General features: G+C 39.7%; 2 protein-coding genes across 2 annotated transcripts in view; both read left to right on the top strand.

The window, feature by feature from the left end:
- Positions 1 to 1,805: 1,805 nt before the first annotated feature.
- Positions 1,806 to 19,673, top strand: slc2a1b (solute carrier family 2 member 1b). The gene is given in 12 exon segments (XM_038696474.1): positions 1,806 to 2,232; positions 11,802 to 11,897; positions 15,061 to 15,221; positions 15,605 to 15,845; positions 16,031 to 16,136; positions 16,139 to 16,192; positions 16,456 to 16,643; positions 16,854 to 16,958; positions 17,199 to 17,300; positions 17,437 to 17,557; positions 17,560 to 17,643; positions 18,225 to 19,673. Coding segments are annotated over 12 exon segments (1,461 nt in total). The 5' UTR covers positions 1,806 to 2,217; the 3' UTR covers positions 18,413 to 19,673.
- A 33,948-nt stretch (positions 19,674 to 53,621) lies between these two features.
- Positions 53,622 to 60,948, top strand: part of LOC119886636 (rap1 GTPase-activating protein 1-like) — an 89,858-nt gene continuing 82,531 nt past the window's right edge. The window contains exon 1 of the mRNA XM_038697505.1: positions 53,622 to 53,866. The gene's annotated coding sequence lies outside the window, so the exon portion shown is untranslated. The remainder of the gene's footprint in view (positions 53,867 to 60,948) is intronic.

Here is a 60,948-nt window from a genome sequence, read left to right as displayed (position 1 = left end):
GGGTTGAATGGAGGGCAAACATGTCATATCACCAACAAGGTGAAAGATCATTAGATCACACATGTGGATGGATTCAATTGCTCATTGTTATGAGGCTAAGAATTGAAGGCAACGGGGCAGATGGTGCAATCAAAACAACTGTAGAGCAACATGGCAGTGAGAATACAGAAACAGTACAAAATATAATTTTATCAATCCATTATATTCAAATGAAAGCATAACAGTCAAAACTGTTACTAAAAACAATTTTCCAAAGGCCCTCTCTGCCTAGACTTTAAAACTGTGGGTTATATACGGGACTGGATTCTTCTATCCATCTATTATATATAACCACTTATCCGTGCAGGGTCACAGGGGCTGGAGCCAATCCCAGCTGATATTCGGCGTGAGGCCAGGTACACCCTTGAAAGGTAGCCACGTCATGGGTACACATTATTTAAAAAGTACAGTTTTGAAATTTAGTTTACATTTATTTTGCTTTTCTTCTACTTCATACTAATATTAGTAGCTAGTTATTTTGCAGATTAAGATACAAAACCTATGGTCATAAAGCTTTATACACACACGCACACATTTATTTATATATATGTTCAGGTGTCTCAACAACAACCCAGTTAAAATAGGACTATCTAAAAGTAAAGGGAAGGAATGGACATGTGGGCCTGTGTCGTTTTAGCATAACAAAAAATGTAAGGTTAGGGGCCAAAGTTGAACAATTGAATAATTCAGAGAGATAAGCTTTAGTGCAAACAGCGGTCTGGGTGGAGGGCTGCTCGGCTGTGAAAAAGATGTCCAGATCGAAGAGCCTTCTTGTTTAGTACTGTTGAAGAAATCTGAAGCAAAAAGCCTTTAATATCGCATGGCTTTAAGGCATAGTAACAGTAACACAAACAAATGTGTATGTGTTTCAGCCATTAAGGCCTTCTTCAAATACAAAATAATTGTCAGCCAGTGTGTTTGTTGTTGGTGCGTACTCATATAATCAATATGAAGTAAGTAGTTAAAATTTTTTGAAAGGACCCAGATGTCTAGAAAAAAGAAATACGAGACAGTTACAGAAGAGGAGAGAAGTCTATTTCTCCTTTTCAAGCCAGTGTATTGCATAGCTTTCAACGTCCAAAACGATTCTCTTTGTAAGACCCCTTTTAATCCATCTCACCCATTACTGTGTTGCCCAAAGGCGAACATTATATATTTGCCCTGAAGAAGGCCTTAAAGCCTATAACCTGTAGGCATGTTTAACCGTTACAATGACTAAATAACCACAAGATATTAAAGGATTAAAGGAGTGCTTCAGATTTCTTTAACAATTCTAAAATAGTACAGACAAATTCATCCATAGGGAAACAGAAAAGTCTATAAGACTATCTGTATACATGCAAACTTGCATGGAGAAAGACCAAGTGAGGTCTAAACGTTGGTGTCTTCTTTTCAATATAGATTTAAAAAATCCCAACACAATATGGAGGAGTTAAAATTAGCTCCTTTCCCTAAAACCTCAGCATTAAAATACTGCTTAAATATGTAAACACAGTAATAATGACGACATTATAATATATAATGATATAGCACTGATACTTTAAGTACATTTAGCTGATAATCCTGTACTTAGACAAGGGTTTGAATACAGGACTTATTTTTTATATAGTTAGGCTACTTTTACTTAATTAAAGGCTCTGAATACTTCCCACTCAGCTTGCCTGCCGTGTGCTTGAAATTAAGCCTTTGTGCATTGTCATTGGCTATCTAGAAGGATGGGTTCCGCGTACACACCCACCAACATTGCGTCATCTCTAATATATTAACCCGGCTCACGTACCACTAAGACCTGTTTCCAAAAAGCTGGACAAGCTGCTCAACACCTACATCCTGGAAGACTTTACACATTCATGAAGTTGTGAATTAAAACTGCTGGAGCTCTAAAATAAAACGACACAAGAAGGAAGCAACCTCCAACCCAAGCTTTTAAAGAGAGAGAGAAAAAGTGAGAGAGAGAGAGAGAGAGAAAAATCCCAACAACTTCTGAGGCTTCTATCATTAATAAACACTCGACTGAAGTTTGAGGTCATTTCAACGGAGCAGATACCTATAAGATAACTGCCTTCTGAGCGAAACCACCGGGATAGCCTGAGCAAGTTCTTCCATCGTCGCCAACTTTGACAGAAGACGCAGACAAAGAAGAATCTAAGAAGTCCGACTATTTCCCTTACAGCAGCCATGGACTCAGAAAAGGTAGGCTACTTGTAAGTTTGGTGCGTTAAGTTGCCTGTGTTTGTTTCCCAGCTCCGTCCTGTCAGTGAATCCAAGCAGTTCAGTGAGTTCACAGTATTTCTACACACGATTCCACATGTGCCATGCTTAAGAGTCAGCAGCGATGATGCAGCTATTAGTATGTATTGCATCGTTAACATCCCGTAGTATAACTGTTTCCGGGTGCTTTCTTAGTCACTTTCTGACGCATGTAGGCTATGTTTAGTGTGCGGTTTATTATTTATTAATATCCACATAAAATTCAATAGTTTTGCCGGTAAAGTTGAGCTTTCTTATAGTTTATTTCTGCCTTTTACGTCATAGTGAAAAGGGGGTTATGGAGGGCTTTGTCGTGTCGCGCCTTATTTGCGTGTTAGGGTATGCACTCATACCCACCAAACTAACACGCACTGTAGTTAAGGTGGTCTGCTGCTGTAAAAATTGCTACGGGACTAATATATAGTTTGTCAGGAGCCATGCTACCAAGAGTCCTTTATAAGAGTGTACTGGTGAAACCAGTATTCAGATAATTTACCTAGCAACACAACAACACACTTCATTACATGTAAAAGTTTAGCATTAAAGGTTTTGCTGAAGGAAAGAAGTACAAAAGGTATCAGCAAAATCTACTTAAAGTATCAAAAGTAACTATTTATGCAGCTGTTATTGTTACTTTATTATGTATTACATGGCTGACTTTTTATTTATCCACCCATCTACTGTGTATATGTTTTGTATATATAACTTTTTTTGAGTAGAAAGGGAAGCACAACTTAACCTAGTTATACAACCTTATGTTGTACCCTAACAAATATCTCAGTGCCTAAAGTGACTGTCAGGTATATATAGTATCAAAAAAAGTACAATAATACCCTCTCAGCTGTTGTGGACTGCTTGTCGGACAAAATAAGACATCTGAATTTTTGAAAATGTGAGAACTTGTGACTACTTTCAGAATTTTCTATCAGATAAATTTCCTAATTGATAATAACAACAATTGTTAGTTTAAGCCCAAAGACACATCAGAGGAGCCTGTTGGACACATTTGTGATTTTTCTTTCTTTACACTGTGTCTTAGTTATACTGTGGTGTTCCTATTTCAGAAAGCATGCATGACTTATCTGGTGTCTGATGATGCTTTCTCCCTTCTGATGTGCCTTGTGGTTACTTCATACACGCAGCACAGTGAAGCACGTACGCCAAAAACGTCACTCTTATTCACTCTCAAAGTTTCTCATTTATATAAGACCAGTTAAACCCAGTGGAACAGCTCAAGGCAGCCCAGTCTGACATGGTGGTCAGAAAATGTTCCCCATGATGTTCCGTTCTCTCTTCAAGCTATTTTTCACCATTCACACTTTGATACTATGGACCTTCAGCTGGACAGGGTTTGTTGTGGACGTGATGGGAATGTTTCTCTCTGTTCCCAGTTTCCACTGTGACACCGACACAGCACATTTCCAGAGGGAGTGAGAGCCCACCGAGGGAATACGCAGTTGCCAAACCCTGCGGCTTTAAGCCTTGACTCTTTCCTTCCCAGGCTTTTTGCTTCACTCCCTCTTTTGTGTTTTGTTGCTTCAGGCAGTGTTGAGCTGTTTCTGCGTGTCTGTAGTTTAGCATGGGCTCATTAACATCTTGTGCTTAGGATTTTCATACCTGGCTTGTACTGGGTATTGCCAAGTTATATGCAGATAAATACAAGTATGCGGAATCGATCGACTGTATTTCACAGAAAAAAGCAGCAGGAAGTGGTAGAATTACAGTATGGTTTTCCAGCGAAGTAATGCAGATTTCGGAGAAGTGTCAGCGCTGTTGTTTAATTTACAGTGCCTGTCTAAAAACTTGCCTGGGCAACTGTTGTGTCTGTAAGGCGTTGTCCTGTTGATCTCACGTAGCCAGTAGGCTTGGTCCAGGTTTATGGACTGTGCACTTGGTTCAGGTAGATGTGCAAATGAACACAACTTATTTATTTATTTTTTCTACTTACTTTTCATAATTTTTAATCACTGTTGAATCTCATTATTTCAGTTCAGTTGTATTCTTTTTATTATGACTGCACAGCTTCTCAATCAGAATGTGCCACGTAAATGACATCTGTTGTCAGTTTGGCCATCTCACTCTCAACAACAGGAAGCTTATGTGGTTTTGAAAACTCAGTCCACTAATTTACCTCAACAAATAATATAAATGATAATTAAGATGAAGCATACAGTTGACCGTCTCTGTTTTGAGCAAAACAGCCCCTAAACATTTTATTCCTGACATACTTGACAGTTCAGGTATTTTGATTGGGAGCCCAGTGCCAGCAACCAACCTCACACTGTACAGACTTAATTGCTCAGGCTTAATACCTCTCCATCCACTTCCTTTCAGTCGTCTGCCAACTCCTTCGCCTTCGTTAAGACAGTCCAGTACTTTCATCTGCATGACTAGCTCCCTTCAGTATGTCTTACAGTGTAACTATCAGCCACGTTCTAATGAGGCTTAATGAGGCTTTGCTGAAAAAGTTGGGATTAAGAGATCTAGGAGGGTTTTAACTGTGATGACTAAGCAAGTAAGAGTGCATGTTTAATTCACTTTCCTGACAAACCGGATGGCTTTGTGCACACTGACCTATGTCTTTTCACTGTTCACATGGAGGAGAAAAAATACAGGGCCTAGTGTGTCTCTGGGCTGCTTTTGACCTCACGATTGAATTGAAATTAGCTCAGTTGAAGCAATTAGAGATGACAAGGGATTTCAACATACATGTTTGACCTCTAAACTTTTGGTCTCACCTCTGACTGTCAAAATCCATCTCTTCTCATAGGCCGTGCTGCTGAATTGGTTTGATCTGTCTGATGTGTTCTTAGGCTGCTGTTGCACAATATGATTTGAGCTGAATAGTGACAGTATGTAAAATAGTATTGATAGATTATTTAGGCATTTTAGATGCAGGATTAGATCTTGTTTACCTGTTTTTTAATTTTTTCACATTTTAAGCAGTTTGAAAACATTATACACATTTCCTCTATATACTACTACTATATGTGGTCCCCACCCTCCTTTAAATGCTCTAATATAAATAATCTTGTCTGTTTGTCATGAAGGATTTAAACTCAAAAGCCTCAAAAATATTTGCATTCACACAGGCATCAAAACCTTCTTGAATTGATATCATAGTCACAATAATCTTATTTTTTGTATTCCCAAACTAACAGCCTGATGGATAAAGCATTACAGTACTTCCTGGTTATGTTTACTAATAGTATGCTGCACGTACAGATAAATAAGCACCTTTTTAAAATGATGATCTTTCTAAGGCCACTAGGAAATGTTTCATGGGTTGAGTATGAAAAAGATTAACTGTTTGTCATTGTTGTACAAAGTTTAAATAATATAACCAGGCGTAACAGGAAGCTCAGGCCATTAACAGGTACACACTCAAGATGTAAATACACCGGTGCCAGTTTTCAAAGGCAAATATGCCCATCCCTGTTACATTAATACATTTTTCATCTGGGTTTCTGCCCACAGTTACTGCAGAGATCAGGCTTGTTCCTCCTTAGAAGAAGACCTTAGCTGCTTTAGCTGAACACTTACCTGAATAATCTTTACCAGAAATGTAATCCTGAGGTAGAAACACAATACCTTTGTTCTGCTTTACTAATGCTAATGAATGCTAATTTCAACTTCAATTACAAACACAAGAGAAACAATAACTTAACGAAGGCAACGGTTTATGAAAGTAGAGAACTTTTTATCAGTCGCATGACAAAAACCAGGAAAAACCCTATATATAAAAACAAATACTTCATATAGCATGCATCTGGGCTTTAAGTTAATGACTTTGCTAATACAGAAAATTACATGCAACAAAAACATCAAAACAAAGACTTAAAAGTGCACAGGTCATGATGAGAAGGCTTAAAAACTGAACAGAGCTGAGAGGAGTTGAGTCGAGGTCAAGGCATGCATCTGGGCTTCAACTTAATGACTGTGCTAATGCAGAAAATTACGTGCACCAAAAACATTAAAACAAAGACTTAAAACTGCACAGGTCATGATGAGAAGGCTTAAAAACTGAAAAAGCTGATAGGAGTTGAGGCGAGGACGGGGAACATATTCGATTCCTGAGAACTGTGTAAGCTGAGACTCTAGGGGTGACGTGTGCGGAGACGTGATGGTAGCAGGATAGGCCATCATCAAGCCACTGGCATACTGGAACTGAACTGAGGCGAATTGCAGCCTGCTTCAGTTGTTTTTTATTTTTACAACTATTAAACACTGTGTGACTTGATTCTGAGGAAACTCTCTGTGAGTCTGGGTATGATGAGTCACAAATGAAATAGTGTTACCGTAAAACCTCCTGTGTTTCTCATAGGAAGAGAGTCATAAACTGACGTAAAGTTAAGTCAAGAGGAGAGCTTGCTGGCAAATCAGTGGTCAGATATCTGGGATGAAAAGTAACTTTACTCAAAAAGTTCAATAACTAATAATAACCACTCTTTGTCATTTTGAAGTACTTGCACTTTACTCAAGTATTTCTATTTCTTGCAGCTTATATTTGTACTCTAATTCATTTCAGAGGGAAATATTGTACTTGTTACTCATCTGACAGCTACAGTTACTACTTTTCAGATTAAGATTTTACATGATAAGACATGATAAGTTTATAAAATACTCTTCAGGAGTTGGGGCTCCTTGACATGTTTCAGATGTCTGTGATTTGTTAGCAGTTCCAACAAAGAGACATTTCCCTTCTAAACTTCTCACAGGGTTTCATTTAGGCTGCGTTCAGACTGCAGGCCAAACTGACACAAATCCAATTTTTTTACTCAAATGTGAATCAGATCAGATTTTTTTTACAACAGTGTTAACAGCCCAAGTCACATGGAATCTGATCTTTAGGTGTTGGAGTTTAGTGAACTCTGGTTGTCCTCCTTCTCGTCCTCGTTCCTTATTGTCATTTGCTCACAAATTCCCTTTCTTCCACCTAAAAATCAAATTAAAAATAAAACCATACATGCTAATCTCAGTGGCCTCAGTGTGTACTTCTGTACGACGTACTTCTGTACGACGACTGCTGCGTGTGACGGCATATTATTTTTTATGCATGTGGGTCACTTTCAGGCCGTGGCTGTTTGAGGGCTGAAGAAGTCAAATTATCCAGCGCGTCACAATTAAAGCAAAGATTAAAGAAATGTTCAAATAGTAAATCCAAATTTGTGTAACAGAACTTTTTTTTTCTCCTTACCTCTCCCACTAATCACCTCATAACCCCTCAGAGAAGACAGCAGTACGTTATTCATTCCTGACTATACTGTTGACATTTAAATGTATGTAAGAGTATGTGCTTCTCTTTTGCGTCAAAGTGTTCTTTGCAGCTCTTTGAAATTACGGTCCTATTGACAGGTTTTGATGGTCAAACTGCCAACTATTTGTGAAAGAATATGTTAACCGCAACACCCTGATGTTTAAAAAGTTTATGCCAACCTTCTGTCAAATGAGCTTAGCCAGTTTCCTGGGTTGGCTCTCTGTGTGTTGAAGCATTAGTAGATGTATTTTTCTGAAAAAAAGAGGCACATTTGATAACAAAATGTGCACTTTTTAGATTAGCAAGAGAGAATTCAGGATGATGTTATATGTTTGTTGAATCTCATAGATCATCTTTATGTTTAAAGAGGTTTTGGATGTTAGATGAGGCTTTGCCCAAGCATGAATAGTGAAACTATGTTTTATTTTCACTCTCATAATTGCACACATCCTATTTTGTAGAAAAACGGCTCTTCTATTTAATTTCCTCATTGTACTTGATTGTCATCAATACAATAAAAGTGGTTTGTATACGTGACTGAGAAAATGAATAGCATGGTAAAGTGTGAGCTTGTGTGTACAGATATCCTTTCCCCATTCTGCTAATTTATCATGTGGTTTATTAATGCGCTCAGTCCTGTTGGCTTACTGTTTACCCAATAAGAGACAGGAGTCTGTGGTGCCAAGCAACCAAAGCTACTTTCAACTTGACTAGACAGACATTTACTTTCTGCCTACCCACATCATGCTTTACTTTTCACATGCAAAGAGGACACATTTGCATGAATGTCCATCAGCTCTAGTGGGCATGCAAATAAAGGCATGGGAGGAGAGAGGAGTTATTACCGTCATCAGTCCCTTGATCTCAACATATCAGGTGCTGATGCAAGTCTGACACTTGAATACGAAAAGACACTTTTTTTTAACATGACCCCTATAAAATTTCCAGATGTATTTGGTGAAATGCATCAGTAACACCGCTGTGTGTTGATTCAATCTTGGAAGAAGAAAGGTTGGTTTTCAGAGGCAGGGTGGGAAATTAGCACCAGGGTGGGAAATTAGCACCAATCAACAAGCAAATGCCGGTAGCTTTTTGAAGTTGAGTATGTCTATTTTTACCTGTTTTTTTTTTACATTGTCATTTGGAAGGTAAAACAGTTCAAAATGTGAATGAAAGTCAATGAGAGCTGTGCAGGCCACATTACATTTTACTGACTTGTTATTGACAGTATTATAAACCCAGCGATTTCTGAATCATGACGGAAAATGATCGTAAAGTTCTCTGAACCCTTGTTAACTACAAGGCATTAACTACATTCTATATTAACTTTATTTATTCAGAAATATCCCTGGAGTTGGGAACAGTTTTGTGAAATTTGTTATAGTTGTTTTGCCTTTTTGAGTTAGTATCAATATTTTAAAATAGTATCCTTCTACCAGTAAATTCTTACTCCTCTAATCAGATTTGCAGTAAGGTTATATGAAGATTAGCGTGGTATGCAGTGTGATGCCAGGCCCTTGTGCTGCCTTTAGCCTGGGCGATAACTAAAGGCACAAGGCTCATAAAATATTTTTTTTGGGTGCGACCTCATTGTTTCCACTGTAAGGAAGTCATGTATTATGTTGCTGCTTCTGGTTTCTGTGTACAAGGAACAGCATCAAACTCACATACTTACTTTGACGGGTGAGAGAGGAGCAGGGGAGGTTTGGCTGATAACTACGTATTTATTAGTCATTTCGTGTTAAACTGATTGATTTGAAATTTTACCGATCATAATAATAACAGTAAAACAACAGTGCACATTTATTAAAAGCAAAATGCTTGTCATCTCATTTAAAATGAATTGATTACTATATGTTTGACAAAAACTCATTGGCCTGATACAAACAGCACTGAAGCCAGGCTGAGGGAGGTCTCCTTGTATGTAGGTTAAAGGGAAAGATGTCACAGAGGAGTGTTTGAACACACACACACTGCCGTCCCCATTTTTGACAGCTGTTTGGAGCTGGATTCAAACATTAATGGAGTTTTGTGCAAATAATTCCAGCTATTCCTTAGAGTGATGACTTTTCCCATGGGACAGAGAAAAAGCAGCTGGTAGTTTGACATTTCCAATCAGCAGTGGAGCTGTGGCTTTAAGGAATCAGTTTAGGTTGGTCTCCTCACTGGCAAAGTGGCTCCTTTAAGAGCCCAGCCCACAATGCTGAAAAAGTATGTATGTTTATATTCTCTACACGCCTGTCCTGGACTTGATGACCCGCATAACAAAATCCCTATTGGCTCTTAAGTGTAGGCGGGTCTTTAAGTGTCTTTAGCCACGGCGAACACGCTGGAGTGACTGCCTCCGGAAGCATACGCAAGTTTTTCTCTTCCAGCTCTCCTCCCCCCACATCATGCAGGGGAGGAATTCTGGCTCTTCTAAAAAATGGTGTTGACTCGAGTTACTCAGCAATGCTGCCATTTAAAAGCCGCCTGCAGCACTATGGTGATATTACAGAGAAACATGCACAATCCTTTCAAATACTTTGTAAAGACGGTCCTTTTTATGAAACCCTGTGGGGTTGGTTCTTCTGTTTATCCCCTTCTTTGGAAGCCTAAATGAAAATTTCAGAGATTCAGCCACAAGCTTTGTTACATAGTTGTACTCTTAAGGAAATTTTTGGAGACATGAGTCACACACACCTTTTTAAACAGAATACTTAAATACATATCTATTATGTGAAATGGGTCACTTCGTAGTGATGAACTAACAGAAAATAATCACACAACTGCTACAGAGCATCTTTCAGCTCATTGTTTTGGTTTTACAGCCTGCAACTGTACTGTTTTGGTTCTCTCTCAGCGCTCATAGAGCTTACAACAAACAAGTGTTTTGCTCAAAGACACGACACAAGGATCAGTACTGGCTGTTGCAGGTCTTTTGTTAATTCAGTGATCTTATGTCCCAGCTGATCAGAGGACTTCAGGTACTCGTGGTGTCCTTGGTTTGTCCATTCTCACTCTGGTCTACAGGTTAAATGAGTAAAATAACTGAAAGTTTGCAGGTTTGATCCTTGCAAACAATTATTTGTGTCCTGGCCATGTTTTTGATTATTGTCTGCATTTCATAAAAGAAAAAGATGTTGAGGTGACATCTACCCTCGGGAAGGACAATACTTTTGTTGCCATAACATGAGGGACCTATGACACAGTGGCAAAAGATTCGTGTGAATCACAGGACTTAAGTAAAAACATTAGTCCTGGGGACACGATGACTGATGGTGAGATATCAAATATGGAAATAGTATGCAACACCTCAACTGTTTGTATTGCTCAAAGTTTAATCTGAAGTACGTGCACTTTTTGGCGGATTAATATAAAAACGTGATGTACGTGCGGAAACCTCCCACAGTGAAACACTCAGAGCTTGCTGGACATAGAGTTAGTTGAAGCAGAAATTATAGAAGATTTGGGTGAACAACAAAACGGTATGTTTTAGCTAGAGGCTGTTTTTTCGCCTGTCTGAGAGGAAGAAATAGACAGCGACATACCTCCTCTCTGGTTTATTAACTTTTTGGTATGAGGAAAATCTCTACTGATCTACTGGGCTCTGCTGAGATCAAACTACAAGTGTCTAGACTCTGTAATAACATGAATAGGGACACCGACAATAACATGTAGACCTGGATCTAACCTGGGCCTGTTATAAAAAAGCAGGTTTATAGCACTAGCCTCCTCAGACCTTGAGTTTGAAGATACATTTCTCTTTCACTTCCCTGTTCATCTTGAACTTATCCCTTTTAGATGTCATAAGGCATCTTTTATGGGCAGTCCAATTTCACCGTGTTGCATAATCTGGCTTGATACCAAGCATCTTCAAGATATTTCTATATTTCTTTATTTTTAACAGTGCATTCATTATACTTGATATGAAAACATAAATGGGATAAAATTAGGCTGGCCAACCTGAAAATTTTGTTACAGCTGCAAGTTAAATACAGTTTAATTTAGTTCAGTACAGAAAGATAGTGAATACTTTGTCTCAAAAAATGGCATTCATTTTATTTTCATTTTGTTAACTGATATGTCTGGCAGTTTCTAGTCAAATAAAACTTATTGTCCACCCAGGAAATTGATACAGCTGTTTATCAGACTGTTTGCATTCACTCCAGCTCTAGGACAAATGAATCCATTTTTTCACTGATAGAAAGCTGAATAACTGGTCAAACTGGTCTCTGTACTAACAATCCTTCTTTTACTCTCTGTTATCTTGCAGAAAATTACCCTTCCGTTGTTGATGACTGTAGGAGCAGCTGTCATCGGCTCCCTGCAGTTCGGCTACAACACCGGTGTCATCAATGCCCCTCAAAAGGTGAGGTATATGTGTGCAAACATCACCAACACCAACATGCCGTATTACTGGGTTTGCAGTATATTATTCACACAGTAGCTCATTCTTCATGCCTAGCCCCAGTGTTGGTCATTCACTCACTTGTTGGATTGGAGAACAGGACAGAAAGAAGAAAGTGGTGGGGGGTTGGGTTGAGGGATAAGATAATAATAGCTGCGTTCAGGCTTATCAGGTACAAGGACATCTGTCTTAACAGTGAGTGAGGACAACTGTATTTGAATGAGTCCTGTGTAAAAGACTGTGTCTAATGCCCAAAAATGGACTTCTGAATAAAAGGCTGAATAAAAATCAGACAAGGAAATTCAGAGGAAATTGAATGAAAGACATAGAAAGTCACATATCCCCATAACAATGCAAAGTAATAGAAAAGATGTTTTCATGCCCCCCTCTTGACTTAATCTACCATAGGTTTTTATTAACAGACAGGTACAACAAAGACACTCATTTCCTGGGGAATGTCTTTATTGCTTAGTGAGTAAATAACTTATGACTGTCCTGTCTGTCAAGTTTGTGTTGGTCTAAACACACCCTGTTGCTACACAGCTGTCTTTGCACCGGTCAGGTGTGTCAGCAGGCAGGCTAGAGCCTGCCTGGTCTTTTTATTTACCTTGACATGCATAGAGTCCTCGATGTGCTGGACATTGACTGTCACAAACAGTCACAGCTGTGGTGCTCTCTTGGTGAGGACAGTCTGATTTTAATCTGAACTGCTCATCCACTGTCACCGAACTGTCAGCTCTCACCGCACTTTGTTGTAAAGGACACTTTGTAAATGAGAGCAGCTATTGTCAGTTATCCATGAAAAAAAAAATATTTTTTGTGTTTAGTAAGAGTTAAAACATTGACATACACAGAAAATAGAAGAGAATGTCTAGATAAAGATATAAGCTCTTATTTCTCCTTGAGTCATAAAGAAAAAGGCGAAGTGCAAGAGGGAATTTAAGGCCTTGAGACTTTTATGCACACGTTGTGCAATCGTCATGGATTGTGCAAACACAAGACCCAATAAAGAAACTCAATAGTAGAGAGCCTTTGTGTTGTTTTGTAACTGTTATAGATATAAAAGAGTGAAACAAAAATATATATTTTAGTTATTGATTAATCTGCACATAATCTTTTTGACTAATCAATTTATCGTTTGGCCTACAAGTTTCCAAAGAGCATGGTGGCTTCTTCAAATGTCTCGTTTTGTCAAGCTAACTAATCTAAAGCCCAAAGATATTTAGGTTACAATGATACATAGAGTAGAGTAGAAGTAGTAGTAAAAATGACTTACATAATTCATTGATTATCAGAATAGTTACTGATTAATATTCTGTTGATCAACTAATTGTGCAACTCTTAGTCTGTTTATTTGACTGATTCAAATTTAATCCAGTGTTTTGCCTTTGCAACACTACAGTTGCAGTTAGTGCAGCATATATTTGCCCCCACATTAAAAAAACAGCACGTGTTCTGCTACATGGAGCTCGGCTTAGTAGCCACAGAGTACGTTGTGAGTGGCTGAGTGAGGAGCTGCAGATTGAGAGGCAGGAGGTGAATAAGTGGTCTGTTACACACACTGGACTAGTGTGAACCTGGCGTCTTGGGACTTTATCCCCTTCCTAATACGAAGCCTAGGTCTCACACACACACACACACACAGAGGTCTGAGCAATGTCATGTGCAAACAGTTCAAAAATGAGCGTGCAGAAAAGCAGTTATTCAACACAGGCTGTTAATACTTGATTAGCTAATTACCTCTTAAGAGGCTATAATGTTACAAATACAACTTTTATATAACAACAACACTTCACATTATCACCAGCACCTCTCCCCTCTGCAAAAAGGCTGCTACTGCCCGACGTAGGCCCTGCATTGTGTTAGAGTGTCTCTGATTAGATTTGCTATTTATGGGCATAGATGCAGCTCCTGTCCTCCTACTGCTGCATGTCTGCCTGTTCCACTACGCAAAAAAATTCCTTATTTGGAAATTTAATAGAGGGGTCATCTGTGTTTTGTTTACATTAGTTCAATTTTGGGAGCATCTTTGGTACCAAAGTTTAGGTCTTAATGTCAGTGTTTCCTTGATGCAGTTTGTTTGCAGCTCCTGACAAACACTAGGTTGCTCCTCCTGAAGCAATACATATTATAAATACTGCATATTGCTTCCTGTGTGCTAAATTATTTGAAGAAAATTACATTTACATTTACTTTTGTAAAAAAACAAACAAGAAAAGATTATTTCACTTGTTATAATCCTTTTATGTTCAACCTGTGTGTGCTGAATCCAGTGGTCACCTTGAGGACCCGTCTACAAGCCAGCTCACATGCTGACAGCCTGACACCATGAATAAGCTTGTTTCATTATGTGGTTAGGTGCCAGCTGGTGGTTTGGACCGCCGTCTGTTGAGAGAATGGAAAGTGGAAACAAAATAAGAATGTGACTTCTCAAGATGAGAAATTCAAGAAATCTTTAATTATACGCAAGTAACTGTAGCTGTCAGATAAATGTTGTGGAGTAGAAAGTACACTATTTCCCTAGTCTCTATCTGGTGAAGTTTTAAGTAGCAGAAAATGGAGGCACTTAAGTTAAGTACAAGTACCCTTAAAATTCCTAGCTATTCAGATCTGATAAGGACACTATTTATTCCACATGTCATCATTGAGGTCTGCTACATTAAGAGCTCTTGTACTAGGTCAAATGCCAAGTTTCAAAACAAATATGGGTAATGTTACACTACCGCAGAGGCACATGACAGAGCTGGAGTTCACATATGGCAACGACAGTGGTGACGGGGGTCAGAGACATACTGAAGTCAGAGTAATGGGAGGTTGCAGGGAGGGTGTTGACCTTTCCAAATCATATGAGGGGTGACACTGAGACGCTGCCCTGCTGCTTAACCCCTCGCCTGGTCGGGTTGTCGTGTTTGTCAACATTGTCTGTGATGAGGATGGGAGGAGGGCAGAAACTTTAGATGTCTGCTGAACATCCTGGTTGGCAGGAAATGGTAGTGATTATGCAGTGCTGCCATCAGCTGGTCACACAGCTCAACCATTACTATTTATGTAATAATGATGACGTTAACACTGTGGCATAATACCACTTCTGTTTTGACGATTGTAAATTTCATTATCGTGGCAGATAATTGAGAACTTCATCAATGAGACGTGGGTTGAGCGCTACAATGAGCCCATCACCAAGATCTCCCTCACGGCCATCTGGTCCATTGCTGTCTCTATCTTCTCTGTTGGTGGCATCTTTGGCTCCTTTTCTGTCGGACTCTTTGTCAATCGCTTTGGAAGGTAAAAATAAAATAAAACCCATTTCATTAAAATATGCACAATAGCCTGGGGCTTTTCTAAAATAAATGGACTGCGCTGGACACTTTTTCTCCATTTAAAGGAGTAAAAGTTCAAAATTAAAGCTGTGATAGGTAGACTGAAACATTTCAGTACAATGTGATAGTTACACTTACAACTGCAGTAGTTATATTGATGTTTTTTAAAGAGCAATTTAACAACCTATTCTAGCATTTACACACTACCTTCAGAATTTAAAGAACAGCTTTTAAACTCAGACACACACTGTGGATAGTATATATAACAATGTTATATATTTTTCACTGATTTGGTATTTTGGTCTAGAGGACAGAATTACTTGATTTTTTGTTCTCTGTTGCCTACAGGAGGAACTCTATGCTCCTGGCCAACATCCTGGCCTTCATCTCAGCCATTCTGATGGGCTTTTCAAAAATGGCGAGCTCCTGGGAAATGCTGATCATCGGGCGTTTCGTGGTGGGCCTCTACTCTGGTCTCACCACAGGCTTTGTGCCAATGTATGTGGGTGAGGTTTCCCCAACATCCCTAAGAGGAGCCCTGGGCACCCTCCACCAGCTCGGCATTGTCATCGGCATCCTCGTTGCACAGGTTGGTGCACAGTAATTGATCCAGTAGTTTAATTTTAATAATGTAGCATTTGAAGTGAAGTGTGGTGAATTTCCTATGAGATAACAATACAACGTTGTGCATCCTACCAGGCCATTTTTTCAGATGCATGCTAGAACCTGCACTTGTGGTTCATATGTGTGACGTGTGTCTGTTTCTTGTTTCAGGTGTTTGGAATGGAGCAGATCATGGGCAACGATAACTTGTGGCCTCTCCTCTTGGGCTTCACCTTCGTCCCTGCAGTGGTTCAGTGCATCCTACTGCCTCTCTGCCCGAGAGCCCCCGTTTCCTGCTCATCAATAAGAACGAAGAGAACAAGGCTAAGGCTGGTGAGTTCACACAGACACTCAAGAGGTCACAGCATTTACAGCTTGAAGTAGATGTATTTTGTTACAACTGATATGTCCTTGCATGCTTTTTAATTATTTTTTAATCTAATATTGAGAGTGAGTTTTAGATATTTCTATCCCATCACAGATCCAATGGGCCTCTTTTTTCATTGTTCAAAGACGTAATCTGAAGGATACAAAAAGTGACAGAAAAGAAAAAGTGCTGCAGAGTTAACAATGACTTTTTTCTCTGCACATTTCAGTGCTGAAGAAGCTCAGAGGCACCACAGACGTGAGCGCTGACATGCAGGAAATGAAGGAAGAGAGTCGGCAGATGATGAGGGAGAAGAAGGTGAACATTGTGGAGCTGTTACGCTCGCCCCTCTACCGCCAGCCCCTCATTGTTGCTGTGGTCCTGCAGCTCTCCCAGCAGCTGTCTGGCATCAACGCTGTAAGTGTCCAGGCCTAGACATGATCCCATTGTTCTTTCTGCGACTGTCACTGATGTTCTGAAGAAAACACAAAGAAACAGTCACTTTTCCCTGACATGCTTGGCACACATTTGCATGCTATAGATAGAGCCACATCAGAAATATAAGAAGATATCATGAAAGTTAACTCTCTTATGTCCAATTTTTTGATTGATTGTTGTACTGTTTAGGTATTTTACTACTCTACTCGTATCTTCGAGAAAGCCGGGGTTGAGCAGCCCGTCTACGCCACCATTGGAGCCGGTGTTGTCAACACAGCTTTCACTGTGGTGTCGGTGAGTCCAGTATAACGTTGTTACATTTTTAAGGAAAATCACCATTACAGTACAGATAAAAAAGCATCATGTAGTAGAGGTATCTTCACCCAGAAATATCTTTTATTGTTGTTAGTGGACATATCTGAGGTAGAAAGTGGCAGTCAAAGCTTTTAAAAACGATGTATAGGTTTTAAATTGTTTATTACTTTGTAGTACTGCACTGACCTTGTTCCTAATCTTGTTTACTTTTTGGTGTAGCTGTTTGTCGTAGAACGTGCAGGACGTAGGTCTCTGCACATGCTGGGGCTGCTGGGAATGGCCGGATCTGCCATCTTAATGACTATTGCCTTGGCTCTGCTGGTAGGTTTCTCTTCAAATCTTAATCTCGATATGTTGTGATTTATGCTAAAATTAATTACTTGCTGTAGGCAGTTGTCAAGATTCCCACTGAGAAAGCACCAGCAACTAACCTTCTTCTTACCCTCTGTTCTTATAGGACCAGCTCAAATGGATGTCATATTTGAGCATTGTGGCCATTTTTGCATTCGTTGCATTCTTTGAGATGGGACCGGGTCCCATCCCCTGGTTCATTGTGGCAGAGTTGTTCTCGCAGGGACCAGGCCTTCAGCCATTGCTGTAGCTGGTTTCACCAACTGGACTGCCAACTTCATAGTGGGAATGGGATTCCAGTATGTAGAGGTGAGTAGGAAAAAATGACAGGAGTAAACATTTGGATATAGTATTTGTGTTTGTGAGGTAGTGGGTCCATAGTTGCTTAGGGAGTGTCCTGGAAAGAACTATGTAATTTGGTACCAATTATATGGAAAATAAGACAAAGTTGAGGTTTAACTAGTTAATAGGTAGGATGTAGTCAAATTTATAAGAAATTGTTGATTTTTCATAAAAAATTAAAAAAATGTTATCTTTACTCCCGCAAAGCTGATTCTATCTCACATTTTGTATTACAAACGTCCTAGATTATGGCAATTAATTAGAGTAGACCAAATAATTAGATTAGGGCAATTAATTATGGCAGATTTAACATGTCTAAATTGCCCTAATTATCAAACTTGTTTTCACTCATCATGCACTAATGTTGACCATGGCGACAGATGCTTAGTTGCTTACTACAACTACCAGTACATTTTGTGAAGTCTTGAAATGAGATCACGTTTGGTTTTGCTGTCCATCTTTACGATTTTAATTAATCTGTTTACTGTCAGGTCAGTAAACCTTGTTAAGACTCTTCTTAATACTTGTCTCTCTTATCTCTCTTCACAGGAGTTGTGTGGCCCTACGTGTTTGTCATCTTCACTGTGCTGCTGCTCTTGTTCTTCATCTTCACCTACTTCAAAGTGCCGGAGACCAAGGGCCGGACGTTTGACGAGATCTCGGCTGGCTTCCGACAGACTCCTGTTGAAAAGCATTCGCCGGAGGAGCTCAACAGCCTGGGAGCTGATTCTCAGCTCTGAGTGAATGTTTTTAACTTCCAACAAACTCTTTCTCAGACCTAGAAGGAATGAGAAGGGTCTACTAACTAAAAGTAGACCGATCCATCGGTAGAATAATTTTCATACTGTCACCGCATTTCGGGTGCCATTACCAGACACAGAGCAACTCCTTGTGATTCTCCAGCATGATGTCTTCCGCTGCCCCTCTCAGGTCAAATGTGGCAACAAAAACTTGATGGGCACTATGTCGCCTGGCAGATGTGCAGAGAGGAGTTGAGGGTAGATGGGGAAGGTTTTTAATATTTTAAAGATATTTTAAAGAAGGAAAAGGAGTGCCTGCTTCAATCAACCAAGTTTTTTAAACTTTTTTCCTCTCAGTATGTTATACTATGTGCTTATGCTCTGTTCTCTATAGCCTGTTACAATATAGTCAGTTAGTTATTCGGTTAAAGAACGCTGTAGCTGTAGAGATCAGTTCAATGTGCAAAATATGTTTTTATCAATCATACTGTAAAGCTGTATCACTGTAGACTCTAGCACTGTAGATGCTGTGCAGCTCGACTTTATCTCTCCCCACCAGATGGTGCAATGTCCTTTTAAAAAAGGGTCCCAACTCTCTACTGACAATAAATAAGTTATTTTTACTTTTTAATGAAATATATTAGACGATATTGTTGTTACTTATTTACTACTGCCAGACAATATTTTACTCTTTTTATTGTAGGACAAAAACTTTTCTTACTGAAAATGTCATGTTTTAGAGATTGATGGTCATGAAGACAAAACAGATTAATTCACCGTTTATGTATTTTTTATATCATTCCTTCTTACCATTACATTTGATTAAATTGACATTGACTGTGCACATGGAACAGTACCAGCACAGAAACCAGAGTACTTAACTTGGCAGTGAAGTGAATAAATAAATCATCCATCCATTTTCCATGACATGAGATAAGTACGCGCTCAAAATCAACAGCCCCAAAACCAAAAATCTGTCTCAGAACATTTGTGAGTTTTAAGTGCCTGTCTAAAGAAATCAAGCCTCCTCTGCCTCCAGCCATCCAGCCTTATCACTTTATAGCAGTTTCAGGTCAGATTGGCCTGATCCAGACTGAAAGCTTCTGTCAATGGATGATTTCCACTTTAGGTATTTTTGATTACACATGAAGTTTCCACAGTCTGGTGAATTGGCTTGAGCGCTGTGACGATCACACAAACAGGAACTGAAATGCTGCATGCTGTTCCTCTGTGACAGCTACAAAGCAACTTAAAAAAAAAATAAAGCAAGAACGGGGACCAAAATGAATGTCTGCCTTTTGGAAGGTTTTGATTATCCTGAAAGTGCTTTTCACCTGTGTCCCAGTGTTCCTTCCACTCCATAATGTTCATTATGTGTCCTAGGAGGCGGACACATGGTGCAAGGCTTGTTTTATGCCTTGTGCACTAAATTCTGCAGTATTTTAGGCTCTCTCTCTCTTTTGGTTGTGTACTGTACTGTATACTGTAGCTGGTGGAGATACCCCCCCCCTGTGTCATCTGGCTCACTTTGCCTAGCTGTACAAGTCACTGTCTACGACTGCTGTATCATTTGTCGAACTTCTCTTCTCTTTAAATGCGTTGTTTAAGGAAAGTTATCTTTTTAGCAGCACTTTATTATTCACAGTAATATTTCTTTGTCACTGAAACAAAAACTGAGGTTGTTTCAGTTGTTTTTGACTCACAGTGTGGAATCTTTGTTACTGAAGAAAGACTGAAGTACTGCTGATGGATTACTTGATGTTTTTGAAATGGAAATGTGTGGAATTGTATCATTTGTTCACATCTGTGAACAAATGATACAATTGTGTACACACATACACACACACAGGCCAGTTGTGAGTAAATATGGTAATATTCATACGGAAATGAGGGCTTTGATCCAAATCCAACTCTGTTGTCAAAATCCGGTTTAATCATTCCATAATTAGTTGTTAATTATTGTGTAAATAGTAGATCTTTAAAGTGTATCTTTTGTCATTGGATGGTTTACCTCTCTCATCCTGGAAAGCAGTGTAACATCCAGTCTCTGTCTTGTGTGCCTTTCACTTATCCTCACCAGCAAAATCATGTCATGATTGTAATGAAACTTCCCCACTCTGACTGATTGTCTATGGCAAATATCAAAACTGTATTTTATGTACATACATTCACAGTTCTGCTTGGGCATTTAATTTTTAATGTTGTCTTTAGCCTTAGAAATCTTCTTATGGCACAGGTTGGTGGTCTAACCACACAACATGATGTAAATATGAAACACTACAGTCTCACCCACTCCAAATTTATAAAATATTTAACTTCAAGAATTTTTTTTTATAGATAAATTAAAGCTGGGTTTTTTAATATTTGTTGAAATTCTCTTAACATTTAAACTACAATCAATAAATAAAATGCTCTGACACAAAAATGAAAGAAAAACAAATCCAGATCTGTCACAGGACTGTAATAAGCACTTGCCTGCCTGCCTGCTTTTTTTGGTTGCATACTTACAAAATCTAGCTGTCTCTGCTAGTTTCTCCAACAGTGCATACCCTAGCTTTAATGACTAGTGCTGTACATCTACCATAATAATTTTAATTCTGATTTTAAATGTAAGGATTGTGTTAATGAGATGCATTCAGTAGTGTTTTCATTTTAGTGCACAAAGCATATTCTGATGTTTGTAATAATAAAAGATCTGTGCATATGGTTGTGTTGGAATGTGTTCTTCAGAAATATGAATTGTGATGGATGATGTCCTCCTGAATGATTCTACAGTCTTGTAGTTCAATGGCTGAATTAAAGAAATCATCCATACAGATCTCAAGTTTAGGGGGATAAATCTTTACTGTTGTTGGAATTAAACCTGCAATAAGTTTTTCTGCCACTTGAGGGCAGCACAACAAGCTATAACACAATGCTAACATATTAATTTACAGATTGATATGGCGAACGGGTTAGCAGAACATTGCTTATTTAAGGATATATCCAATAGACATGGAAAAACATTAACATTTATTTTGAGTTTTTTTTCCTGGTCACCTGATCAATGAAAGCCCAACAATCACAATTTTCTTAGATCTATTCTTAGTCTGCACCTGAAGGAAATATCTGGCTGTTTGGTGCTAAGCAGGCAGCACACAATAAGTTTATCAGAGATGTTTTGCTGAAAGAAGTTGTCTGCTGCGTATAGACGCGAAGTTGATGAGATCTGTTAGCTTGGACCAGAACAATAAACAGCGGACAGCTTGGAAAAGCCAGTAAGTGGACTGGCCAAGCAGAAATGAGGACTCATATTTTAGATACAAAATAAAGCAAGAAAAATGTAATATTCAACAAAACAGAACACAACACAAAATACAGCAAACGGAACTGTAACAAAACTGAACAACTGATCAAGCAAGTTGACCTCCCTAAATGACACACAGGAGGGAGATGTATACTGGCTGGCCAAACCCTTTTAACACATTAAGGATACACAACACATCACCCCAAAATAGCTACAAATAGACACTAGAGAACAAGTTTGCTAACCACCTCAATATTTACAATGCAATAAATCAAAATAACTCGAAACTTGCAAAATATTTCCAATATACACCAACAAAAGTGTTCCTAAACTCCCCCTTGCTGTGACTGAACTGAGCATAAACATAATTGAGTTGAAATAAGTTCAAATGTGAACATGAGTGCCAAATGTTACCAAGAAAATAAACCTGGAAATCATTTTTAATGATCTTTTTTTTTTTTTTTCACCATCTGAGTGACCAGATGTGATTATTTGTCTTTAAAGGTATCATTAAAGATAGCTACTCTAGAAATATGATCTGATTCCACAATGACTGAATGTACATTTTCTCTCTTTCCTAAACATTTATGCCTCAAATAAAATACCTCACATTTCACTTTAACCTATTACAAAACAGTTATGACACTGGATGACCGGTTTAATGTTACTCTTCAGGTTTATTTAACCACCATACAAGACTGTAGGTGCATGGCTTTTCTCAGTTTCTCCCCACAGTGAGGTCAGTGGAAAAAAAATGAGTCCATGTTAACCTCCATGGATGACCTCGAGATGAATGAGATTAGTGTTTTTAGTTGCTACTGACGTGCTTCACTTAACGCATGTCCTCTGGCATCTGTTAAATCTCTGCACCAGAATCTCTTATTTCACATTGATCTGATGCTCTCGCTCTTTTATCCGGAACAGTAGCCATACACCTACAACCATTAGCGTGTAATAATTATCCATCATCTGTGACCTTTAAGGTTTAAACTGTTTGCAAAACGGCTTTTTACAGTAGAGAGCAAACAACCAAAACACATTCTGACATCCTGGTCTGTTCCTATGAATTTTAAGCAATTCTCAAGGTCGCCAAGAGCAATACCGACTAATAAGATGCAGGAGAAGCCCAGGCAAATGCAAGCATTTGAATGTGTTTGATCATGCTCTGGCACATGAGAATTTGGAGCCCAGACAGATAGTGAGACAGCCAGAACCTCCAGGGCAGAACAAAAACGCCTTCTACAGCGGACCCTGGGTGCAGGTTCCATATCTCCCTCCCTATTTATTATACATATAAATCCCTCCCTTTTCCGTAATGGATAGGGCAACCAGTTCAAAGGCATGTTTGCTGTTAAATATAACTGTGACGTTGCTTCATGTCCTGCCTTTATTGATTTCAGTGAGGGGAAGGGGAGATGGGAGGGGATCAAAATCCTTAGAGAAGAAGAGATATGGTGTACACAAGGTTAGCCGACCCCTATAAAAAAGCACAATTTCCATGGATTGCCTTGGATTCATGCATGTGTAATTATTGTGACCATTGTGTTGAGAATATTTCTAAAGGGGCTTTGTTGATGTAACAAGGAAAGGTAAGATAGGTCTGGCTTAGAGTAATTTAACTGACCCCATAAGTGTTTTCTGACCTTCCAGCTCTAGTTTTTTCTAGCATGTTACTGTCCCATTTTGATTTACACCTTTACTTTTATCATCCTTTAAACCAAAAAACATCATTGTTTATTTTTTTGCCTTAAATGTTTACTCTTAGTGAATTAACTACAGATTACTTTTAGCCTCTGCTGTGGACTGATTACCTATTAAAACATGCATTAACACATTAAACCTTAAACAATACACATATACATTCAATAAACACTGCTACTGCATCAAATGTATCCATAACGGTGAATGTCCCTGATATTAAGTCAGAATATGAAGCAATGTTTTACACATTGGAGCCTCTGTGTTTGATTGTTCCCTAATCCTCTACTTATGTGCTATAAAACATATCCTCACTGTGAGAAAGAAACAGACTCGTATCTCTGACGAGGTCAATCCAGGTAAAAACTATTAATAAGTTTGAAAGTAATCCTTAGGCTTTGAAATAACTGAGATATGGATTATATAACAGTGCTGCAAATCAATATCAAGCAGCTGCAGCTGATATTTTATACATTCAGTTTCTGTTTCTATGTATAAACCCACAGTATCCACAAGCCATATATTCGCGGCTGTGTGTATGAGGAAGATTTAACTGATGATGAAAATGAGACAGGGATGAAATCAATAAATGAATACTGATGAGAGCAGATTTATGTGAGGAAGTATGGGTGCTGACTAAAAGTCAGTCTAACAGGAGTATTACAGGGCTGTCAGATAAAAGATACGGCAAATGTCAGGGTGTGGGTGATGTATCTGTAGAGCAGCATCTCTAACCTCACCATGATCCCACTACATATGAGAAGAGACAGGATCTTTTATGGGTGGGTGGTGCTGTTCTGAAGTGTACAGCAACTTGGCTGTGACCAGAATAAGATCATTGGCAAACCTAGAAAGCAAACCGCTTTCCGTCAACTTGGCTTTGAGTAGGACGTTTGACCCCTGTGTTCTCTGGGGAAACTGCTCGGCAGCCAATACCAATAGACTGGTGTTTTCACAAGACATCAAACAGGTAGATTCTGACAAGTGAATGAGTACCCAGCAAACCTTCCCTGAAGAAATAAATATCAGGGTGGGGGGACAGTTGAGAGAGAGAGGAAGATGGCCGCAGAATGGCAAAGGAGGTGTAACAAGTGAAGTTAAGCTTTGATAGTACAGTATCAGTAACAGCAGTGTGACTGATTTGCAGGCGGGATGAAAGTGTAATGTAATATTCGTGCATCGAAATGTTACTCCAACTGATTTTCTGGAGCAACAGCTCTGGAGTCAGTTTCCAGACAGGAATCCTACACCTTATGAACAGAATTCCATAAAAACGTCCAGAGTCTATACAACAAAGCTTGATCTTTAATGTTTTGTTCACCAGTGTTTTGATACATACACGTATAGTCCCTCACATCTAAGGTTAACAATTCTCCAAATGATATTAAACCACTTAGAATCTTAGAGGATTCAAGATTTTTTCAACGATATCCAGGCAGACATCTCATACTTATCATAGAAAACGGGTAATTCCTTTTTCCTAGCGTTTCATGCTGTGTTACCATATTTGCTACAAAATGCTTTACAATCTCTCTTGTTGCTGGCGGTAATTTCCAGATATAGAAAGAAGACTCCAAGCTGTTTGAGACCATTATGGGTATCTTCAGAGTCAGATTTTTTGCAGTCAGGCAGCAAAGGGGTTTCTAAGCAATGATAAACCTTTATTTTGTCTTATAAAGGTTAACTTTCATCTTCAACATAATTTTGTACTTTGATTTGCACTGCACCCGCGACCCTGTACGCAGGATAAGCGGTTGACGATGGTTGGATGGATGGATTTTGCGCTGCAGGACCATGCATTGCATTTTATTGTGGGTGTCTGCCATGGCATTAGCTGTGTCCCAAATTCACATTACATAATAATCCTGTACTACTAATCGCCATAATATCAGCAGTTAGTACACAAAAAAGATCTACATGCTAAAAAGCTTTATACTAACAGGAAATTACACAATGCTCAGACATCAATCAAACTGTGACTTTTGAAATGTCACAGTAAGTTATACTTCACAAAGCAAAATGTCTTTCCTAAGATTTTATCATTTCAAATGACCATTTTTACAGCTGTGAGCAGCTCCTCTGTTTCCTTTGTGCAGTGCATTGTAAGAGTATAATATAGTATTCATTAACAGCCCAGCAGAGCAAACTGAAAAATGCATTATGCATTTATTTAGACACTTTTCCAGTGTGAACACATTATATACTAGAAATCGTCTAAGAACAATTATGTAGAATGGGATTGGGACATGTCTTTTTTTGATGGTCTGTTTACTGTTTTGTACTGTCTTAGTGCATGTATGTTACATTTTGCATCCACACAGCAAACAATTTACCCACTGTAATAATTAAGTTAATCAATCGAGCAAACAATACCTTACCTATGTGCTGGTACTGAAAATAGTGAGAAAAACAAAACAATTCCTGCCAAGTAATCTGCTTCCTCTTTTTGAACACTTGAACTTTATTAAAGTATTACTTTGCTGAGTGTTTCAGTGCTCCATCTTTCCAATTAGGACATTTTTGGCACGATGCCACAAATCTAAAGCTGTAATACTAAGCAGATTAATGAGACTTCTCTTCTGCTTATGCAGGTTTTGACCTGCTACACATTATGAAGAGGATTTATAAATTGCATTAATGATGCACCTCTAAGTTGTGATGCTTTGCTGTCTCTTGGATCTGCCGCATGTGTCAGTGTGTGCCTTTTATAAAGTCACTGCACTGTTACACAGATTGTTTTACAGTGGATCCTAACCTGTAATAGCACCCCCAATTCTCCCGGCAGTCAGTGAAAGTATACAGGAGAGACTTACATGATGAATTACCACACTGGAGAGAACATTTCCTTTTTATTTTACAGTAAGAACAAACACAGTTGAAATGAAATTGTATTTGAAGAGTATACATAGCCATAATACTTATTTTCTAATGACATACAAATAATTTACATAGTTTAAGAGTAGATTATTTTTAACCACACTGCTCAAAAAAATAAAGGGAACATTAGAATAACACATCGTAGATCTGAATGAATGAAATAATCTCATTAAAATACTCCTTTCTTTACATAGTTGAATGCGCTGACAACAAAATCACACAAAAATTATCAATGGAAATCTGTCAACCCATGGAGGTCTGGATTTGGAGTCACACTCAAAATCAAAGTGGAAAACCACACTACAGGCCGATCCAACGTTGATGTCCTCCTTGTACAAAGGCGGAGGTAGCGGTCCTGCTGCTGGGTTGTTGCCCTCCTACGGCCTCCTCCACGTCTCCTGATGTACTGTCCTGTCTCCTGGTAGCGCCTCCATGCTCTGGACACTACGCTGACAGACACAGCAAACCTTCTTGCCACAGATCACATTGATGTGCCATCCTGGATGAGCTGCACTACCTGAGCCACTTGTGTAGGTTGTAGACATTCAAAAGTGACCAAAACATCAGCCAGGAAGCATAGGAACTGAGAAGTGGTCTGTGGTCACCACCTGCAGAACCACTCCTTTATTGGGGGTGTCTTGCTAACTGCCTATAATTTCCACCTGTTGTCTATTCCATTTGCACAACAGCAGGTGAAAGTGATTGTCAATCAGTGTTGCTTCCTAAGTGGACAGTTTGATTTCACAGGAGTGTGATTGACTTAGAGTTACATTGTGCTGTTCCCTTTATTTTTTTGAGCAGTGTATATATGCATACACATCAGCTATACTCAAGATCTATATGGTTTCTATACACATTATTGTTTCATGGACTTTTGGAAATTGGAGGAAGATTTTTATCAAACTGAAGGACCTTACACAGAGATTCAAATGTCTGTGGGACCCTTATTTCCAAGAGGAAAGTAAGTGTGTTGAACGACTGACTAATGGGAAGTAAGCTAGTTTGCTGCCATCTATTGGACTGTGCATACTGTGCAAAAGCACAACTTGAGAAAGTTATCAGACATTATATACTGATAAAATTCATGACTTACATACTTTACATCAAAAGGGGGTTCTACTGATTCTACTCATGAAGATCAGTTTACTCATCAACAATTCAGCCTGTGTTGTATTATGTCCTCTTTACCTCACAAGATAATGAGGATAATGTCAGTAGGGTTATGCTGGAGTCAGCTTTAGACTGATAAAAATGAAACATGTTTGTAGTAGAAAACCTGTGTTACATCCCTAATTTAATTCAGTTTAAAGTCGTACTTCGAGATGTCACCACAGCCCTGCTACACTTGGTCACATGTTCTAGTTGTGCATTTCATTAGGTAGCTTCTGGGTGGGGATTTGTGAAGCAGTCGCTCACATTTGTGATAGGGTGGTAGATCTCCCATATTTGCGGTCTTTGGGGTGTCTGCGTCAGAACACCAATTTAATGTTCACCGGGCAAGCAATATTACAAATGCCATAGCATTTGCCCAGAGCACTAAGGCTAATCCTTCTGCACTGAAAACCTGTGAAACCTGCCTTGTTTTATGCTCTGGGTCAAAGAAGTACTCTCTATGATTCCACCGGAGAAGTTGAGATACAACTGTAATAGCTCTCGGGAAAAGTATATTAAAACCTGTGCCCCATTTATAGAGTTTACTTTTTCTAATGCACCAATATGCAGTACACATGTGATGGTCTGTAATAATAATAGTCTTACCTTACCTAACCTTATTAAGTGTATCTGCTTTTTGTTTTTGTTTTTTTTTGGAAGTGACAAAAAATGTAAACCACACAGTCTGAAAATAATACTAGATATTTTAATAAGTAAATTAAGTAAAATATACAATTGTAGGTGTCTGCCAGATCACAATGTATGCAGTGTATGTGTGAGTGGAGTGTATGGGTGTAAAACACAAAGAAACAGACAGAACAGAATCAGTTGGCAGGCCAGGAGAAGAGGGAGACAAGAGGGAGACACAGGATCCTTTCTAGCCACCTGAGCCTCGCCTGCTCGCCGTCACACTCTCCCCCATAAGACAGGGTTCCTACCCTGGACCAGGGCTGGACTGAGACAAAAAAACAGCCCTGGCATTTTTGGCCCAGGCAGCCCACCAGAATCGGTCGGACCCCCCTCACAAATGCAACATGCTTCCATATAACATGTACAAGTAGCCTACAAGTCATTTTCACAGCAGTGTGAGATTAGCCAATGCGATGCTGACAAAATAACCTCACCTCAGCCATTAGGACACTTGTCAAATAGCTTATGCAGCGCTGTATATGGGTGAGGGATCACCAGCAGTTTTTTTTAGAACATTTCTATCAAATGCTTTCAAATAGTGGTAGGGACATATCCCCAGTGTCCCCAGTGTAAATGACACCTATGACCCTACCTCCTTGCTCCCTCCCTACTGGTTGAGCTACTCCATGCTTACCACTTCAGCTCCACTCTCCTCCTGCTTTCTCGACCCTGTCACAGTGACTCTGTCCCTCTGCTTCGCTGCCTCCTCTGCCTGGCAGGGGCCATGGCTCTCCTTTATTCTTTCACATGCCTGTGCCTGCACTATGTTGGGTACTGCAGCTGATGTTGTTGAAGCTACTGCAGCCTAGGTAGCAAACATCATTTTCGCGCATTTAGGTAGGTAGGTAGGTTTATTGTCACAATACAAGTTGTAGAGTGAAATCGAGTTTTGTAACTCCCTTCTGCTACATAGCAGACAATATACGTTAATAAAGAATCAATTATGAAAAATAACAGAAATAAACATCATTACTGGAGCAGTGCTGAGGATGAATTAGAGTTTAAGAGTCTGATAGCTTAGGGGAATATCTCTTCCCAGAAGGCAGCTGGGTGAACAGGCTGTGGCTGGGATAGGTACTTTAGTATCCTTTGGGCTCCGTGTTATCACTGATGCTTGGGAGATGGGTACCAATGATTTGGTGGCATCCGTCTGAAGACTTTGTTTTTTTGGTCGCAACGCAAGAAACAGAGAGTAGAGGGGGAGGGTGCCAGTAAGAGATGTGATTGGGCCAGCTGAGTGTCAGTATAGAAAATTACCCAATGGGCCGCTGTCTGTGGTTTATGGGCCGGTCGTTGGCCTATTTTAAATAAATATTTATTTAAATAAATAAATAATTTACATTACGGCCCCAAAGGTGCAGATTACCAGTTGACCCCTACCCTGGACTTTACCAAAGAACATTATCTTTTTACATTTATACATAGTCTTAACAACTTAAGGTGTTTAAGATAAGAGGTGCTCAGCTTACGTACAACCCCCTTACCAAAACACCTCTACACAGATAGAGGCAGCAGAGGACAGTATTGAAGTAGTATTAGTCAAGTTGCAAGAGTTACAAAGGAGCATGGGACAAGGCATCCACCATAATATTATCTTTGCCTTTGATATACCTAATGTCCAACCTATACTGGCCTTCTGCTAGTCATAACATAAAAAACTTCCAGCAACCAAATGCACACAAAACTGGAATTACCACAGAAGTGCTAAACCAAAGTAGCACAACAAAAGTTTCCTCCAAACAAAAGCTCACTAGCCAACCAAGTCATCCCAAGACGCACAACGCAACGAAACAAAACTACAACAAAACTCACACTAATCAAAGTATGAGCTATAGCACTTAATGTATGTTACCAAAGCTAGCTGGCCAACCCACCAAGTCGCAGACACTAACCCAGATGGATAACACTTTCCCACTGGCATTATAGTTCCTCAACCAGACCAAGAAAATTTAGAGGCGTGACCAACAGCTCTACTGGTCGCATTATCTGAAACATAGTTTTTCCCTTTCCAGTGACTGCCTTAGCGATTCCTTTACTATGCCTAATTTATCCCTTTCCATTTGCAACAGCAACAATTCTTTTTGCTGCTCAAAAGTTAAAGCTACTGTAGGGGAAACCACAGACTCACCGACATTATCACCTCGACTCTGCATTGTAGCTGGCAAAATACCCTTTTCCATTAAAGCAGACCTCAACACTCCTTTAATTTCCTCCTTTAACCATCTCTCTCCCACATTATCATAATGCTCAATGAGCTTCAAAAGTTCATCTTTTGTACAACTATTCAAAAGCTCATCAGATGGAGACTGAACAAAGGTAGCAACAGTGGCCATAACAGGACCGTATCTGGTGTGTAAAAACAATAAAAATCAGAGCCATCCCACTAACTACCTCCCCAGAAACTTATTAATCTCAACCCTAATCTTCATAAAGTTACTTACAGTGGGTACTTATGCACTAAAAGCCACTGGAGCGAGACAGGCAACTGCACAAACAGCGACCCCCTCGAGTCCATCGATGTGCCCCCGAGACAACTGCTCTAAACATGTTCACTGCAACACTACCAAGATATTATGAACAAATCCCAAAGGAGAAACGTTCCATCATCCTACCACAGTGAGCCCCAACTCCAACATGTGCACAACCAAAACTGTTGCCAATCCTACACAAGACAGCACTAAAGCTCGTACCGTAAGCACACTTACCAAATGTAAAAATGCAAACAAAGATAACCCATGTTACCAACCACAGCACTGGAGTATGTGAGCATTTAGCAGACAGAGAGGGTCTAACAAAAAGATGCAATGGAGTTGCATTATGGGAATTGTAGGTTTCAGTGTTTTTGGAGCTGTGTCAGTTTTGTCCGATAGTGTCAATAAACCTGCAACACACTTTAACATGTACGTATTATCCATCATTGCCAAAATCCTACACACTGTAAACACTGTATAGACATATATCCAACAAAGGTCAAGGGCAACTGGACTTTGTAGAAGAAAAAAAAAGATTAGAAAAAAGATAGATTTCATGTAAATTGTTCTATGTGCTAGTACATTGAGAGCAACTTAAATCTGGACTTTGGTAAATGTGCTTATAAATACTATTGTCATCAGTGCTTGCTGCTTTACAGATATAAAAAAGGGGCAATAATTTATTGACCAAACTGGTTGAGCATAGGAACAGCAGAAACAATAAGTATAACATAATCAGCATACAGAGATATAAGATGCCTTGTAGTTTTATTATTGATGTTTTTGGTGGATAATCTTACTGGCTGAATGAGCAGTTCCACTGACAAAACAGAGAGATGAGGGAAGGGAAGCCTTTGTGTCTTGTGTTATATTATTAGGACTTTAAAACGGTCTATTAATGCCACAACAGAAGAACTGAATCGTGAATTAACATATAAGACTGATCACACCTTTTTTAGCAACATGTCAAGTTGTGCATGATATTGGACCTGCAAGCACAAATAAATACGTCTACTGTATGGAAGGATATGGTACTACATCAAGGACAAAAAGACATCCTCTTTGATGTGGAGCTTAGCCCTCCTGTTGTTATTGTTGCTCTTGTGGAGTGTTCATTACTCGTGGTGATTATACCATCTCTGAGTCCTCTTGCCTGTTTCCCTGCTGTCCCCCGCCTCTGGTGCTGTCTTCTCTCTGGCAAACTGTGACCTGGGGAATTTTGAAACTGATACTGTATGATAATGTAAGATGATTTTAGATGGGTGGATGATGCCAGGGCAAGGTGTTTAAGCCACAGAATGTATTGGCAAAACACTTCTGTGGATACTGTGGATAGTGGTGGTAATATCAAGGTGAAGTAAAAACAAACAGATGTAGTAATTTGTATTCATTCCATCTAGCAATAACAAGTCAAAATGAGGACATCTTTTAAATTTTAAAACTAAAGCTGCGCACCTATTTTCCAGTGAATATCATTGAAAGTCAAAACTTGCGCAGGAGTGTGTGTGATTTTGATCTTGATCTTCAAGATCTTCACTCTGCTCAGTACTTTATATCCTCTTGATGATGTATGCAAAAGTAGATTGTTATCAATAAGACCACTCTCCGTGTGGGAAATGATGGAAGTAACATTTTTTGAAATAAACATTAATTAAAGTTATTTTAATTATTTAAAAAGAAAATAATTAGTTTGATGTATTCCTAATGGTCTGGCGTACTGGGAAGATTAAATTGTATATTATAAAGAAAACAAAAGAGTTTACAGACAAAGGAAGACACAGAAGAGTGGCAGCACCCTGTTGGAGGAACTGGCTTGTGGGTGAAGAGACTGCATTACATAGAGGTGAATGTGGCTTAGCAGGTAGATGGTTGGCAGTCGAAACGCTGACTCCTCCTGTCAAAATGTGTCAAAGTGTTCTTGAGCATGTCCTGATGATCAGGCCAGCGCCCTGCATGGTAGCTTGTTGCCATAGGTGTGTGAATGGGTGAATGAGAGGCAAAAATATGTGCAGCCTTATGAGTGTTAAGCAGGAACAGGTATGAAACAATCTCCCTCAAGAAAAGCTATACAAGCATGTTAAAGTAAAGGATTATTATGATCTTAGTTTTGTTGCTTTAGCCAGTGCTCATGATACACTGTACTCGCCAAATTGCTAACACAGCCACATCCCTACAACAAAGCCAGATACTGCAAGGAATAATAGCAGTCAGATGACAGGCTGTGAACAAGCCATTGGTTTAGCCACTTCATTTAGAGTTAAAACTGATAGTAAGAGCAACCAAGAAGGTCTGCAATAATCCTTCATTACAGAGGAAAATTGCACATGCATACAACTACAGCAAGTACGGTAGGTAAAACCAGGAAGTTGGTTTGTGAACTGCGATGGAGTACAATGTTATTACAGATAAGAATGATGGCCAAAACTACAAAATAAGACACAAGTTCTGATGAACCCCCAATTATCTTTTAATAAAATGACTGTATTAAACAAAAACTAAATTAATTAATAAACAAATGAAGCATGGAGCATGACTTTACATCAAACAGACAGTTCTGGGTACAAATGTCAGCCATAGTTAATGTCCTGCAGTTGTATAATTTAAAAATCTGCAAGTTCATTTTTGAGTCATAATTTTTAGCAAGCTGTGCACAGTCAGTCCACACACAGTGGAACTTTGTCAGCCTCGATAACAGAGTGCACAGGAGGCACTGTTTGTTTTACTTTATAACTTCATGAGCAGCATGCATTTATCAACGGCAAAATCCCCCTCCTGATAGCAATAGCAATCACTGATGTGATAAAAGCATTATTATGCAGATTAAGTACAGATCCCTGATCCCTCAGGGTCATATAGCCCATGCTCCAGTGGATTCAGTCAAGATGCAGCTACGCTACGGATGTCATCCTGTCTTTTCTTGACATAAATTTACATTATGCCAGACTGCTGTTACCACGAGCCAACAAACAAAATGACTGAAAATGAAAGGTACACAGTTGACAAAAAAGAAAATGAGAATGAAAATAAGAATAATAAGAAATCCCAGTAGACTTGTATGTGGAATTTCCCAAGAGACAGAGTGCAAATTTGAAGAGAAATTCATTAAACATGTGGTGGTGATGGTGCAGTGGATAAGCGACATGCCTTTGGTGTGAGAGACCTGTGTTCAATTCCCCACTGTGACACATCCACCAATGTGTCCCCGAGTAAGACACTTAACCCCGAGTTGCTCCAGAGGCGTGCAACCTCTGACATATATACCAATTGCAAGTCGCTTTGGATAAAAGCGTCAGATAAATATAAAAAAATTCTAAAACAGTTAAAGGAATACTTTGACAATTTTGCTAGTTAGATGAGAATGTTGACACCTCATGTCTATCCGTTAGATATGAAGCAGTGCCCAGGAGGCAGTTAGCTTAGCTTTTTTTTTTTACTTTGGCCACAGCCAGACTAGCTGTATCCCCTGTGTCTAGTTTTTGTGCTAAGCTAGGCTAACTGCCTGCTGGCTGGCTTTAGCATCATGTTTAGCTTACAGTTTACCAAAATGTCAAATAGGTCATATTTTTTCATAAAAACCACACTTGTGGTTTTCTAGGTTTTCACTTTTTGTTCTAATACTAATAGGAGACGTAATGTGTTAATCAGGAGCTTTAGTGGTGCTGGTAGGCAGATTTTGTTATCATTGGAGTTACTGACACTATTTCCCAAAATGTTGAAATATTGTTTTAATCTTTAAAACAACACACTCTTTTAACACTTCTTTCTCTCAGTGTACCTTATTGACCGCCTGCCCCCGCACTGGAAGGAGAGACCGAAAGAGAAAGAGAGACTTTTGACTTTTTAAAAACCACTTTAATAAAACATCACTGATTCACAAACATAGCAACACTCAATAAGTCAGAGAATCAAAACCGGTTGACATTTAGAAAAAAGAAAAACCTTCCACACGAATAAAAACATCAAATTAGCTGAAAACACGACTAAAACTTACTTCTTCATCCACCACAGAACAGATGACATCATCATAACACCACTGACGTACAAACACATCCAAGCTGTTCATCAGCTGATGGAACTTAAAATCCACTAACACTCTGGCTTTGACCAGAGAGGTGAACACAGGGACTACGTCTCCACACAGCCGTCCTTCTATCTGCTTCTTCCTACTCAAGTATATGGACAGTTTGGCTTCTCCTAAAATAAAATTTAACAGTTGCCACTTTGTTGCATTGGTCTTCCTGTAACCTGCTCCAAAAACAAAAGCAGTGTTAGACCACACTTCATTAAAAGAAGAAAACAAGCACCCCAACACATTGAACAGTTCCCCCAGTCTGCTGCACTCTAAAAAACAATGAAAAACAGTTTCCAGCAGCCCACAGAAAGGACAGCCGTCAGAGACAGAGGGATTAATCACAGAGATAAAAGAATTCACTGCAACAGCCCCATGTAATATTCTCCACTGTAAGTCACCTGTACGCTTCTTTAAAGGAAGTTTGTAAACGACTCTCCAGGTGGGCTTCACAGCGTTACTAACCCCCAGTTTCTCCCTCCACACTGTGTCACTTCTACCATTTAACTTGTTTTTACAACACCTTCACACAACACCTGTAAATCATTTTACCCGTCACCGTGTGCAGATCTGGGACCTTCTGATGCCTGACATCCAACAATAGACTGGAACAACAGTCAAGATTGGGTACCAGTCCCAACTCTGGAAAAGGGTCCTCTTCGTCCGGAGCTTCCACCTTTCCAGTACATCCTCAACAGCTCGTTATCCGCTGCTGTTAGTTTGTTAGTCCAACCATTCAGAATGTTCCTCACGTGACGCACAGATTTTAGTCCAATTAGTGCAGCCACAGCCTCAGTGTTCATAAAACCAGGTCCAGCTACATCCACTATCCGTCTGAGAGTTGTAACGCCAGCCGAACGGAGTGTGTGATGGAGGCCTGGTGTACCACTGTCCTGTATGTCCATTGTGGATCCACCGATCAGAGGCTCGTTCAGTAACCAGTACAGGGAGACTGACGGCTCCAACCGTCTCTTCTTAAAAAGGTGCCAGGCCTTAAAAACTCCCTTATAAAAATCAGGCAATACAGACAAATTTAAATAACCAACATCCATTAAAAACAAAGCAGTGTCAAGTCCTAATCTGTCTGCTCTCCTTAAAATGCTGCTTGCAAACTCTTTCCACACTGGGTATTTAAAACCAGTCAGATATCTCTGTGCAAATTGAAATCGAAAAGTTGCCACTCTGCTTGCTAGGTGTACCAGGCCTTGCCCCCCTTCTTCTTTGGTAAAAAAAGCACACTCTGAGGTACCCAGTGTAACCTGTCCCAAAAAAAGTCCACTAAAACTGCTTGTAGTTTTGAGAGTAAGCCAGCAGGTGGCTCCATACAAGCTAAACGATGCCACAGTGCTGAAGCTACAAGGTTGTTGATTACTAGAGTTCTTCCTCTAAAGGACATCTGAGCAAGCAGCCATTTCCACTTTTTCAACCTTCCTTTCATCGTCTCTATCATGCCCTCCCAGTTTCTTTTCACCATTTCTTCTTTGCCAAGATAAACACCTAGATACTTTATACCATCATTTCTCCATCCCAACCCCCCCGGCAGGACCGGAAGACCACCAAACCAGTTTCCAACTGCTAGAGCTTCACTTTTTGTCCAATTCACTTTTGCAGCAGAGATAAGACCAAACTCAGACACAATATTCCCAACAATATTAATTTCAGCTTGATTTCTGACCAGGAGCATGACATCATCAGCATAAGCAGATAAAACGTGTGGTGTGTTAAAACCTGGTAAAACCAAACCATGAATACAGGACCGGATTCTGTGTAACAAGGGCTCAATGGACAATGTATACAGCATCCCAGACAGAGGACAGCCCTGTCTGACCCCTGCCTACTGTGAAGGGAGCACTCAGACCCCCGTTAACCTTCAGCACACTCTGAATGTCTCTGTACAAAACTTTTATCATAGCAATGAGACGTGGGCTGAGACCAAAACGCTCCAGAACTTTCCAAAGATAAAGGTGCTCAACCCTGTCAAACGCTTTTTCTTGGTCTAACGAAATGAGACCAAGGTCAGTGCCCAAAGAACTAGAGACATCCAAAACATCCCTGATTAATGACACGTTGTCTGTGATGGACCTACCAGGCACACAGTACGACTGATCCAGGTGAATGATTTCCTCCATCACCTGCTTCAACCGGTTAGCCAGAGCCTTGGACAAGATCTTGTAGTCCGAACAGAGGAGGGAGACTGGGCGCCAGTTTCTGACGTCCTGGAGGTCTCCTTTCTTCGGCAGCAGAGTTATTACAGCTCTCCTGCAGCTCAGAGGCAGGGTCTGATTTTCAAAACTTTCATTGAACACATCTAACAAGTCCTGACCAAGCTCTTTCCAGAAGGTCTTGTAGAACTCGACAGGAAGACCGTCAATACCTGGGGCCTTCCCTCCATCCATCCCCTGCAGGGCAGCATGCAGCTCTTCCAAAACCAGAGGCTCCTCCAGCTCAGGATGGTCATCTCCAGAGATTCTGGGCAGGCCTTCACTGAAACACTCAAACAGTTGTTCATGCTCCACATGCTGCGCTTTATACAGCTCAGAGTAAAACTGCACCACCCGTCTCCGGATCTCATGAGGCTCCGTGAGTTCTTCCCCATCAGCTGACTGTAGTGTGTGGATGTACCTGCTCTGCCCATTTGTCTTTTCTAAGCCAAAGAAAAACTTGGACGGAGCGTCCATCTGGTTGATGCTCTGGAAACGTGAACGAACCAGTGCTCCCTGGGCTTTGGTGCCCAGCAGGTCTGCTAACAAAGCTTTTTTAGATGTGAGGGCTTCAAAATGCTCTCGATTTCCTGTGGACTCAATAAAGCCTAAAAGTTCCACTATCTCAGTCTCTAGAGTCGTCATTGATCTAGTAATGTCCCTCATGACATTCAGAGTGTACTGTAGACAGAGCTGTTTGATTTTAACCTTCCCACAGTCCCACCATTGTCTTAAAGAAACAAAACTGTTCCTTTCAGCCCTATGCACCTTCCAGAAATAAACCACAACATCTTTGAAATTAGCATCACTGAGTAAATTGGTGTTAAAATGCCAGTATGCACTCCGTTTTTCAGTTTTTGCAATAAAAGCACTGCAGACCACTAAAAAATGATCACTAAAATGTACAGGTAAAATGCTACATGCCTTAAAAACACTAAAATGATGTTTAAAACAATAAAACCTGTCCAGTCGAGCCAAAGAAATAAAATTTTCTCTTGTATGCACCCAGGTGTACTGTCGGTCTTCAGTGTGCAACCTCCTCCAAACGTCCACCAAATCATGTGTTTTTATTACTTCATTAATTGCCTTTTTCGAAGCAGCATGAGGTTCAACATGATTCCTGTCCAAAGAATCATTCTGAGTACAATTAAAATCTCCCCCTAAAAACAAAAACTCATCTGAACCAAAACTAGTCAGAGTGTCACTGAGAGTATTAATAAAACGGACTCTGTCTGAGCCGACATTTGGAGCATAAACATTAATGAATGTGAGAGTGAAACACTCAAACTTGGCTCTGACCATCATCAGCCTTCCTTCTATCACTTCTTTAAGTTCATAAGAAATCGGCAGAAACTTTTTAGAGAAAAGGATGGCTACCCCCCGCTCACTGAGGTCAAGGAGCTTAACACGACCTCGCCGTCCCATTCTGATCTCCAGTCAGTTTCACTGGACCTGTCGCTGTGTGTTTCCTGGACAAACATCACATCAACACTTTTCAGCTTCATCAGCTCATATAGCTGCATCCTTTTCCTGATGTCCGCAGCGCCATTTAAATTCAATGAGGCAACTTTAAAATCACTCATTGAAAAAATAAAAAAACAACCAGACAGCACACACAGACTGAGAAAAAGAAAACCTTTAGTTTGATTCCTCTCCATCTTCTTCATTAAGTTCATGTCTGATCTTCACCACTATTTTCCTCAACCTGTAAACCTCCTGCTCAGTTAAACCCTCTCTTCCTTTGGCCCTCAGCTGTGACTTGACTGAGTTAAGAAAAGCCTCTTTGTCTGGAAAGAAACTTTCAACTTTTACCCTTTTACGTTCTTTGTTTTCTGTAGAAACAGTTTGATTTTCTCAACCCCATAAATCTGTTCATTCAGCTCTCCTGGTGTTATTTTGTTCAGTGAGACATCACTCTCACTGTCTGCATCAAAACGGCCTTCCACACTGGAGTCATACTCCGCCATCGACTCCTTCACACTCTGCTTCTGTTTGTCTTTGCTGACTGTAACCTTCTTTGCTTTTGAGCCTTTACTGTCGATTTCAGATTTTCTTTTCTGCCGAGTGATTGTCAGGCTGCTCTCCTCACCAACCATGTCTATATCTGCACTTCCTGCCAAAATCTCCTCTGGCCCAGCTGTCTTACTATTTTGCGTCTCATCCTCCTCCTCCTCCTCCTCCTCATCTTCATCCTCCCCATTTTCCTCCTCCTCATTATTTTCAATATCAGCACCCACAGTCTCACAGCTCTGTTGAGACTCACCTGCCTTGTTTCCCTCATCACTGATGCTTTGACAGTTTGATGTGTCCTTTTCTCTACAGCTAACAGTTTGATTTCCTCCCTCCATCTGTTCACCATCACCACTGTTGTCTCCACCTGTTTCCTCCTCCCTGTTCTTCATTTCAGCTCTGCCTCTTTGCTCCTTGTCACTTATTCCTCCCTTTTTTCCAGCTTCCTTCTGCCCTGATGTTCCCTCTCCAGCAGTCTGACCAGATTCAGTACCAGCAGGTTTTTCTGGACACACTCGGATCACATGACCCTCCTTTCCACAGCCGAAACACTTCATAACGTCTGACGTGGCAAACAGAACATAATCAAACCCATCAATTTTCAGCCGAAAAGACAAGTTCAACTCTTCCTTGCTGTTATTCAGGATCATGAATAACTGTCTCCTGTGAGACACCACATGCTGGAGCAAAGGAGACTTACACCCAGACAGGGCTTTTTTAATAGGGGACACTATTTTCCCATGCCTGGAGAGTTCTCTCTCCAGCACTTCATCTCTGATGAACGGGGGGACGTTAGACAAAATCACCCTTCTGGCCGGTGAGGCCAGAGGCAGCACTGGTACGAACGTTTCATTCACCACAATACCGCTTGTGATGGCGGCGTTAGCTTTTTCTACTTCGTCCACAAAGATCACCACCGCCCCGTTCATCCTGGCCGCAGATCTCACACTGCCGGCCCCGACAACCTCCGCCACCGCTAACGCACACTCCTCTACGGAGCAGCGGAAACCCGGACAGATCTTAAGTCCGTGTTTCCTCGTCAGCCTGGAGAACTCCATGCTGCCGAGCAGCGAAACGCTGCCCGACACAAAAAAACACGACAACAAACAAACACACACACCTGACAACAACAACTAACCTTAGAACTACACACAGTAACACATTAAACCGACATGAAACAAGAAAAAGTTTAGAAAAACACTCACTCGCTCCGCGAACTCACACTCACTCCACACTCACGCATCCACTCAGAGAGAGAGAGAGAGAGAGAGAGAGAGAGAGAGAGAGAGAGAGAGAGAGTACAACATGTCCCGAGAACATGCAGCTATTCATTTTCTGTCTTGAATAATTATTTCTGACATTGCACATCAAGCGTGACAAATTGTGACAGCTTGAGACATTCAGGGCTGACACAGTGTGAGCAACATCACAGTAAAACGAACCTTGAGATAAAGACAGAAGGAAAGGGAGAGAGTGATGGCAAAGTGTCAGGAGCAAACAGCCAAACAGCAGCTGGGCATTTCTGGGTGAACTACAAGTAGATGAAGTGGATATACAAGGTTAAGGAGGCCGCTGTTGTGGGGGTGGGAACCACAGTTGTATGGACATGATGTGTTCAAGTAAAGGCTTTCTATCTATCTATCTATCTATCTATCTATCTATCTATCTATCTATCCATCCATCCATCCATCCAGCCTGTGGTGAGTCTTACTAATAAGGTACGCTTGCCTTCGTGGAACTCTGGTGAATACTAATGGAGAGCAAAACTAATTCTCATTAGCCAGCCTAATACTGAACTGGTGGAGATGTGCAGTTGAAGCTTTGTGTCTTCGAGGTGAAAAGCAAATTTGACATTTTGAAGGAAGCTGATGAGAAGGAACAAGTACAAGTGTTCCCTACAGCTGATTCATTTTCTCCACAGTATCTAAGGTCAGACAAATTTAGAGGCTTCTATTTATACAAAGGATAGCTCTGCCACAGTTTAACACTACCTCTCAGCAAAGTTGTGTTGGTCTTAAGCATGCATGCGTGTGTGTGTGTGTGTGTGTGTGTGTGCTTGTTTGTCTGCACATTAACTGTGTGCCTGCTTTTATCTTTTCCTTAAAAGTTTAAAATAAACACACAAATCCACGCTCTACTTTCAAAACAAGGGATATAAAATAACATCTGGGCGATTCTTTGTGGCAATGTTTTGGTGTCATTTCAGTCCAATTTCAACACCTGTAATATTTTGGGGTTTGATGATGGCTGAATCTTGTAGCTGCTTCCATATAAATTGCTGCACAAACCAACAAAGAGCACCCCATTTAAGATTTAGTGTAGGGGAGAGAAAAAGATTTCATTCACACTGTTACAGAGGTCTCAGTGGATGCAGTGCAGAAAGGAATGGAGTCAGGCAGGGTGGGGATACATGAATAATTCAGCAGCTCACAGCCACAGTGAGCCCTGCATTCCCATCCTCCACCCCACCATCTTCGATCCCAGAGGACCCAGAGCGGGCTTGTAGTACAGCTCAGCCAGTGCTGCAAATGCACTGGTGCAGAAATCCACAGTGGGAAGAAAAACCACATTGGGAACTTCAGGTCCTGAGTTTAATGTGGGGAAATCACCTGAATGCAGAGACTGCAGAAGGTCATTTTCTGTCACCATGAGACACTGGATAAAGCTGTGCAAAATTCAACCCTTACTTGTGTAAACTATAACTAACACGCTCCGCACTAATGGGAAGAGTAGTGGATGGCACACTAGGAAGTTTAGGAAATGTATTCTGCTGGTTCCCTCAGTGTAAGCTGCTTTGGAAAGCATCAGCTAAATACTAAAAATGCAAATATGATGCAAAATGAAATGCGAGCCAAGCAAAGTTACTGAAAACTGTTAGATTTCAAGACACATAGATAGATAGATAGATAGATAGATAGATAGATAGATCATTCATTTAAACTGGTAAATACAAATGAGACACAATGATTATCCTGTGCTTTGAGTATTTTGGATTTTAAGTGCACAGACTAAGCTTGTTTTGAATGTGGTGATGTAGAGCTACACACTTAACTGACTACATAATGTGCTCACAATCACACACACACACACACAGACACACACACAGACACACACACACACACACCAATGTTGTTTGCATCTCATTTAAAAAAAACAGTTACCAAGAAAGAAAGCTGTAATTAAGTCTCTTTGCACAGTAATAACCAATATCCATTAAATCAGCTGCGCTGCAAAGCACAACACACATCTCTTTTAAATTGTTGTGTGTAAAGTGTCTCACACACACACACACACACACACACACACACACAGAAACAAGTGTGTGTTGGTGGTTGATATATGCACAGTGAGTTGGATGATCTAAAATCATCTTCATCATTTCTGTGTGGCTCCTTTGGGACAGTATGGTATACTGTATGATCTGTCATTATACTGTTCACTGCTGTTTATTAATACACAGTAGACTAAGTCAACAAAGAACACATATTTCCATTTCCCATTGCAACATATTATTACTCACTGTCACATGTGGCTGGAGTCTGTCCCAACATAAAACTTAAGGGCAGCCATGCAAACATGGGAAGACAAAGAACGGGGTGAGCCACTGTTTGCTCTGAGCATGAATGAATGAGAGAAACACAATGTACACAAATTAAATGCATTAAAGCTGAAATCTGGAATGTTTTTTTATTAGAATTATATCTTTCTTCCTTAGATCAGAGATGCTTATGCCAAGGAACTGACCATTTTTAGTAAATGGTTACAGTTAAAAAAAGAGTAAGAGTAAGGGTGACAAGTGTCACGTTCAATTCAATTCAATTCAATTCAATTTTATTTATATAGCGCCAAATCACAACAACAGTTATCTCACAGCGCTTTTCATAAAAGAGCAGGTCTAGACCGTACTCTGTGATGATAACGTGATAACGTTGTGATAGCCCCATTGTAAACATGCAAGAAGTTAATCTTGAGCTGGTAGCTAAACAGCTGGTGAAGCATAAATGAAGCAGCTGATGCCAATAAGCCGATGCAACTGAGGCTTCTTAACGGTCTTAAGGTTTGTTGGTGGGTTTCTTGTTGTTTAGGCTTCTTTCTCGTGTCTTTTGTATTTAGAATCTTCTGTTTTGTGGTCTTGTCTCTTGGTCATGTTTTCCTTGTCTTTCCTTAATGTTTTGTTTCCTGTTGTACTTTTTTTGTCTTCTTTTCTTCTTGTCTTTGTGTTTCTGGGATGTTTAGGTGCACCTGCCCTAATGTGTATCACCTGTGGTTTGCGCTTTTCACTTAGGGCCAGTCTATTGTTTCTACAGGCGTTTCTTTGCTTGTCTCTACCAGTGGCTCTTGTTAGGCCTTGTGTTTCCCAGTATTTTGTGGATTTATACTCTATACTATGTTTGGATTTATGGACTGTCACTGTTTGCCTCTGGAAGTATGTCATTTATGGTTTGGTTTTGGACTGCTTCACTGTCATTGTAAGTTTTCACTTTTCTTATAAATTTTTGTTTTGTTTTCCATGTTCTTTCTAATTATGCGACAGAAGATGTTAGCTGCTGTGATGAAACGACAATGTTCAGAAGATGTGCTACAAAAAGCGCATCTTTGACACTGCGCCCGAGTTATTTTAACGCAGGCCATCTAAAGGTGGACAACACAATAGCTTCATAATCAAGATAGTAAAAAGGCATGGGCTATGGGGTAGCCTACCAGTCACCAAATAATGGAAAGGGTTGTCACATTGAGAATGCTTGCTCACACTCTCCTGCCCACCCATATTATCAACATGAATCCCAATTATTGTATGTAAACAGTAACACAGTGTTTCCTACAGAATCACAGAGTAACTGTGGTGAGAAAGAGAGAGAGAGCAGCGAGAGAAGGTGCTGAGCAAATATATGCGTTGCGCACAGCTCTGTGATCAAATACGATTTTACCCATAGCCTAGTAAAAAAATAATAATCGAAAGTCAATATGTGGCGGTCAGTGTTGATAATGTGTTCAACGCTGACTGCAGCTTGATCATTGCCTTTATTAAGGTGAGGGTGTCGGCATCTGTGACTGAAGTAAAATTAATTAATGATATTGCTGAAGGCATTTTACAAGACTAGTAACATAGCTTGCATGGGTCTCTGTTATTGTTGACAGTTCAAGACATATGCATATTAGCAAGTTATGGCATAAGAGAGAAAAGCCTTAATCTTAATAACTTGATCAACAATCCTTTATCCGTCATGGTTGGTGATTTCTTTTTTTTATTGTAGAAAATTCTAATACAACACTTAATACCTTATTTCAACAATGCAAAACATAAAACGGTGTTGAAACAGCATTAGATTACAGCAAAGCCAAAAGAAAACAAACCAGAAGAAAGAAGGAAATTGTGAGTCTTATTCAAGTATCAAAATGTGCGTTTGTATTGCTAGGATTTTGCTAAATGTGGTCAGTGGATTTTATCTTTGAGTTTGAGAACGTACGTCACTTTAAATGTTGCCGCAAGGAATTGTGGGACGGCATTTTCTCCTTTCCTTTCGTAAAGGATGGTCCAGTGTACCCTATGCTAAAGGAAATATGAAAGGAAGCATTGAGGCACCTTTCCTTAGCTTTATCATGGCTGCCACTGAAATACTTCCAGGTCACTTCATTCAGTTAGGAACTTCGGACGCAGCCTTTATGTCTTATTTCTGCCACCACCACGTCAGAGGCAGAATACCAGAAATAACACAACCATGCCTTGACACTGACTAGCGATGGCAAGTTCGAGTCTTTTGACAGACTCGTTCATCAAATCTCGTTAAACTAATCTTTTTTTGAGTCATTTCGTTCATTTGAACTAGGTTGGTTATTGTGGCGCTGTAGCCCTCTAGTGGGCGATTAAAAAACAGCGCCATCATCTTTATATAAACCCCCCTGGGACCACAACCAAATTCAAATCATGTAAAAACCACAGAAATATGTTGTCAATATGTAATCACCACTACTCTGGCTAAATCCTTCCATTTTCACAATTCCTGAGTATATAACCAGACAGCTCTTGTTCTCTATATAATTACTATCATTATCTCTGAAGTGCTCATTCATACAGCAGCCTAATGTCTCTATCCATGAGTAAAATATTAATATCAGATTTGCAGTAAATATATAGAAGTAATACGCTTGATACACTATATGAATAAACACACTCTTATTAAAATTCTACCAATTTAATAATAGTCTGGATCAAGAGAGAGGAACAGAGAAATAAACGCAGCAGTTTGGCATTTCTGGACGCAGAATGGGCCACATCAGGTCCGGATTCTGCAGACAGAGAAACACACATGGGCACATCGCTCTCAAACACGGCAGGTTATTCACCAGTCAGGAGCTGTGAAACAACAGCGCGGCTCTGTTGGTAAATAAAAAGTAAAAGTTACGTTGCGTTCTCTGGCGGACCTGGATCAGCTGTTTACAGAGCTAACGCTAACGTTGCTACGTGGCTGTGTTTTAATGACCGGGTTTGTTTGTTTTGGAGAGGAGACGACCTCTGAGGTAATTCGGCTCCAGGTAGAACCCTGTCAGGGCTCTGAAGTGGACCCAGAACAACTCTCATCAGCTGTTAGCTGTAATGTTAAACACTAGCAGGACTAAAGTTACGGTGCGGCTGTGTTAAAACTATAACTTAGCACAACATCACTGCGCTGTAATAATGCTATGCTTTATAAAATGTCACATAATTAACAAAATAGCTATATAATGTCATGTTACCTGACAGCCGACCTGCCTCTCATTCTCCAGCGCTGGCAGTCACTCAGCCTGCCGAGTGAACGAAAGACTGAGGAGGACCCATGTGAGCGGTGAACGAGTCGTTCATTCCTGCTCCACAGTAGGAGCTGTCACGTGACAAATGAACGACTCAAACAGACCCACAGTTGAGAGTCGTGAACTAATCAATTCTGTTTCCTGTGCTGACGGAGCCCATGCAGCTGCCCTGTGATGAGTGAACATAAGAGTCCAAGATCCTTCACGCATGCGTGAAAATGAACGAATCACTCACTGAGACAACCCGTTCCTTCCTAGTCATATACACGATTAGGTCTTGTGAACGAAACGTTCTTTGAACGACACAACACTAACACTGACATATCTTCCCTGACCCATGTTGTCTCACCAGATCAATAAGTCCTGTGGTACATGCGTGATGGATGATACCCACAAATAATCCAACTTGATAGATTAACTTGTAACATATGTATTGTCAGAGGCCAGTTATAGGAGCACTGGGGACAGACACTGTGCTGCTGAAAGGAGCTGTTAAAATAAACTGCAGATGAACAGAAGCTATATGAGCAGTAAAATAAATATTTTGTCTTGATCTTAGTGAAATGCCTCAAAGACGACCCACAGTGTACTTATGGGCCCCATAGTGAGCAGTTAGTAAATTCAGAATTGAAATTGGAATTGCCTCTGCACAAACCTCTTTAATCTATTGTGAGATTAGGCTGAGTTATGGTGCCTCTGTCTTAATGGAGGACAGCCTGTTTCTCACACCTGAATTTATAATCCCAACAAACAATGCACATGCACACCCCCCACACACACACAAACACACACAAACACACAGTCACTCCTCCCACCTGTTCTCTTTCGTCACAGATCTGGTTTTCAATCATTGAGGGGGTGGGGGGTTGGGTGCAGCAGATGGTGGAAGGTCTTTTCTCATAGGCACCCAACAGTAATGCTGTGGCTTATTACACCAGCACTGAGATTAAACTGGGTTATATCGATCGCAGGCTCGGACCAGCGGACACAGAACACCAAACCATGTCAACCCCGGAGAAAAGAACAAGAGTGCTTCTGTGGCACTGCAGACAAGTGGACATAACACATCTTAGAAAAGCATTAGCAATCTAGTGAAATCTTCAGGCAGAGACAGTACAGATGTTTTGTAACTAGGCTCCCTTTGGATGAACATATCTTCCAGCACTGATTAAAATTTCACCTGAGAATCCTGAACAGTTATGTTCTTCCCAGATCAGAGGATGTTTTGGTGCAGAGAACATTACTCTTTTTTTATTTTTGTCTGCAGAGACGGAGCTGTGGGTTTTGCTGTGAGCATGTTTTTGACAAATATTTTTCAAATATAAAATGATTTCTCAGCCTCTATTGTTGTCATCTATTATAAAGAGCATTACCCATATGTAAGGATCATATGGAGCTCAAACTGAAGCAGACAAATCAATTTCCACATGCAAAAATAATCACTGCATAAAGCTTTGGTAACACCACTGATGAGCCTGAGGTAGAAAGAAAAATAGTAAAGAACTGATGAATTTCATCCCACCCACATCAACATAATTATGGCTGCAAATTAGCAAATCACTACATGAATAGCAGAGTAAGAGCAGTTATAAAAATGAATCTTTTTGTCTTCTTTGTGCAAAAAGTAGACAACCATCGGATGCACCAGAGGGTGAAACTGAATACTTGCTGATCTACAGATGAGTTGAGCTCTTGCAAAACTGTAAAAGGCCTCTTTGACAGATAGACTAGATCTCTGAAATGCTTTTTCCAAACAGCAGATAGCACATAAAGCAGTGGAAGCACATGAAGGGAGAGGGTATTATTGCACCAGCCAATGCTTATTGAAAACCCAGCACACATACAATTTTGTCATCAGTCCTCCTCCAGTGCTGTGCAGTCTACCGCTCTCATATGTGAATAAATCGTGACTCATGTAGAGAGGAAAGTCAATGGCACTACACATGCTGGCATGAATAACAGGAAGAATTACTAATTACCTTTGATTTGTGAAATGGAAAGGGTTTTTTAAAATGTTTTCCAATGAGACTATATGCTTATTCAACTTGGCAATAAAACATCCATCATCAAACATGTCATTTCAGACGTGACAGCTCTAAAATGGGGTGACATAAACCAATGAGAACAAACACAGAGAGACAGTCAGGGTTTACGACTATTGAAAAGCAATCAGCATTTTTATGTTCACCACCCTCCAAGGTCATGCTGTCTCATGTAGAGAGTCTATTTATACTGAAGCTACCATTGCCTAGTGGTACATAACGTTCTCTGGTCAAAAGGAGAGCCTGGACCTGATTATGGAGAATCATGACACCCACTTGCATCTCCGATTTACCTGGATAAGAGGATTTGTATCATAAAGATATACAGAAAATCACTGAAAAACTGGAAAAAGCTGAATATGAGATTAAAATGAAATCAGATGTATATAAAATGTAATTCTACATTATACAGTGTTGAGTCCTTGTGAAACAGAAAGAATCCTCTGCTTTTCTCTAGTACCATCAGCAGGTAAAAAGTTTAATTTGTCCAATACTTTGCAGCAGCTGTGCTTTATGTTTAGTGACTGAAGTGCTAATTAGCAGAAGTTAGCATGCTAACACACTAATTATTTAAATCAGGAGAGACTTGACTGAGTGAACAACAACAATTTATTGACATGTGATACACTGAATATGAGAAATGTGAAATGTCATTAGGTGATTAGAACCCATCGTGACGACGAGGTATTTTAAAGGGGGGTGAAGCTGCAGAGGCATAGAAATGCCATGGATCTGGTGGACAGGAGGTGAATGGGGTGGAGGAGGGCCGTCAGCAAATAACCGATTATAACATAATGTCAAACATTTCTTTTAGATCTATCTTTTCATCTTTCCACATTAAAGCAGCATATGTAAAATGTTACACTTGAAACAAAGGTAAATGGATGTTTGAGAGAGAACAATCCATCCATCCATCCATCGTCAACCGCTTATCCTGCGTACAGAGTTGCGGGGGGGCTGGAGCCAATTCCAGCTGACATCGGGCGAAAGGCGGGGTACACCCTGGACATCGCAGGAGAGAGAACAAATAATCATTATATTTAAAAGATGGTTAACCTTGTAAAAATTGTGTTTTCTAGATCAGATTGCAAACCTTTGTGGAAAAACGACTCGCTCTACATGACACTAAACCAAAAAAAAAACATTCCTTTCATTAGCCCTATCTTTAAAATGGAATGACAGCACAGCTCGCTACAGGCACATAATGTTGACATTTCCCTGCAAAATTTCTTTGCAGTGTGGAGCCAAGGTCTGAATAATGAATACAGATCTATTAGGCAGCTTGATGCCCCTCTCCCGTCAGGCAGACTGTGTCCTCGCTCGGCCTGCTCAGAAGCAGGCCCGCTTTGCAGACTGTTCACTGATTTCAAATGACTCTGCCTACAGTCCTCACAGAAAACAGTGCACGACCCTTTGAACAGCAAGTAATTCCTGTTTCATACAAAGATGGTAAAATTAGGATTATAACCCTCAATTCTATTATGTAACACGTAACCCATTATGATAATGGTCTTTTACCATTAAATAGAGTTTCTCATTATAAAATCTGAAGTGATAAATAGACAAATTATATACTTCTGCTATACATCCACGTCCTTCAATTATACAATATTATGTCTAATAAAACTTCACAAAGGGCAAACCTAATGTCATGTTTAAAACTTTCAAGTTGTAACTGCATTTAAACTCCACACTAACTGGACCATTATTGTGACGGAACGTCTGTCTCCTTAGGCAACTTCCACCCGAATGACGTTCATCCATAACAACGGCTTGTGCTGTGAATGTCGCGCTATGATTTCTGAAATTAAATTTTCCCAGGCCACAGAAATCTAATATCCTCCCAGCTAATGACAACTGAGTCAGAAGAAATGAGTGTATTGCTTTCAATGGGCTTTAGGTGTTCCAAAAAGTCAATATCCATTTGCTGAATCTTTGGGCTCAGACCAATAGGACTTCGAAGGAAGGAACCAAATCTGCTCCTTTCTGACAGTCTTCACAAAAGCTGAACAATGTAAACTTCACAATGGTAGTATCTTTCTGGGCAGGGATGTTGAATTCCATTATATTGTGTTCATGTTGTTTTGTCCATCTTCTATAAGGTAATTTCAGTTCAGATCTTTATTGTCCCATAAGAGGAAATAATTTTTGCAGCAAGGCAGCATAGAAATCCTGAAAACAAACGCAATTCAAAACACAAGAAAACACTGAACACATTATAAGATCTGCTATTATACATGCAAGGCAGAATTCATTAAAATGTTGATATGATAAAAGCAATATATAACAATAACAGTAGAGATACAATACAGTGCTAAGATGTGCTGGAAACTATTGACCATATTTGTTAGAGGAAAGCTGCACAAGTAAAAATTATGTAAAGGATCCTCACTTAATGAACCATGCTTTTGTTTTTTTGTTTTAAAACATGTACTATAACAGTAAGTAAACTTCTATGTAATGAATGAAATGTTGGAGATAGAAGAGTTTTTTTTGTCCACAGACAAGAAATTAAGTAAATATTGTTGTTTCTCATGTTAAAAATATTAATTTGGCAGCGTCCAATGGAGTCTGTAGAACAAGTGTTCTTAAAAGTTTTATCAAGAAATTGGTGAGAAAGAAAGAAAAAAACAGGTTGACCAATCTGTGGTATTCAGTGCTGCAGAAATAGGAACCAGAAAGTTCATAAAACCTGAAATCTCAGCTTGGTGAACACAGGTGTCACAGTGTTTTCAAACTCAACAGTAATATCCAGTGACTACTGAATTGTCCCCAGCAATAATTTGGTTCAGAACATTAAAATACAACCACTGTTGTCAATGTATTTGGTATGTGTAACAGCTCTTGTTCTCTACTACGAATCCAATGCGTAAAAGAAAATCTCCTCCCTCCTCATGCGCTTCATAGTGGTTTAATCTGCTGCCTATCTTTTTCAGACCCTCAGCGACTTTATTTCTAAAAAATCTCCCGCTCGGAGATGTTTTCATTTTGCTTTGAAAATCACTAAAAGGATTTAATTATCAAATTAAGCGTGGTTTCCTCTATTTGCTGTGGCCTCTGAGCCAGGCCATAACAGCTGCTGATTCATTTTCTGTCAATCGACTAATCAGTTTATTATTGCAGCTCTATTAGTAATAATAATGACAATAATATAGGTCTACCATGATAAGGACTTCACTTTAGTATAATCTGTGTCATCTGATGCTGCATTGGATGTACAGTTTATCATGCTGGAGTGCAGAAATTGCTTCAGCAAAGCCTTGAATCAGCTTCTTACAGTCCAGCAGAACTGTAAAACAGATGGCTTGTGTGGAGGTCAGAGTTTAGGAGAAAGGAGAAATATACTGAATGAATGCACCTTTTGTCATTCCTTGCTTTCAGAAAAACACATACTCCAGGAAGAGAAGGACACAGCTGAGATAAGCTGCTGCTGAAAGATACATTATTGTATTAAATAATATATCATTGTATTGATTTACTGTGAGCCACATAAAAACTGTGGTTGCTGGGTTGGATCAACCAGAAAATAAAGACAAAGGCACAGAGGAAAGATGAGATATGAACAGCAAGTGGAAATAAGGAAAAGAAGAGACAAAACAGAAGGTTATAGTGGCAGTACTGTGAGTACACTATAGTGCCTCATCTTGCCTGGAATCCTACACTACCTAACAGAGTCAATTATAGTAAGGATATCTTGTCTCTTTCACACAGCAGTGCATTAAATTGGACTGGATGCTGCCTCAAGCATGCAGTCTATACACCAAACAGCTAGCCAATCACCCCAAAACTGGCCTGGGAGTCTATAAAGATGGCCTGAAGGTCAGTCAACAGAGGATTTGCCTTATTCTGGCTTTTAAAGCAACATTATGTAGTATTTTTGTGTTAAAATAACAGCTTCCAAATCATTTTGATCGTACAATGACTTTTAATAGGGGGATTAGTGTCTCTCTCATTGCTACTCCGTGCTCGCTGCGTGAGCTACTGCACCATTTAACATTGGAATCCCGGGCAGGACATTTATCACAAAAATGGCATAATGGTTTACAGCACCAGCAAGACTCTTCAGAAAACAAGCTATAAGAAGAAGCAAAAGGTAAATAATGTACATGTCATTTATTTGGAAGAAGCTAACTTAGTATTCTCAGTATGGACAAGAGTAAATATCTGACTGGCTTCTACTCGTTGGTGTGAACTAAAAGAGCTGAAAGGACGCAGGACAGATGCCAAGCTTCTTGCTGTTGGACTAGTAAGTAATTACTTATTAGCTTGCTGTCTTGTGTCGCTTGCTTGATGTTTGGCTTTGTTAGCTGAGTTATTGACTTGAGCAAAATCAGCCAGAGGTTTCACAGACCGAGGTTTAGCCGCTAGCTATAAATCTTGAGTTAATGTTAGCAAACTTACTAGTTAACACACTCGGTCTTGCCTCGGTTGCTGTGTAGCTTTGTTGGATATCTTGCAACCCACATTTAAAGCAACATTCTGCTGCTGCAGGTGTCGAGCAGGAGTTGGGTGAGCAGGCAACATGAACATGCTCAGCAGCCTCAATGGACATAACGTTAGCAGAGACTAATAGACAGAAGAGGACGTTAACAGAAAAAGAAGAAAAAAACTGAGTGACAAGCAAGAGGCTCTCGGGCGTTAACAAGAGCTTTGTGAAATAAAAGGCTGCAAGACAGACATCCAGCTGGCATTCTTTCTGTTGAACTAAATAATTTGGCTATTTCTTGTGTTGTCACACTTGCTTTTTGTTTGGCTGTGTTAGCAAAGTTGTCGTCTTGCTAGTTTTTGATCAAAATGTAATGTTAACAAATGTACTTGTACAGCTGTCCTTACTTACGACAGAGGTGATTTACATTCTGAAAAGGTAGAAGCGCCAAATCGCACATAAAATCACATCTTACAAAATGTTTAATTCATCTTTAAAGAATTGATAGGATAAAAAAAGATACGGGCAATTGGTGTCACTGTAAAAGAAAACAAAGATTTTGTATGACTTACTAACTGTTGATGTTGAGTTGTTCGAGTAATGCAGACGTGGAGGTGTCTCGTATTATTTCAACCAACGAAGAGTTCAAAATGCTTTAGTTTCAGCATTTTCTTGCGTCAGTCGACATGACCTCTAGGATGGTGAGATCTGCCTGTCCATCTGTCCAACACTGGTCCACATATTTGAACTGGCCACATTACTGTGAAATATACTGTGGATAAATAAATATTTAGCTAATGATTTTTGTGATCAACTGGCTTTTGGTCTATATGGTGGCTTTCGGTCCACCACTTTGGCACCTGTTGAAGAGTTTGTTTTGCTTTGTTAGGACAGTTGGGACAGGTGGGATCCATAATTTATATGATCTAACGCAGCTTCAGACATAAATCTCTCAAATCAGCAGTGCCTGAGGCGAAATACAGCCAAACACAAACCGCTGATGGACACAGAATGACACCAAAGACGGATGAGGCTTTAAAAGGGGTTATGGAAGGCAGATGGGTTACATCAAGCACATGTACAAGATGGAGGAAACCTGTGTGAATGGGTAAAAATGTTCCTGAACTTGAATGATTTTTTAGATTGTAGTAAATAGATAGCCTACTTCTTAAAATCCTGCAACCATCTCAGCTGTTTTACTCCGGTTGAATAGGGTGAGAATGAGCAGATGTCCATAAAATCCCTCACAATTATTTCAAACGGGTTTTTTTTCTTGCAATGATCTGACAGTGGTCAATTATATGCAAAGTATGTTTCCCCCAGCTGCTAAAAGCTGCATAGTGAAGCTGCAGCATTATTTGGCGTGGTGTGTGGATGGAGGAGTAGTAGCCTAGGGAGCGCATTGGATGTTGGGGAATGGTCACATGACAGTGACAGCATGTTCGATATTTAAAAGAAAGGAAAAGAGAGACTTGAGCATCAGATGCGGACTGATACGTGCGGAGGATCTGGCTGAACGTACGCTCACCTCATACTCTGCTGCCTCCAGCAGGCTGCTGAACAGGGACAGCAGCTCAAATCCGCTTTACCCCCCACCGCTGTTCCACCTATGCGACGATAATTATTTCCTCCATTATGCTTCTCCAAAATTAAAACCACTGTCCTACTCTTTGTTGCGTTCGTCTCCATAAGAGCAGCGAGGAAGCGCGTGCAGACTGTTAACCCTCATAATTCTCCAAAAAGGTAAGAGAAAATAACTTTTTAAAATCATTTAGGCACAATTGTTATTGATACGGGAGCGTAATCTCGCGTTGTTATGCGTGGTCTAAACCCCAATTATCAACTGTGGTCACACAGTTCATTTTGCTTTCCAGTATCTTAAATAAATCTCATGCATCCTCTGGCTGAGCACGTGCACCTGACAAAGAAGGAGACAGTTACAGATAATTGCCCGAACATAGGCAATTACTTCAAGAACAGTTACAAGGTGGTTTTTTTATGACTCTAGGCCATGAGATTACTTACAGTTACGCTGCCTAATTAAACATTTGATGTATAATTAATTCAGCCTTTGCCAGTAAATGCGAAATCCCCATTTCCAATTAGCAATCCATAAATAACTTACTAAATACAGGAAATGCATTTAATTTAAATGCTTTTGCATGCAGATGCAATCCTGCATTATTCTGTTTTAATCTGCTGTATTTTTGCAGTAGACTTTTTTTGATATTCTGTTTGAAACCCAGGACAACTCAGCTCATTGCAGAGGAGCTGAGGATGAAATACTGCCGATCCTTCTTCTTTTATTTATTTATTTATTGTCATTTTCCATTTGTCAGATCAATACTGTATGTCCAATTAAAGGGGCATCCTGTTGGTTAAATTAACTTTTGTTTTGAGGGCTTCTGGTTTGAATCCTGTCAGTGGAAGATCTTACCAGGGAAATGTGACAGTCATATAGTGCCTCTGATTGAACAGATGGTGGAAAGCTGTGGTAGTGCTTGGCAGCTCCTGAGTGAATATGGGTGTATTTTTTACTAATTTAGGTTTTTGATTATTCCTAAACATTGGAGACTATTGAGGAGAGACACATTAAAATCCTGACAGGTAGAGATGTAAGCCATCTCATCACCAGACTCTATAGCATTAGGTTACAGCAGTTATGTCAGTAGTTTCCTGGAAAATGAAGATGAAGACTAAGCGTTTGATTCAGTATTCATGTAATTGTTTCCGCAGTCCATCTACAGAACATTTCTGTCTGCATCCTAATGTTGACCTCCACAGTCAGAGATGCAACCTTAGGCCTGGGTGTCCTGGATGCCCAGCGGGCTGCAGGCACTCACCATGACCTTGCTGCACTTTGGATGGTCTCGTCTTTACTGAATGTCTGAATGTGTTTACTTTTCACAATATGAGTAAATATAACTTTAATCTTTACAGCTTTTGTAGTAGAGGGGAAAAGGAATCAAACCAAAGTGTATAATTGGGTAACCAAACTTCGCTTTTATCTCCTGCTCACCCCATAACCCCTCACCTGTTTGCATTTTTTGTATGTTGAATGCCATAGTTCATGCCCAATCACCTCCTGCTGGTGACACGAGGATTAATTAACCAAGTCTGTCAGTCAGACGGGTCAAAGAAAGTGCGAAGAACTACATTACTCTGTCTAGAAATGGAGAACAAATAATTTTCTGGATTGACTTGAGCAGTGGGTCAGAGTTTATAGCACAGCCACAACAAGGACAGTTGCCCTGCTGGGGTAGCTGTGGCTCAGGAGGTAGAGTGGGTTGTCTATTAATCACAGGGTTGGCAGTTCATCCCACAAGTATCCTTGGCCTTGACACTGAAGCTGTTCCCGATGCCAGCACCTTAACGGTAGCTCGCTGCCATTGGTGTGTGAATGAGTGACAAATTATACAGTGGTACATACATAAATGCAGCTGTTTATAGTTAGGCCCTCTCCTTAATTGTAGGTTTCGGTCTATTACATTTTTTCTTTTTTCTTTGCTGAAGAAGAGATAGATGAATAGTGTATAAAATAGAGCACCACTTACAGAACCCCAACTGCATCTGAAATCCAAAGATGCTTAAACTTTGTTTGATGGCCAGGTGATCTTTAGACATACAACAACAATCATAATGAGAGCAGATGGCCAAGATAAAATATTTATATTTATCATCTTTACCTATGAAAATGGAAGCAATAAAAATGTTGCCTTTGGTCAGTGCAGTTTACGCTGACAACTCGTCTGTAACCACAAACCATTCCCTAACCTGCCGTAGAAATAGTTAGTGATCTGTTTATTATAGCTTTTAATAGTTCCCTGGCCAATTACAGCCTTTCGTCCTTAAAGCATATTAATTTGCATGTCTTTTGCTGCATCTTTTTAGCCATGGTAGCACAGTAAAAATGTCCACCTCAGAATGTTTCTAAATGACACATTTGAATGTTGGATTACATATTAACACAAGAAGACAATGCGCTTTTTGGCTGCCACCATTTCACAATGTTAACCACATGTTAAAAAGGCGTTTCATACAGATACTGAGGAGTACCTTGTGCATCTAAGTATTTGACTCCCTGGAATAAAAACTTGTTGGTATATATCATTCCTCAAAACACTGAGACCCAAATTGTGTTGCTCCATGGACCATTTTTAGCATCTACAGTTTCTCCTGAAAGGCCACTTAAAGTTCCCGCAAACCCAGATGGTGAAGTTTCCACCTCTTTCCCTCAAGATGATGCCAGCTGCATTCAACTGTGTTCAGGCAGGGAAAAATGCAATCAGCAGAAGTTTAGAGGGATACTGTTGGAAACTCTTGGACAATCAAAGCTCAGGAAATGAACCACCAACTCTGAACTCAGATCAATCAAACTTGAAACAAAGCCTCAATGCTCACTCTCATTCTGTGCCACTTACTGAGTAAACATAAGATGCACAAATTCAAAGCAGACACCTTTCCACTGTGAAAGCAAATGGATTGAATTATCAAAACCAAACCTTTTTGTTTGAATGAAAGCTTGAATTTGTCCTGCTTTTTGTAGCCTCTCTTCTGAACGTCCTCTTAACATTGCAGCAGATATGCTGTTGCCCCTTTATTGATATGTCTTTAGTTTAAATGGCTCTGATAATGTGTTTCCAATAATCCCTAAAGCTTTCAGATTTTCTTGTACAGGCAGTATTCTAGTTTGACTATAACCTTGTGTACTTTTCATACACCTCTAAACATTTCTACTGTAAACAAACTGAATGCTGCCTCAAGTCAAGCATTTTTACACAGCAATATCCAATGCAAATATCCTTTGAACTACCCACGGCCAGGGTATAAGAAATGCAAGTAACTCTTAGTGACTGTAGTAAATTATATTAAACCATAAAAGGGCACTTGTTATTATAATCAGAGTACTGTAAAAGAAAACATTCCACAGTGTTGCATAAATATGTACTCCCCTGTAAGAGTTGCTCTGTCAAAGTATTTTGCCTTTGAAAAGCTTTACACCATCACTGTGCTCTAACTTTTAAAAATGATGCAGATTGACAGGTTAAGAATGCAATTAATAAAGATCAAAATTTTTAGACTCTCAGGGGTGAGAGAGAGAGAGAGAGAGAGAGAGAGATGAATCAGGGACGAAGGGTGCCTGCTGTTACTGACTGGCTGGCTGGAGGGGTTCCTGCATTATTCATGAGGGATACCAAGTTTTTTGTTGCCTTTTGTCTTTTATTTTATATCCTTTATGATGGCACAGTAAACCTAGAACATGACTGGAAGCCATGCCAGAGTCTGTCTGGGAATGAAATCTTCGCATTTAACATAAATTATCCAGTGAAACAGAGTTTTACTCTGCAGCAATGTACATCCAAAATCTGTGCACACTGTAGTCTTCCACTTCGTAACTATAACTTCATATGTATCACCTTTTCTGAATGTATTTTTAACAAGTGTGGCCCGATCCCATCTTTAGATATAGGTTTCCAATTAACAATTGGAGCTTTAGGAATACACTGGTTTGTTTTTTGTGTTTTGTGTGTGCAAATGTGTAACAAAAAAAGTGTTGGAGATGTTTACATAAATACAATATTTTCTCATGGCTGTTTTGTGAATTGATGAAAAGGCATTGACAAATTATTCTACCATTAGGACCAGTGTGCATGAGTAGAAATACCTTTTTATTATACATTAACACAAAAACACAAAAAGAGAAAGGACAAATACATTTAAAGTGCAACATGCCCCCCCCCCCCCAAACAAGTATAGTAGTATGCTGCATGTATAAAGGGACTTTAAACTGATTATTACATTTGACTCCGCCTGTCAGATGTTATAGATGAGTCTGTTTTTATGACCAACAAGTGACCTACCTCTGATACTCCCTGAACAAACACAAGCGTCATTTTTGATTCTCAAGTTTATTCATGCTACAGTGAATCAAACAAATGTCAGAGTTTGCCTCATTCTGTCGCCTGCCACTGATTTTCACAATGGATGAAAAGATGAAAGGGACATTTTTGTATGTTAAGCCTATAAGTCATACATAAGACAGAAGTGAAAGGAAGGAAACACTGTACAGCTATCATTGTCAAGCTCCTTTAAATGTAAAACGTTTCATCTCATGTCATGTTTGCATATATATGCCCTCCTACAGAGACCTTGAACTTGTGTTTTTTATGTCTGTTTTTGTCCAGAAAACGCCATCATCTCTATGTTTGTGTAACGGGTGGTTAGGGGTGTGTGAAGGACGATCGAATTTTTTTTTTTCTTTTTTTTTTTACAATTTATTGGCTCCTGGAGAACACAATACACATTAATTGCCTTCTGGCTTCCTCTTACTGCACCTCTGCTTCCCTCAGCGGTGCAAAACGAGACTAAGGGAGACAAGCACTTCATGTATTTAAAATACATTACAAATACATTACTTTAACACATACATGAGGTATTTTCCTCAGAGTGCACACTACTCATAGAGAGCCATTAACACTGTCCAGAAAATTAATTAAATGTAACAATTACATAAAAACAGTACGTTTCCTTAAAACAAAATAGCATAACAGCGACACCTGGTGGGCTGAATAAACAGTGTGTGGGTAAGGTGACATTAAATTACATTAATAAACAAAAGGAAAACACATACCTGTAGAACACAATACACATTAATTGCCTTCTGGCTTCCTCTTACTGCACCTCTGCTTCCTAAACATACAAAAATACAGTGTTTACTCAAGGGAAGAGACGCTGAAATCTCCGACGAGCTACATTGGTCACATGACACATGACACGCCTGCCGCGGTAAAATTGGCGGCTAGAAAGTTAAAATGAAAACACTACTAAAACATATTTTAACGGTCAAACTAACACAAAACTGCTACGTGACATAACTGTACTGACATCGCACAATAGATGTTGGAAGCTATAACGTAATTGGTTCAATTTCCAAAGAAAACAGTACATTAGCCCAGCAGCACTTTTTCACACAACTTACTCTCAGCGATGCAGAACGAGACTGAGGGAGACGAGCACTATGGAAACTTAGGAGGTACAAAAGGGATGGTGTGCAGCTAAGGACATTTCCACAGAAAAAAACTGCAAAACTAAAGATAAATAAAAACCCCTCAATGAGATAAAATTCACAAATATTCAATAAAATCATTAAATGATAGATAAAATCCACAGATGCAAATGTGAAAATATGAATTATTATTATGCATTTTTAACTCTGTTACATTTGCTTTTGCCTGAAGATAAACAAACAACAAGACAACAACAGCAAGACAAATAGCTTTTTACTTACTCACAGTAATGATTAATGACTTCCCCCATTGATTCCCCTGATTGAACCTCTTGCTGCTCTACTAAAGGAGGATCAAAGCCACTGTAGTGGAAATGTGACTAGGCCAATTTATAGCTTTCCTGCCACGTGTATGTTGTGAGGTACAGTACAACAAAATGGTCCGTTACAGCTACTGACACAGACTGCAACAAACGTGTTTAAATGCCTCCCTCACTGACGGACAGTTCTGAACTCGCTGTAATTTACTCACCCAAATGTAATGCAGTTTTCAAAAAAGCTCTGTTTGCTGTTTTTCAGATGTTGATCATCTGGCACACTGCTCTGCACAAACCTTTTTACAGATATATTTGCATGGTTGGTCTCTACAGTTAATAGCAGTTGATGAAAGTAACCATTTACTTTACTTTAATATTGAATTCTGTCTGTGGTCCCCAATTTGTATAAACAAGTAGTAGAACTATTAATCTAGGTGGGAGGATTTACAGTGGCATGAAGTGTGAGGTACATTTTGATTTTAACACACAGCAGTGTGTCTGACTATTAAACCAGCAATAACCAATGTATATTATTAATACTATTATTATTTGTGTGGTTTTTTTTTCTGCGAGGTTTGTAAGACAAACTGCATATGTACACTAAAACATTATTGGCAGGTTATTTTCAGTTTTACCATGGTACACCGTAGTAGTGAATATTGGCCTGACTGAACCCCAATTAAAATATGTCAAGACACACAGAATTGGCAAACAGCATGTGCTTCAAAATGTGGTATGGTACTATACTGCTGTGCTTACAGTATAGACAAGACCTTCTAAAATACTTGCTGTTAATGAAATGAGTGGACACAGAATGATAGACTGTGTTGTCCAGGTAACCAACAGGCAGGAGATATTTTTTGACGTATAGTAGGAAAAGCAGAGATGTTAGTTATAACATTTGTAAGCTCTGACAGTGCGCCAGGACCCCAAAACAAAGCAACTAAATAGAATTAAGGCATCATTGATTTTAGTGGGTTTTCCACCAGTGTTTTTGAGAGCATGCCACGCTAGCTGCCAGGTGAGCATTATGACGCGTGTTAGTGACACAGATAGGTTACAGATGCAAAGGCTGGACTACAATCGAGCTGTTCAGCAGCAATATTTTCTGTGGGAGATGATAACTCCCTTTGGGGTGGACTTTGGGCTTTTTCACTTTGCAAACCTATTACATGCACAAAAAAATATATATCACAATAAAGGAAAGGGAAAAAGCCCAAAAGCATAAAATGACCTATTTAAGGTTAGCTAGCTAACTACTATGTTAGCTAAAATATACTAAGTTGTGTATATACCTGTATTGCAAATGACTTAATTTGTTGTAAAACAGCAATGTCAGCAACTGCAACATGATTTTGATGCAGCCAGACTTAGGATAGCCTATAGTTAGAGTTAATTATGTTCACATTGGTGAACGTTCACATTAATGCAACAAGAAAACTGGAAGCTGGTCTGTGGGGAGGCTTAAAAGTAGAACGGCATTGTAGGGTACTGAGTTTGTC

The sequence above is a fragment of the Micropterus salmoides genome, unplaced genomic scaffold (assembly GCF_014851395.1).
Source record: "Micropterus salmoides isolate LMB-PRFRI ecotype aquatic unplaced genomic scaffold, ASM1485139v1 Ms_hic_scaffold_4, whole genome shotgun sequence".
NCBI classification, from domain to species: Eukaryota; Metazoa; Chordata; class Actinopteri; order Centrarchiformes; family Centrarchidae; genus Micropterus; species Micropterus salmoides.
This window is presented reverse-complemented; position numbering and strand designations above follow the sequence as displayed.